At 45.4% G+C, this 72089-nt stretch overlaps 1 protein-coding gene, 1 long non-coding RNA gene and 1 pseudogene across 3 annotated transcripts; 2 read left to right on the top strand and 1 right to left on the bottom strand.

Moving 5' to 3' along the window:
* The window catches only part of LOC125637877 (acyl-CoA (8-3)-desaturase-like), a 9500-nt pseudogene extending 8403 nt beyond the window's left edge, over positions 1–1097 (top strand).
* A 32832-nt stretch (positions 1098–33929) lies between these two features.
* Positions 33930–48236, top strand: LOC125639129 (acyl-CoA (8-3)-desaturase-like). The gene is made up of 12 exons (XM_048855670.2): positions 33930–34166; positions 35292–35402; positions 35925–36122; positions 37005–37106; positions 37364–37489; positions 38459–38516; positions 41212–41288; positions 42756–42853; positions 43904–44000; positions 46419–46498; positions 46773–46898; positions 48151–48236. Exons 1-12 carry the CDS (start codon positions 33930–33932, stop codon positions 48200–48202), a joined length of 1362 nt encoding a protein of 453 aa, XP_048711627.1. The 3' UTR covers positions 48203–48236.
* Positions 48237–57653: 9417 nt separating this feature from the next.
* On the bottom strand, positions 57654–68764 carry LOC125638861 (uncharacterized). Of its 2 annotated transcripts, XR_012668837.1 has the most exons (3): positions 68175–68764; positions 64554–64808; positions 57654–61817 (listed from the first exon to the last, which is right to left on the bottom strand). It is a non-coding gene; the product is annotated as an uncharacterized LOC125638861 (long non-coding RNA). The 2 variants fall into 2 exon arrangements; XR_012668838.1 differs by lacking the exon at positions 64554–64808.
* Positions 68765–72089: the final 3325 nt, after the last annotated feature.

Below are 72089 nucleotides of genomic sequence, written 5' to 3'. Positions count from 1 at the left end.
TGCTCTGTACCTTCACCAGGTTGAAGTTGGGATGCACTGAAAAGAGGAGTCCCCAGGAATTCATGTATAGAGACACATGTGTTTCTGATCCCTTTCACTGTGCTCTCCCCAATATGGGCTTGGGATGCACTGATAATAAGGTGGGGGTGTTCTTTAGGACTGAGTGTATAGCGGATACAAAAGATGTCCCCCATAATAGCAAAGGGCACGTTCATCAAATTACGTTGTTTAAATGATAGTCCTAGGGACATCTTTTACCCTGCACTGTGAGTATGGAGGGTAGAAATTGATTCCTGGTGTCATCAGGAGGCACTGCCATCCAGTTGGAGCTGGGGTTCACTGGTTGAGGCTGGTTTTATAGAGTTTAAAGCCAGAAGGGACCACCAGATCATCTAGAACTGCATATGGACAGAGGACATAGCACTGCCCTGCCTCTGTTACAGAAGTGCAAGGAGCCCTGGCCCAATTTTATCAGTGATGCATTTTCTCTTCCAGTTCCAGGGCTGGTGGTTCCAGCATGATTTGGGGCACCTTTCAGTCATCACCAAGTCCAAATGGAACCACTTGTGTCATGAGTTTATGATGTGCAAGCTAAAGGTAAATGCCTGTTGGAACTTCAGCAAGGTAGGTTAAAAGAGTGAGCCGCTTCTGTTCAGAAAGTCTCTTATGGATAGCCTGCCCCATAAACGTAGCAGAGAGGAGAACATGATGCAGTTCTCAAGGAACAGGTGAACAAATAATGGACGAGGGCTCACGCAGGCTTCCCCATGCCCCAGACATGTGAGCTCATGGAAGGAAAACTGCTAGAGGGTCATCCAAAAACTCATCCAACAGGAGAGGCAAGGCACTGCAACAGAGACCTTCGGATGTTCTTCCCTTATGTTTATTGGCTGTTCCCTCCAGTTCCTGCCTTCAGAATCTCTTCACTTCAGTCTCACTCAGCCTGCCCTCCCTGTTCCCCTTCTTCACTCCTTTTTTTCTTTCTCTTTGTTCTTTTATCCCCTTCCTTTCTATGTCCCTTTTCTCTTCCTTCTCTTCCTCCCCAACAAAACCTCACTCAGAACTCATTTTTATTTATTTACTTTGTGGAATTAATATGTTTTCAGCCATTATATTATTCGCTCTGCTTGTATATTAGATCTTTTACTCCCCCATCTCTACCCCTTTGTCTTGTCGATTTAAAATGTAAGCCTTTCAGTGCAGGGACTGTTTGTCCAGTGCTTAGCACAACAGGGCCCTGATCTCAGTTGGGGTTTCTAGGCACTACCAGAGTTCAAATGATAAAATAATAAAAAATGAGGCAATTTATATTTGGCAGCAGTGTGTTTTGATTCCTGCAAGGGTTGTCGTCCACGTGGCAGAATCACCAACATAACCAGCATCACGCCAAAACCAACTGCTTACCCAAGGACCCTGATATTCTACTACATCACTCCCTTTTTGCCTTAGGAAAGACACTCTGTGTGGAGGTGAGTGTGAAGGAATGGTTTTGAACAAACTTGGTTTCTGAAAGGATACAGTGCTAAAAGACCCAGATGTCAGGAAGCTGTGGTGTATTGGGAATAAACTGTCTAGTGTGTGGGATTTTGGAGCCACTGCTGGATTGCAGCCATTCTGGAAAGGGGCTGGTGCTGAGACATACTTGCTGCTTGGAACACTAGTGGTTGCCTGGAGAAACAGAGAGTTTCACCTTGTTTGTTCAGTGTTGGTGTATTAATCATTTATCCTGGGCAGTGATTACCTTTTCCCCCTGTTTTTCTTCACAGGGTCCTGGAAAGTATTGTAGTTCTCTGGGTATCGCACAGAAACCACATCCCAATGAACATTGATTATGATAAGAACGCTGACTGGTTCTCTGCCCAGGTAAGATCCTCTCTCCTCTTAGGTGTGCTGGAAGGCACTTATAGATGCTTAAAGAGTTAATAGTGTAAATATCATTACTCCTGGCAATAGCACTGAGAATCTGTGTCACTTTAAGGATATTGTTAATGAAGCCTAGATTAGCCTGGAAGGGTGGAAGTGGGGCATTTTTCATCCTGCTGTTCAAAGAGATATAAAATGTATAATTTATGGATCCACACTCTCTCCTTTCTTTCTTCCTCTCTCAGCTCCAGGCAACATACAATGTGAACCAGTCTTTATTCAATGACTGGTTCACTGGGCTCTTGAACTTCCAGATTGAGCACCAGTGAGTACAGGTCCTGGGAAGAAGGGTGGGAACTCTCATGGGGCACCAGTGAGTGCAAGCACTGCAGAGGGATAGGGGACCCACCTAAGAGTGAGGGTAATTAAACATTGGAACCGCTTACTCGGGGAGATGTTGAGCTCACCAGCACTTGGGGGTCTTTAAAACAAAATTAGGTATCTTTCTAAAAGACACTTTAATCCAGTTTCTGGGGAAAATTCAACAGCTTGGAAGTCACACTACTTGATTGTAGTAATGTTGGGCTGGAAGGAGCCTCGAGAGGTTATGAGATCCAGGCCTCTGCACTGAGGTAGGACCAAGTAAACTGAGCCCATCCCTGATAGGTGTTTGTCCAACCTGTTCTTAAAAACCTCCAGTGATGGGAATTCCACAACCTCCCTTGGAAGCCTATTGCAGAACTTAACTATCCTGATAGTTAGAAAGTTTTCCCTAATATCTAACCTAAATCTCCCTTGCCGCAGATAAGAACATAAGAACGGCCATACTGGATCAGACCAAAGGTCCATTTATTAGCCCAGTATCCTGTCTTCCAACAGTGGCCAATGCCAGGTGCCCCAGAGGGAATGAACAGAAGAGGTAATCATCAAGTGATCCACCTCCTGCTGCCCACTACCAACCTCTGGCAAACAGAGGCTAGGGACACCATCCCTGCCCATCCTGGCTTATAGCCATTGATGGACCTGTCCTCCATGAACTTATCTAGTTCTTTTTTGAACCCTGTAATACTCTTGGCCTTCACAACATCCTCTGGCAAAGAGTTCCACAGGTTGACTGTGCGTTGTGTGAAGAAATAGTTCCTTTTATTTGTTTTAAACCCTCTGCCTATTCATTTCATTTGGTGACCCTAGTTCTTGTATTTGTGAGGAGTAAATAACACTTCCTTATTTACTTTCTCCAAACCAGTCATGGTTTTATAGACCTCAATCATATCGCCTCTTAGTCGTCTCTTTTCCAAGCTGAAAAGTCCCAGTCTTATTAATCTCTCCTTATACGCAAAAAGAAAAGGAGTACTTGTGGCACCTTAGAGACTAACCAATTTATTTGAGCATAAGCTTTCATGAGCTACAGCTCACTTCATCGGATGCATTCAGTGGAAAATACAGTGAGGAGATTTATATACACACAGAACATGAAAAAATGGGTGTTTATCATGCACACTGTAAGGGGAGTGATCAGTCAAGATGAGCCATTACCAGCAGAAGAGTGGGGGGGGGCGGGGAAGAAAACCTTTTGTAGTGATAATCAAGGTGGGCTATTTCCAATGAAGTGAGCTGTAGCTCACGAAAGCTTATGCTCAAATAAATTGGTTAGTCTCTAAGGTGCCACAAGTACTCCTTTTCTTTTTGCGAATACAGACTAACACGGCTGCTACTCTGAAACCTCTCCTTATACGGAAGCTCTTCCATGCCCCTAATCATTTTTGCTGCCCATTTCTGAACCTTTTCCAATTCTAATATATCTTCTTTGAGATGGGGTGACTGGATCTGCACACAGTATTCAAGATGTGGGTGTACCATGGATTTATATAGAGGCAACATGATATTTTCTGTCTTATTATCTATCCCTTTCTTAATGATTCCCAACATTCTGTTTGCTTTTTTGATGGCCACTGCACATTGAGTGGATGTTTTCAGAGAACAATCCACAATGACTCCAAGATCTCTTTCCTGACTGCTAACAGCCCATTTAGACCCCATTAAGCCCATTACTTCTTGCCCTACCTTCAGTGGACATGGAGAACAATTGATCCCCGTCCTCTTTAGAACGGTCCTTCCCACATTTGCAGGCTGTTATCAAGTCCCCTCCTATCGTCTTTTCTCAAGACTAAACATGCTCAGTTTTTTTAACCTTTCCTCCTAGGTCACAGTGGTGCCTTCTGGCCTTGGAATCTCTGAATCTAGACGTGAGTAATAGGATCCACAGGAGAGAAGCCAGCCGGATTGTTCCTGGTCAGTGCACCAGCTATGCTAGCAAGAGGTTTTTAAGATATCATTTTTAATTTTTTCTGTTACCTTTATTTACTGCTCCAACAGTAACTGTAATTTGGATTCAAGGTCTGTACCAGGGACTTGCTTTTGCTTGGTTTGCACCAAACAAATTGTTCTTCTTACCCCTGACTTAACACACACAAAATTAAAAAGGGGGTGTAAAACTCAGAAGAACAAAGTCATTTTTAATGTAATAAATTCCCTTACTTAATCACACTTTTTTTGTAGTCTTTTTAACATAAAGTTACATTTCTAAATGTCATTCAATGCCTTTGTTGATGGAAAAGAGTCAGTTTTGGGCTGTAGCTCTCAGAGTGTAATGGTTAAAGTCTGATCCTACTTCTTCTTAGAACAAGACAATGGCACCGGGGCCAGGGGGGAGAAGAGAAAAGTAGAGTAAAAGATAGGAAAATGCCATTTCTCTTTGATGTTTGCAGTTTAGTTCTGTTAGACCAAACCGTAACACACAATCTTAGATGCCACTCCAGGACCCAGAAAACGTTAATCAGCATAGGGCTGCTCAAGGCTTTGTGTTCAACTTGCCACTAAGGTTACACCCAATTAAGATAAAAAGAAAAGGAGTACTTGTGGCACCTTAGAGACTAACCAATTTATTTGAGCATGAGCTTTCGTGAGCTACAGCTCACTTCATCAGATGTTTACCGTGGAAACTGCAGCAGACTTTATATACACACAGAGAATATGAAACAATACCTCCTCCGGGTATTGTTTCATATTCTCTGTGTGTATATAAAGTCTGCTGCAGTTTCCACGGTAAACATCTGATGAAGTGAGCTGTAGCTCACGAAAGCTCATGCTCAAATAAATTGGTTAGTCTCTAAGGTGCCACAAGTACTCCTTTTCTTTTTGCGAATACAGACTAATACGGCTGTTCCTCTGAAACCAATTAAGATAGCAAAGGAAGATTTGTTCCAGCTGGCTTAGCCGACTCTTACTGAAGAGAAGGCAAAGAGCAGTGGGAAAGAAACGTATACAGTAGGGAGGCAACAGCAGAACCTTTAGGGTATGTCTACACAGGGATAAATGTCCCGTGGCCTGGCCACAGCTGGCCAGGGTCAGCTGACTTGGGCTTGTGGGGCTCAGGCTGCTGGCTAAAGCTTGCTGTGTAGACATTCAGGCTGGGACTGGAGCCCGAGCTTTCGGGCCGTCCACCCTTGCAGGGTACAGAGCCCAGGCTCCAGCTTGAGTCTGAATGTCTACACTGCAATTTTATAGCGCAGCAGCCCAAGCCCCACAAACCCAAGTCAGCTGACCCTAGCCAACCACAGCAGGTTTTCTATTCCTGTGTAGACATACCTTAGGACCTCCTCTAAGGACTGCTCAAGACAGAGCCCTGGAGAGGATGATCATATTTGGATTCCTGTTTTGGTCAGAACATCCTTCAGGAACAAGAGAGAGGCCTGATGATGTGATGGAAATCCCTGGTTCCCTATGTGTAATAGTGATGATCATGAACCTGGTTCTTATTCTGGTTGATGATCATGATGCTCTAATTGTCCTACTATACTCGAAGCTGGCTTCTGTGCTGAACAAGTTGTGTAATGAAATTGCCTCTTCTCTTCACAGTCTTTTCCCCACGATGCCGCAACACAACTACTGGAGTCCCTGGTGAAGTCTCTGTGTGCCAAGCATGGTATCAAGCGCCAATGCAAGCCCTTGCTCACTGCCTTAGCTGATGTTGTACAGTAAGTGTCATAGGAAGAATTGGTGCAGTAGCAAGTGGCATAGTAAAGATGCATGGTGAGAAAGAGGGAAGCAGGCTGGAGAATGCTGGCAATGCTCTTACTTAGGCAGCCCAATATGCCGTTAGCTTTCTTGGCAAGAAGGGAACACTGCTGACTCATATCCAGCTTCTCATTCACTGTAATCCCCAGGTCCTTTTCTGCAGAACTGCTGCTTAGCCAGTTGGTCCTGTGACAAAGTTCCTCCTCTACCTTGGTGGGTCTTGCGCTTATTGGCGGATTTGCTTGCCTCAGAGATTCACGGCAGCCCTCAGTTTGGCTGTTTTCATGAACTCACAGTTCAGGTCAACTTCTCCTGTATCTGACGAGGAGTTGGGAGGTTTGGGGGAAACCCAGGCCCACCCTCTACTCCGGGTTCCAGCCCAGGGCCCTGTGGAATGCAGCTGTCTAGAGTGCCTCCTGGAACAGCTGTGCAACGGCTACAACTCCCTGGGCTACTTCCCCATGGCCTCCTCCCAACCCCTTCTTTATCCTCACCATAGGACCTTCCTCCTGGTGTCTGATAATGCTTGTACTCCTCAGCCCTCCAACAGTCCGCGTTCTCACTCTCAGCTCCTAGTGCCTCTTGCTCCCGGCTCCTCACACGCGCACCACAAACTGAAGTGAGCTCCTTTTTAAACCCAGGTACCCTGATTAGCCTGCCTTAATTGATTCTAGCAGCTTCTTGATTGGCTGCAGGTGTTCTAATCAGCCTGTCTGTCTTAATTGTTTCCAGAAAGTTCCTGATTGTTCTGGAACCTTCCCTGTTACCTTACCCAGGGAAAAGGGACCTATTTAACCTGGGGCTAATATATCTGCCTTCCGTCACTTTCCTGTAGCCATCTGGCCCAACCCTGTCACAGTCCCCAGCCCGTAGCGGTTCATGGGATTCTTCTGTCCTAAGTGCAGGACTCTGCACTTGTCCTTGTTGAACCTCATCAGATTTCTTTTGGCCCAATCCTCCAATTTGTCTAGGTCACTCTGTACCCTATCCCTACCCTCCAGCATATCTACCTCTCCCTCCAGCTTAGTGTCATCTGCGAACTTGCTGAAGGTGCAATCCATCCCATCATCCAGATCATTAATAAAGATATTGAAAAAAACTGGCCCCAGGACCGACCCCTGGGGCACTCCGCTTGATACCAGCTGCCAACTAGACATCGAGCCATTGATCACTACCCGTTGAGCTCGACAATGTAGCCAGCTTTCTATCCACCTTATAGTCCATTCATCCAATCCATACTTTTTTAACTTGCTGGCAAGAATACTGTTGGAGACCATATCAAAAACTTTGATAAAGTCAAGATATATCATGTCCACTGCTTTCCCCATATCCACAGAGTCAGTTATCTCATCATGGAAGGCAATCAGGTTGGTCAGGTATGACGTGCCCTTGGTGAATCCATGTTGACTGTTCCGGATCACCTTCCTCTCCTCCAAGTGCTTCAAAATGGTTTCCTTGAGGACCTGCTCCATGATTTTTCCAGGGACTGAGGTGAGGCTGACCGGTCTGTAGTTCCCTGGGTTCTCCTTCTTCCCTTTTTTAAAGATGGGCACTATATTTGCATTTTTCCAATCATCTGGGACTTTCCCTGATCCCCACGAGTTTTCAGAGATAATGGCCAATGGCTCTGCAATCACATCAGCCAATTTCCTCACAACCCTCTGAAAGAGAGTTTCCTCTCTGAAAGAGAGCCTCTTCTGCTGCTTGTTTCAGGAAATGTCCAGGGGAAGGAACAGATCAGTTCTTAGGAAGACTCCCTTTGGTGCAGTTAGATTAGCTAGTAAATATAGACTTCTGCTCCACTGACTGCTTCTTTTCAAGACTCCCTGAAAAGAGAACCCTTGATTCAAGAAAGCACATAAGAATGTGCTAAAATCCCATTGACTTCAAAGGTGTGTAAGTGCCTTGCTGAATTAAGGTCAAAGTAGCTATGAGATGGTAGGTGGGAGTTTTTCTTTCTCTTTTCCAGGGTGGACGATCCTAAGGCTACATCTACACTGCCAAGTTTTTTTGCCAAAAGTTGTACCACTTTAATTAAAACCACTGTTGCATGTCCACCCCAGCTCCTTGTGTCATTGGAGCGTGTCCACACTAGCAATGACACAGAGAGCAGTGCACTGTGGTAGCCATACCACCATGCAACTGGCAGCAGGGTGCTTTGGGAAGGCTTTGCAATGCCTTGTGGGGCAGGGACAACATCACATGATGCAGGTTTCTCAATCCCATCATTCCATAGGCATCCTACTAGATTGTCAGCCGCTTTTCAACTGAAGTGTGTGGGGGGGAGAGTGTGTGACAGGGAGTGTGTGTAGGGGAGAGAGGGGGAGAGACAGACAGTGCGTGTTGGGGGAGAGCGAGTATGTGGGTGGCATGCTGTCTCCTAAGTTCAGACAGCTGCTGAAAGCAACCTGTGCTGAGGCAGGGGAGGGGGAAACCCCAGCATCAGCACCTGATTTGCTCTTTGCTTCCCAGAGCAGAGCAGCACAGCACCGCTGTCAGAACGGAGCTTTGAAAGGGGAGGGGCATATGACTGCAGGGCTGCTGAGTTCAAACCAATGAGCAGAGCGGTCACTCAGGCATTGTGGGACACCTCGGGAGGCCAATTACAAGGATAAAAGCAAGCAAGGTGTTTACACTGGCACTTTGGCGATAAAATCTTTGCACAAAAAGCCTTATCACTCTCCTCAAGCTGGTTTTATTAAAGCCTTTGCACAAAAAGCCTTATCACTCTGCTCAAGGTGGTTTTATTACAGCACTGCAGCTGAGGAGTTTCATGGCAAAATGTGACTTTGCAGTGTGTACTCCTCTGCTGTTTCATTGCCAAAAGCTGCCTTTTGGCGCAAAAACTTGCAAGTGTAAACCAGGCCTTAGGGTAGTCAGGACCAGACTTATTTGCACTCTGTGAAGTCAAACAAAATATGATCTTTGTTTTACATTATGTAAACTCCAAATGAATTTGTGTGTGTTAATTTCACTTTTCAAATGACCTCCACTGCTACCCAGAAAAAATAAGCAGAGGTCCTTAGTACACCAATGCCAGTTGCTTACAGCTGCCTCATTAACTTTGCCTATATTTCAGAGTGGTAGCCATGTTAGTCTGTATCAGAAAAAACAACGAGGAGTCCTTGCAGCACCTTAATTTATTTGGGCACAAGCTCTCGTGGGCTAAAAGCCACTTCCTCAGATGCATGGAGTGAAAAACACAGTAGGAAGATATATATAACAGTACATGAAGAGATGGGAGTTGCTTTACCCAGTGTGGGGTCAGCTCTAACAAGACAATTCAATAAAAGTGGGCTATTATCAACAAGATGAAAAATCACTTTTGTAGTGATAATCAGGGTGCCTCATTTCAAACAGTTGCCAAGAAGGTGTGAGTAACAGTAGGGGGAAATTAGTTTTTAGTTTTTGTAGTGACCCATCCACTCTCAGTCTTTATTCAGGCCTAATTTGATGGTGTCCAGTTTGCAAATTAATTCCAGTTCTCCAGTTTCTCGTTGGAGTCTGTTTTTGAAGGTTTTTTTTGTGAAGAATTGCCACTTTTAAGTCTGTTATTGAGTGTCCAGGGAGGTTGAAGTGTTCTCCCACTGGTTTTTGAATGTTATAATTCTTGACGTCTGATTTGTGTCCATTTATCCGTTTACGTAGAGACTGTCCGGTTTGGCCAATGTACATAGCAGAGGGGCATTGCTGGCACATGATGGCATATATCACATTAGTAGATGTGCAGGTGAACAAGCCCCTGATAGCGTGGCTGATGTAGTTAGGTCCTATGATGGTGTCCCTTGAATAGATATGTGGACAGAGTTGGCAACGGGGTTTGTTACAGGGGTAGGTTCCTGGGTTAGTGTTTTTGTAGTGTGGTGTGTAGTTCCTGGTGAGTATTTGCTTCAGGTTGGGGGGCTGTCTGTAAGCAAGGACTGTACAACCTATCCTGAAGGACGATCCCTCGCTCTCACAGACCTTGGGAGACAGACCTTGGGAGACAGGCCAATCCTTGCTTACAGACTGAGGGTGAAGCTGAAAACAGTTGGGGTCCAACAGAGCATAGCTTTATGTAGTGGGAGCCAAAAATGGGTCAACAAGTAAATCTTTGGAGGCAGCTACGGTCATGGAGGGGGTCAATAAGGGTGAATCTGGAGGCGGTGGGGTAATACAGTGTCATGGAGAGCAAGGCTGGATGTAGTCAGCATATCCTTGGGGGTCATGGAGAACAAGGCTGGAGGCAGTGGGATTTTCATAGAATCATAGAATATCAGGGTTGGAAGGGACCTCAGGAAGTCATCTAGTCCAATCCCCTGCTCAAAGCAGGACCAATCCCCAACTAAATCATCCCAGCCAGGGCTTTGTCAAGCCTGACCTTAAAAACCTCTAAGGAAGAAGATTCCACCACCTCCCTAGTAACCCATTCTAGTGCTTCACCACCCTCCTAGTGAAATAGTTTTTCCTAATATCCAACCTAAACCTCCCCCACTGCAACTTGAGACCATTGCTTCTTGTTCTGTCATCTGCTACCACTGAGAACAGTCTAGAGCCATCCTCTTTGAAAGCAGCTATCAAATCCCCCTCTCATTCTTTTCTTCTGCAGACTACATAATCCCAGTTCCCTCAGCCTCTCCTCATAAGTCATGTGCTCCAGCCCCCTAATCATTTTTGTTGCCCTCTGCTGGACTCTTTCCAATTTTCACTATTTCCAATTTCCAATTTTCCTATTTCACTAGCAGGATGGTGGAATCTCCATCCTTAGAGGTTTTTAAGGCCTGGGTAGACAAAGCCTTGGCTGTGATGATTTAGTTGGTGTTGGTCCTGCTTTGAGCAGGGGGTTGGACTAGATGACCTCCTGAGGTCTCTTCCAACCCTAATATTCTATGAGTCTATGATAACGTCACAGGTCTCTCCTGGAAATAAGCCCTGCCAGCAATAAGAAACCTGGCTGCAATAAAAGGGAAAAAAGTATGTTCTTCCCTGATGGAAAGGTCTCGGATTTGCAGCAGAAAGGACCTGGAGCAGCCTAAGCAGCCCTGAGCTAGGAACCCTAAAATGAGCCAGTCCTGAGTAAGAGAACTGGTTTGGATTTAATCTCATTTCTTTGTTTGATAAAGTTCAATCCCAGGAAATGAGTGAGTTTTGCCTCAACAAAGTAAGGCAAAGTATAGATTTTTAGATCAATAGAAATAGAAAGTGTCAGTGACCTGTTACAAGTGTCTGCTTTTTATATTCGATATTGTAATGGAATTACTTCTTCTAGTATATTATGATCTATGCCTTGATTCTCCTCCCACTTACACTAGTCTTACCCAGTGTCATTCCACTTACTCATGATTCTCACAAGTGTGCAAAGGGAATTGAGCCCCTAATGCACTAGAAATAGAAAATATAAATATAATATGTTATAAACTCTTTACTAGATGCCCATCATCCTGGTGTCTAGGCATGATAGTTGGGAGGTGAGAGGGGTCTGAAACCCCAAGGTGAATCAACACTGAACAGAAGGTTCTTTACACTCCATTGAACAATTTGTGAGGGTGTTTTTTGTCATAGCAACTGTAGGTGGCAAAGACAATCCTTGACCGTTTCCATGGTGAACTTTTCCCCAGACTGTTGCTGTCAATTCAAAAGGGAACATTCTGAATACATTTATTTCAGGTCGATGAAAGCAAACTGAGCACTGAACTGTCCACAGTCTTTGGGAATTAAACACCAATGTGGTTCACTGACAACCTGGGTTACTTTTGGGTGACTGAAAATATCTCCACTGGAAAAAGTATTTGTAGAAAACAAACACAATAGGAAAATGCTAGTTACTGAATGTGAAGCATTATCAAGGCCTAAGGCCCCATGGGATTCATGCTGTTCTGGATATGATAGAAATACACTCAAGGATGGCTCCAATACCAAACAACATGCAAGAGGGTTCTTTTCCTTTTACTACCCTCAGTTAGGAATCTACAGTGCTGAAACCTTGCATTTAGCAGTCCTTGATTTCTCTGGGTCACAATTGCCCAAGGCTCAATTTTGAAATTTTGGCCTCTCTGCAGGCCCCAGACATCATGGTCTAAATATATATGCTGGTCTTTTGTGAGGTGAAAATGGGTATAGTTCAATGCTATGAAAGCAGAATTACTGTGGGGATATATACTGACCCAACCAGGGAAAGCTCCCTGCACAGAGTGTTCTAGCCATGGACAGAAGTAATCTGTGCAAGGGATGGAATTCCCATAGCATAGATCATGTGAGTTTCAATGTGCTGACCATATCCTCCCAGATTGGAGTACGCTTTTCTCGTCTCTTTCACAGAGGACCAGAGGAGTGCATTTCGGAGGACTGTGTCACTCCACACCTCATACGTACTGAAACACAAGAGAGGTGACCTGGATTTGACTACTTGACATCTGAAAGGTTTAAAAAAGGGGTTGGGTTTGCACTGAGGTTTCAGCAAGTTCTTCCTCATAACTAGTTCCCCTCTCCTGATTCAGAGCTGAGTTTTATACTCTGGCTGTCAACTTGGCCAGCTGAAGTTCCCCTACGCTAGACATTTCCCATGTGGGGTAGAGCTGGTTCAGGTAGAAGGATTGTCCCACTGCAGGCAGTTCCTTGGCTGTATAACCTAGTAGAGTGTCCACAGCCAGAGAACCACTGTGCTTTTGATGCATCAAGATGCCACACTGGCCCTTAAAGCCGTGAGTACTCAAGTGCAAATTAGGATAGTCCTGAGGCCTCTCTAATTTGTGGTGGGGCTGAAGAGACCCTCCACTGGCATAAAACCACCTCCACTCCAGCTTCAATCCTGTCCAGGGCCAAATTATGATCTTCTGAGGCCCTAAACTATGTCGAGTGTAAGAGGTCCCGTACCATAAAAAAAATGAATTTATTATTTTCACAGAAAGGACATTGAATATATAAACATGAATGCTTTATATTTGGATATATACAAAGGTGTAGTTGTAAACATAGAATAATAATCTTCATTTTCAGCAGCCCTCTCTGTAACGATGACATCATGACAAAATAAATTGTAGACAAATTCTTTGAACTAATTGCGTATGTAAGTAAAGTAGAAGTAAACAATACAATATAAAAAATACAAAATAAAAAAATATAGTAAATAATACAGTTTACTAGAAGAGTTCTCAGGAAATTTTTCTTCTCTGTTGGGGCATCTAAATTGTGGAATTCCTTTTCTGAATGCGCTATGAGACTCTTCGAGGATATAAGATGACACTAGAAGATACAAGAGGCAATAGAGGATATAGGCTGCAGATAACCCACAAGCTTAAAGCTCAATTATTAGTTATATTGATATGAATTACACCTAGGTAATAAGCAAACCATCGGAAAATTGTATGCGGAATGTATTTTTCCAATAAATTGATTTGGTTTTTTATAGACAGTTATGCTGAATTACCTAATATTGGTACTAAAATTTGAAACCAGTAAAAAAATTAATTTTGTATTATAAATATTGAGATTTATATATCCACACAACAACAATATATATGTGTGTGTGCGGGTGGGTGTGCGCGCGCCAAAAACCTTTGTTGTTTCACCAGGATATTTCTGTGAAAGTTACTGCTATTTGTCTATGTTCTCACAGGAAAACAAGAGAGGATATATAATTTTTTTACACCGTGAATAAGGAAAATTATCCTTCTTTTCATATGAATAAATGAAAAAAAGTTTGATTAATTTTATTAAGGAAATACAAAGTTTATCCACAGTAGATATAAAATATATTGACAAATGTTTATCCCGATTTAATTTTTGCCACAAAACAATGAATTGTTGGGATTTTTCTTTTGCCATACTATAAAAATGCAATATATTATGCATATGATATGTGATTTATAAGACTATATAAGAATTTTTACGTCACATACTACCTATTATAAAATATTATCTTGCACGCTCCAAACCTGCCAAGCAGAAAATCCCAGTCTTTTTTCTCGGCAGACATCTCTTTTCGTGTTTGCTTCTCTGTCCTCTGTCTCCCCAAAGACCACTAATTAATCTCATGTAAACACCTTGGACACACAGAGTGACAACAAACCATATGCACGAAAGAGAAGGAAAGAATTTACCAGAAAAAAGACTGGTAATCTCTAGACAGGCATTGAGAAAGTGAGAAAAACAAGTCTATATTCAAGCAAATATAATGAATTTTATAGGCTTTAATAGCTTATAAATCATATATGCACATAGTTTGAAATAACTTGCTCACCAAGTACTCAGAATATTTTGATATATATGTATATCTTCCTTCACTTCTCTCAAAACCCTCTATCTATCCTTTCGTCAGCACTCTGACATTTACTGTGAAGGTTCCCAAAACTGATGGCGGGAAGCCAACACAAATTTATCCTCCTCAAGATCCACTCGACCCAAGTCCATACGACAATCACCTGCACACTCAGTCATGTGAAGCATGGGTAACACATGAAGCAGAAAGTGATGTGCACACTAAAATACACAATTGTCCGTATGTACAGACCCAAAGAAGAAAGAACCCACGAACCTACGAGTAGGAGCGTGGCAGGGCGGCTTCATGACACTGCCCTCTCCGACCTCACATTTTCCCTGATTTTATCAGCAGTGAGAATATTAAATTCTTTATTTATTTAAATAAATTATGAAGGCACGGTCAGAATTTTAGCAGGAACAGCTGGCCACAAAACACTGCCTTGGGAGACTGATAGCAGACTTAGTTGTAGAAATAGTAATTTTACAAGTGCAATTATCGTTTTTTTCTCAGCCCTGGCCTCCCGCCTGTCAATAATAAACAATTAGTGAAGGGTAAGGATAGGGTGTGGGTATTTGTGTAGCCAGATGTGTATATTTTTATAATATTTGAATGAAAATGCCTATATAGAGAGAGAATATTCTTTTTCCCAAATCTCCTTTATTTATCAACCGGTTTTGATAAAATTTTAAATGGAGTCAGTTTTGGGTTTTTTTAGAGGCCCCTCATATTGTGAGGCCCTAAACTGTAGCTCAGTTAGCTTATACCTTAATCCGGCACTGGCCCTGCCCCAGTCAACACTCAGCCCAACCCAAGGATCATCCTTAATACTTGTATTCAAATATTCAAATAGGTCCAAATCCTAAGAGCCGCTGAGCACTATATTTTGCTCTCAATAGGTCCTTCGTCATTCTGTCACCATGCACACATCCTCTGTCATAATACAAGAACCAGGTGACATTCAATGACACTGAAAAACAACAAATTTAAACTGATTGAAGGGGAAGTATTTTTGTCAAACACAGAAATCACCTGTGGAACTCATTACTAGCAAATATTGAGGCCAAAAACATGTAAGGATTAAAAAAAAAAAAAGAATGTTCTCCTTTGAGTGATTGAGCACATAGACATTCCACTGTAGGTGTATATGGACCCAATGCACTCAAGTCAGAGTCTTTCAGCCACATCTGCAGGTAGCACATGCACTGTCTTCATGCACCAAGCCAAGGATAAAAAGGGGCAAGGTTGCTGCCTCTGTCTCAGTTCCTTCTGACCACCATGGGAAAGAGCTGGAGCTCACTGTCGCTCTTTAAGTTTTGGTTAATCAGCCTTCAGGAATTCTTGTATTGTCTGTAGTTGTTGCTTAATTTAGTGTAGTTAGTAATGTAGTGGTTTATCTGGTGTTTGTGACACACTATACCTCAGGGGAGCGCCCTATAGCCCCCATATTCATCATTTGTATATAATTATGACATTGCATTGTGAACTCACCCCACACTGGACCGGGAAGGGTTAACTCCTCACTGTGGGTAAAGGAAGCCACGCCCCCACATCCCTACCAGGCATGCTCCAAGTGTAGCAGCAGTATAAGAGGGAATCCAGAGACCCCAAAGACGCACAGATCACAGATGGGAGTGACAAGGTAGGAAGTAGCCCCGGGGGGGGACAAGTCAGCGTGTTGCGGATGGATCCCCACTGACCCAGTGGTGGACTCACTTGCCACTGCAAGGGCCCTGGCCCCCTACCTGGCTGCCACCCCCCCCCCTCCCGAGTGGCAACCCACACACACACACCCCCGCTAGGCCCTACAGCCCCTCCCAGAGGGCCATCCTATTGACTCTGGCCTCTAGGCCATACAGCCGTGCCCAGAATGTGACCCTGTTGGCTCTGGATGCAAAGCCATACAGCCGAGTCCGGAGGGTGACTATATTGGCTCTGACTGCTAGGCCATACAGCCACGCCTGGAGGGGTATCTCCATTGACTCGGGCTGCTAGACCTGGCTGCTGGTGAACCCAGTGGATCATGAATGATTCTGGCCACTAGAGTTTACTGCCCTGTAGACCCAGGGTATCTCTATTGACTTTGCCCATTGGGCCTTACTGCCTTGCAAACCCTGGGGTACCCCTATGGATTCTGGACACTAGTCCTTACTGCCTGCCAGAGAAGGGCTACCCCCAGATGTGGGTCACATTACCCTATTGCCCTGTGAAACAAGGCGATTCTATAGACTCCAGCCATTGGGCCTTAAAGCCCTGCAGATCAGGGCAGCTCTACAGACTCCTGCCCTTAGGTCTCATGGCCTGGAGACCAAGGGTAGCTTGAAGGATGGCGTGAACTCACCCTGCACTGGACGTGGTCTCTCCCACCCCGTCATATGCATATAAAGCATGCCTTGTAAGGTATCATGGGAAAGGTTATGATCCTTTGAAACCCACTGTTCCGAATAAATATGTATATCTTTAATTAATATGAAGTTATGAGAATTGTGTTGTATGGTTGTCACCAAAATATGTTGTGGGTTTGGGAAGTGCTGATATTATCTCTCCCAAAGACAATAGCAAGGGAGGTAACCAATGCCCGGGCAGATGTCAAACAGACATCACCAGCCATTGTTCAGCAGAGGAGTTTCAATTCAATGACTCACTCACAGGAGACACACCAGGGGTATTGCTTCACCCTGTGACTCAGCAATGCCCACCAGACATGCCTGGTGGGCTTATGTTTTCCAAGCACAGGGACTAAGGGTATAAAACACAACACAGTGGCCCCAGGCTTTGCCTTTTCTCCTCCCCTACCTACACTGCAAGCAGCAAGATTGCTCAGAAGACTGGAGACTCTAACAGAGAAGACTGACCCAGGTTTCAAGGGTGAAACCTGTGTACTATGAACTGCAATATCCAGTGGGATGAGAGAACTGCTTGGTCTAAATAATGCCTAGTGTCTTACAGGTTTAAGATTTAGATTGTGCACTTATTTTGTTTTCTTTGGTAACTATCTCTGACTTTTTCCAATGACTTATAACAACTTAAAATCTATCTTTTGTAACCAGTAAACTTGTTTTACTGTTTATCTGTACCAGTGAGTTTGCCTGAACTGTTTGGTAAATCTGCTCAGGTCACAAAGGCTGGTGCATGTCCACTTTCCATTGATGAAGTGGTGAACCAGTTAATAAACATGCATTGCCCAAAAAGAAGGTCTTGAGCAGTGCAAGACGGTATATTCCTAGGGTACTAGGCTGGGAGCTGCAGAGGTTTGGCTGGTGCCTTTCTCTGTGTGATTCATGAATGACTCTGGGAGCATTCATGCAATCTTGCTGGGTGTGGGGTTCCACATGCGGTTGTACTGAGTGGTAACAGCACCTGGAGGGGTTGCTTGCCACCAGTAAGTCATTGTGAAAGACAATCCAGAATAGTGAGTAAAAGGGGCACAGCGGTTCCACAGTCCCAGGCTGCACCCTGGGGGGATCCCAGTGGTGCAATGAGCTGGGTAAATACACAGTTTGTTGTAGTGAGCGAGATTTGCACTTCATACACTGGTGTAGGGATTTTAAGTGAGATTCAGGTGTGGTGGCTAAGGACAGTCAAGAGGAGGCTACCAGTTTGTAATTTTCTGTTTGTTTATTTCGGGAAAGGGAAGTAGGGACAGAAAAGCAGGAAAATGAGTGAAAGCAGTGAAGCCATTGAGAAGCTGGAGCTGTTTAGACTGCAGGTTGCAGAATAAGAGAGGGAGCACCAGAGAATATTGGAGCTAAAGGATCTCAAGATAAACGAGAAAGAGAGAACCTGAGAACCAGAAACAAGCACGTCTAAGCCCTGGTCTACACTAGGACTTTAGGTCGAATTTAGCAGCATTAAATCGATGTAAACCTGCACTCGTCCACACGATGAAGCCCTTTATTTCGACTTAAAGGGCTCTTAAAATCGATTTCCTTACTCCACCCCTGACAAGTGGATTAGCGCTTAAATCGGCCTTGCTGGCTCGAATTTGGGGTACTGTGGACACAATTCGACGGTATTGGCCTCCGGGAGCTATCCCAGAGTGCTCCATTGTGACCACTCTGGACAGCACTCTCAACTCAGATGCACTGGCCAAGTAGACAGGAAAAGAACCGCGAACTTTTGAATCTCATTTCCTGTTTGGCCAGCGTGGCAAGCTGCAGGTGACCATGCAGAGCTCATCAGCAGAGGTGACCATGATGGATTCCCAGAATCGCAAAAGAGCTCCAGCATGGACCGAACGGGAGGTACGGGATCTGATCGCTGTTTGGGGAGAGGAATCCATGCTATCAGAACTCCGTGCCAGTTTTCGAAATGCCAAAACCTTTGTCAAAATCTCCCAGGGCATGAAGGACAGAGGCCATAACAGGGACCCGAAGCAGTGCCGCGTGAAACTGAAGGAGCTGAGGCAAGCCTACCAGAAAACCAGAGAGGCGAACGGCCGCTCCGGGTCAGAGCCCCAAACATGCCGCTTCTATGATGAGCTGCATGCCATTTTAGGGGGTTCAGCCACCACTACCCCAGCCGTGTTATTTGACTCCTTCAATGGAGCTGGAGGCAATATGGAAGCAGGTTTTGGGGACAAAGAAGATGATGATGATAATGAGGTTATAGATAGCTCACAGCAAGCAAGCGGAGAAACCGGTTTTCCTGACAGCCAGGAACTGTTTCTCACCCTGGACCTGGAGCCAGTACCCCCCGAACCCACCCAAGGCTGCCTCCTGGACCCAGCAGGTGGAGAAGGGACCTCCGGTGAGTGTACCTTTTAAAATACTATACATGGTTTAAAAGCAAGCATGTGAAAGGATTACTTTGCCCTGGCATTCACGGTTCTCCTGGATGTACTCCCAAAGCCTTTGCAAAAGGTTTCTGGGGAGGGCAGCCTTATTGCGTCCTTCATGGTAGGACACTTTACCACTCCAGGCCAGTAACACATACTCGGGAATCATTGTACAACAAAGCATTGCAGTGTATGTTTGCTGGCGTTCAAACAACATCCGTTCTTTATCTCTCTGTGTTATCCTCAGGAGAGTGAGATATAATTCATGGTCACCTGGTTGAAATAGAGTGCTTTTCTTCAGGGGACACTCAGAGGAGCCCATTCCTGCTGGGCTGTTTGCCTGTGGCTAAACAGAAATGTTCCCCGCTGTTAGCCACAGGGAGGGGGGAAGGTTGAGGGGGTAGCCACGTGGTGGGGGGAGGCAAAATGCGACCTTGTAACGAAAGCACATGTGCTATGTATGTAATGTTAACAGCAAGGTTTACCCTGAAAGAGTGTAGCCACTGTTTTATAAAATGTGTCTTTTTAAATACCGCTGTCCCTTTTTTTTTCTCCACCAGCTGCATGTGTTTCAATGATCACAGGATCTTCTCCTTCCCAGAGGCTAGTGAAGCTTAGAAAGAAAAAAAAACGCACTCGTGATGAAATGTTCTCCGAGCTCTTGCTGTCCTCCCACACTGACAGAGCACAGACGAATGCGTGGAGGCAAATAATGTCAGAGTGCAGGAAAGCACAAAATGACCAGGAGGAGAGGTGGCGGGCTGAAGAGAGTAAGTGGCGGGCTGAAGACAGGGCTGAAGCTCAAATGTGGCGGCAGCATGATGAGAGGAGGCAGGATTCAATGCTGAGGCTGCTGGAGGACCAAACCAGTATGCTCCAGTGTATGCTTGAGCTCCAGAAAAGGCAGCTGGAGCACAGACTGCCACTATAGCCCCTGTGTAACCAACCGCCCTCCTCCCCAAGTTCCATAGCCTCCACACCCAGACGCCCAAGAACGCGGTGGGGGGGCCACCGGCCAACCAGCCACTCCACCACAGAGGATTGCCCCAAAAAAAAGAAGGCTGGCATTCAATAAATTTTAAAGTTGTAAACTTTTAAAGTGCTGTGTGGCATTTTCCTTCCCTCCTCCACCACCCCTCCTGGGCTACCTTGGTAGTCATCCCCCTATTTGTGTGATGAATGAATAAAGAATGCATGAGTGTGAAGCAACAATGACTTTATTGCCTCTGCAAGCGGTGATTGAAGGGAGGAGGGGAGGGTGGTTAGCTTACAGGGAAGTAGAGTGAACCAAGGGGCGGGGGGGGTTTCATCAAGGAGAAATAAACAGAACTTTCACACCGTAGCCTGGCCAGTCATGAAACTGGTATTCAAAGCTTCTCTGATGTGTACCACGCCCTCCTGTGCTCTTCTAACCGCCCTGGTGTCTGGCTGCTCGTAACCAGCAGCCAGGCGATTTGCCTCAACCTCCCACCCTGCCATAAACGTCTCCCCCTTACTCTCACAGATATTGTGGAGCACACAGCAAGCAGTAATAACAGTGGGAATATTGGTTTCGCTGAGGTCTAAGCGAGTCAGTAAACTGCGCCAGCGCGCCTTTAAACGTCCAAATGCACATTCTACCACCATTCTGCACTTGCTCAGCCTGTAGTTGAACAGCTCCTGACTACTGTCCAGGCTGCCTGTGTATGGCTTCATGAGCCATGGCATTAAGGGGTAGGCTGGGTCCCCAAGGATACATATAGGCATTTCAACATCCCCAACAGTTATTTTCTGGTCTGGGAATAAAGTCCCTTCCTGCAGCTTTTGAAACAGACCAGAGTTCCTGAAGATGTGAGCGTCATGTACCTTTCCCGGCCATCCCACGTTGATGTTGGTGAAACGTCCCTTGTGATCCACCAGAGCTTGCAGCACTATCAAAAAGTACCCCTTGCGGTTTATGTACTCGGCGGCTTGGTGCTCCAGTGCCAAAATAGGGATATGGGTTCCGTCTATGGCCCCACCACAGTTAGGGAATCCCATTGCAGCAAAGCCATCCACTATGACCTGCACATTTCCCAGGGTCACTACCCTTGATATCAGCAGATCATAGAATCATAGAATATCAGGGTTGGAAGGGACCCCAGAAGGTCATCTAGTCCAACCCCCTGCTCGAAGTAGGACCAATTCCCAGTTAAATCATCCCAGCCAGGGCTTTGTCAAGCCTGACCTTAAAAACCTCTAAGGAAGGAGATTCCACCACCTCCCTAGGTAACGCATTCCAGTGTTTCACCACCCTCTTAGTGAAAAGGTTTTTCCTAATATCCAATCTAAACCTCCCCCACTGCAACTTGAGACCATTACTCCTCGTTCTGTCATCTGCTACCATTGAGAACAGTCTAGAGCCATCCTCTTTGGAACCCCCTTTCAGGTAGTTGAAAGCAGCTATCAAATCCCCCCTCATTTTTCTCTTCTGCAGGCTAAACAATCCCAGCTCCCTCAGCCTCTCCTCATAAGTCATGTGTTCTAGACCCCTAATCATTTTTGTTGCCCTTCGCTGGACTCTCTCCAATTTATCCACATCCTTCTTGTAGTGTGGGGCCCAAAACTGGACACAGTACTCCAGATGAGGCCTCACCAATGTCGAATAGAGGGGAACGATCACGTCCCTCGATCTGCTCGCTATGCCCCTACTTATACATCCCAAAATGCCATTGGCCTTCTTGGCAACAAGGGCACACTGCTGACTCATATCCAGCTTCTCGTCCACTGTCACCTCTAGGTCCTTTTCCGCAGAACTGCTGCCTAGCCATTCGGTCCCTAGTCTGTAGCGGTGCATGGGATTCTTCTGTCCTAAGTGCAGGACTCTGCACTTATCCTTATTGAACCTCATCAGATTTCTTTTGGCCCAATCCTCCAATTTGTCTAGGTCCTTCTGTATCCTATCCCTCCCCTCCAGCGTATCTACCATTCCTCCCAGTTTAGTATCATCCGCAAATTTGCTGAGAGTGCAATCCACACCATCCTCCAGATCATTTATGAAGATATTGAACAAAACCGGCCCCAGGACCGACCCTTGGGGCACTCCACTTGATACCGGCTGCCAACTAGACATGGAGCCATTGATCACTACCCGTTGAGCCCGACAATCTAGCCAGCTTTCTACCCACCTTATAGTGCATTCATCCAGCCCATACTTCCTTAACTTGCTGACAAGAATACTGTGGGAGTATTTTTCACTGAGAAACAGTGTCCCCTTTGTTCTCTAAAATGCATCTTTTAAAATACTACCCCCTCCCTTTTAAGATCTTTGATTGTGTGGGCTACTTGCATCACAGCAGCCCCAACAGTAGATTTGCCCACTCCAAATTGATTCCCAACTGACCGGTAGCTGTCTGGCGTTGCAAGCTTCCACAGGGCTATCGCCACTCGCTTCTCAACTGTGAGGGCTGCTCTCATCTTGGTATTCATGCACCTCAGGGCAGGAGAAAGCAAGTCACAAAGTTCCATGAAAGTGTCCTTACGCATGCGAAAGTTTCGCAGCCACTGGGAATCGTCCCAGACCTGCAACACTATGCGGTCCCACCAGTCTGTGCTTGTTTCCCGAGCCCAGAATCGGCGTTCCACAGCATGAACCTGCCCCATTAGCACCATGATGCATGCATTGGCAGGGCCCATGCTTTCAGAGAAATCTGTGTCCATGTCCTGATCACTCACGTGACCGCGCTGACGTCGCCTCCTCACCCGGTATCGCTTTGCCAGGTTCTGGTGCTGCATATACTGCTGGATAATGCGTGTGGTGTTTAATGTGCTCCTAATTGCCAAAGTGAGCTGAGCGGCCTCCATGCTTGCCTTGGTATGGCGTCCGCACAGAAAAAAGGCGCGGAACGATTGTCTGCGATTGCTCTGACGGAGGGAGGGGCGACTGATGACACGGCTTACAGGGTTGGCTTCAGGGAGCTAAAATCAACAAAGGGGGTGGCTTTACATCAAGGAGTATTTCAGGCAGAACTTCACAGAGGGTTCCAATAAGAAATGGTGCACGTAAGTTATTGTTCTTATTGGAACAAGGAGGTTAGCCTGGCCTCTGATTGATATATGGCTAGATTTACCTCGCTGCACCTTCTCTGTGAGTGACTGCAGTGTGACCTAGAGGAATGAGTCCCCTAGACAGGGGAGGAGGCAACTGAGTACAAAACAAATCTGGTCTATTTCTTGTTTTGATCCACTCCATCTATCTTTTACATCTTTGGCTAGCAGCAGACGGTGCAGAAGGACTGCATGCCATCCACATCTCATGGCTGCTCGGCAGAAGATGGTACAGTACGACTGCTAGCCATCCTCATCTCTTGCCTGCCCGGCAGAAGATGGTACAATACGACTGCTAGCAATCCGTATCACCTGCCTGCTCACCATAAGACGGTTCAATAGGACTGACTGCAGGACTAAAGAGAATGACCTGGTCAAGTCACTCCAAATTTAGTCCCTGCGCCCATGTCTACCAAGGTGCTCCCAGCCGACGTGGCCAGGAGCACCTCGGACACGACGAGGACGGCTACCAGTCGTACTGCACCGTCTGCTGCCAGAAGGCAATGGGTTGCTGCTACTGTGTAGCAATGCCGTACCGCGTCTGCCAGCACCCAGGAGACATAGGGTGATGGTTACCTGAGCAGGCTCCATGCTTGCCGTGGTGTGGCGTCTGCACAGGTAACTCAGGAAAAAAGGCACGAAACGATTGTCTGCCGTTGCTTTCACGGAGGGAGGGAGGGAACGGGGGCCTGACAATATGTACCCAGAACCACCCGCGACAATGTTTTAGCCCCATCAGAGTGCTCCATTGTGACTGCTCTGGACAGCACTCTCAGATGCACGATTGTTTGCCATTGCTCTGACGCAGGGAGGGGCGACTGAGGACACGGCTTACAGGGTTGGCTTCAGGGAGCTAAAATCAACAAAGGGGGTGGCTTTACATCAAGGAGTATTTCAGGAAGGACTTCATGGGGGGTTCCAATAAGAAATGGTGCACCTAAGTTATTGTTCTTATTGGAACAAGGAGGTTAGCCTGGCCTCTGATTGATACATAGCTAGATTTACCTCGCTGCACCTTCTCTGTGAGTGACTGCAGTGTGACCTAGAGGAATGAGTCCCCTAGACGGGGGAGTGGGGGAAGCAAATGAATACAAAACAAATCTGGTCTATTTCTTGTTTTGATCCACTCCATCTATCTTTTACATCTTTGGCTGGCAGCAGACAGTGCAGAAGGACTGCATGCCATCCACATCTCTTGGCTGCTCGGCAGAAGATGGTACAGTACGACTGCTAGCCATCCTCATCTCTTGCCTGCCCGGCAGAAAATGGTCCAGTTCGACTGCTAGCAATCCGTATCGCCTGCCTGCTCACCATAAGATGGTTCAATAGGACTGACTGCAGGACTAAAGAGAATGACCTGGTCAAGTCACTCCAAATTTAGTCCCTGCGCCCATGTCTGTCCAGGCGCTCCCAGCCGACGTGGCCAGGAGCACCTCGGACATGACGATGACGGCTACCAGTCGTATTGTACCATCTGCTGCCACAAGGCAAGGGGTTGCTGCTACTGTGTAGCAATGCCGTACCGCGTCTGCCAGCACCCAGGAGACATAGGGTGACGGTTACCTGAGCAGGCTCCATGCTTGCCATGGTATGGCGTCTGCACAGGTAACTCAGGAAAAAAGGCACGAAACGATTGTCTGCCCTTGCTTTCACGGAGGGAGGGAGGGAAGGAAGGGGGGCCTGACGATATGTAGCCAGAACCACCCGCGACAATGTTTTAGCCCCATCAGGCATTGGGATCTCAACCCAGAATTCCAATGGGCAGCGGAGACTGCGGGAACTGTGGGATAGCTATCCACAGTGCAACGCTCTGGAAGTCGACTCTAGCCTCGGTACTGTGGAAGCACTCTGCCGAGTTAATGCACTTAATGCACTTAGAGCATTTTCTGTGGGGACACACACACTCAAATATATAAAACCGATTTCTAAAAACCGACTTCTATAAATTCGACCTTATTCCCTAGTGTAGACATACCCTAAGGGCCCCAGAACTAAGAGTTAGAGAATCTGAGGAGAAAGAAAGAGATAGAAAACACCAACTGGACCTGCTAGAGAAGCAGGACCAGAACCCATCGACCCCAACGATTCCCACCACTCCAAAAATCCACAATTGGGACCATTTATGTCCTGCATACAATGAAGTAGATGATATTTCTGAATATTTGACTACCTTTGAAAGGCTGTGTGCAGTGCATGAAATCCCGTAGGCCAAGAGAGTTCCTACTTTGATTGTGAAATTAACTGGTAAAGCTCTAAATGTATTAAATGAACTGCCCATTAAGGATGCTTTATGCTGTTATAAATTCAAAAACACTGTTTTGCAAAGGTTTCAGATTATCTCTGAAATATACAGAGTTAAATTTAGGAATCTTAAGAGGGATATTGGCATGTGTAATGGGGAATATGTGGCGGGGGGGGAGGAAGATTTGATGGAAAAATGGGTGAAGGGCAAAGGTGTTACAAGCTTTGAGGGAACGTCTGATCTTGTTGCTCAAGAGCATTTCCTAGGCATATGTTAAGTGTCTATGGGACAAAAATGTAAAGTCTGTGGATGAGATGGCATCTTTGAACAGACATAGGCATCTATTGAAAGCAAACCACCAAAAGAGGGGTTTAAACCTGATGGGAAGGGAGGGTCCCGTTTTATCCCTAGCAAGAAGGAGAGGGTTTGGGAGTCTAGATGTAGTAATAGGATTTTATGTTTGTACTTTGTACAATTTAGAATGAAGGATAACGAATAATGAGATAATAATGTAACATGTATTAATGTATGACGTGACCATATCCTGCCAGCCACCCTTTTTGAATAGCAGAAAGGAGTGGCCTAATGCACTATTGGTAGAGATGCATCAGCCAGAATTTCTTTGTGTCTGGACTGATTTCAAGGCAGTAACAGACCTTTGAGGGTCACCACTTTGTTGTAGGTTTAGCATTTTAAAATAAGTAAAAGAATACCATGATTGTTTTCTTTTGCATTGCAACTTGATGTTCCTGTTCAAAATGTTCTGTGTAAATTAATTCTGTTTTGTGTGTGAATGAGGAATGTGTGTTATAAGAGATAAGTCTGAAGGCCATTCTAGGGAGGAACCGGAGACAGACGCAAGGGTGCCAGGAGGCTGTAACACGCCCCGATTGAAATATCACAGGAGGGCAGATTGATGACTCTAAAGATGAGACAGGTACCTATCAATTGGGACAAGATAGCTGTGATCAAAACCAGCATCAGATAACTCCCTGAGAAACTTGTTGAAAGAACAAGATAAAGGGTGAGAAGGACAATTTAAGAAAACAAGCACTCGTCAAACAACAATTGATTACAGCATGACGGTGCAAAACTCATTGGTCCCAATGAAGGAAAATCACTATAAGAACAGGGTGCCTTGCCATGAAACTTTGGGTTCGTCCTGCCAAGACTTCCCCGGAGCATCATGTTGCGACCGACAGAACCCGGCTCCTCCCCACCTGTGATCAACCTAGCTGGCCACTAGATTGATCCAGACTCTGGACTGGTAACTATAACATTGACTGGCAGGACTCTGTGTGTGTGGTGTGATTGAATGCATATGCTAATTGTTGTATCTTCAATACACGCTTCGTATTGCCTTTTACCCTGAAGAAGATCCTGTGTGCTTCTTATAAGCATATCACAGACATTCCCCTCCCGCAAAAACATCCCCTTACTGGTAATTCCTATCTCAAACCTCCTATCAAGACAGAGGAGCCCAGAAGGTGCTACCTCTGTAATTCCACTGAGTACCTGAAGAATAGATGCCCAAGCTGAGGGAAAGTTAGCCCCCACTAGCCCATGTTAGTGCAGCTTTCCTCAGCAAAGAGGCCCCGGAGGGAAACCAGACAGGAACACCCACATCTTACCTAGCAAGTTTTGTGGGGACCCAATACAGTATTCCTTCTTGCTACTGATCACCAAACTAACAGTCCTAGCTTTGTGGAAGAAGTCATTCCCCACTAGCATGTCCATTACTGACACAATCAGATCACTTTCCAGACCTTCCTATGCCACATAGATTTTAGCTAGTGGTACGGGGAATCTAGTTTCACCCACCCCCACAATCATAGAATCATAGAATATCAGGGTTGGAAGGGACCTCAGGAGGTCATCTAGTCCAACCCCCAGCTCAAAGCAGGACCGATCCCCAATTAAATCATCCCAGCCAGGGCTTTGTCAAGCCTGACCTTAAAAACTTCTAAGGAAGGAGATTCCACCACCTCCCTAGGTAACGCATTCCAGTGTTTCACCATGCTCCTAGTGAACAAGTTTTTCCTAATATCCAACCTAAACCTCCCCCACTGCAACTTGAGACCATTTCTCCTTGTTCTGTCATCTGCTACCATTGAGAACAGTCTAGAGCCATCTTCTTTGGAACCCCCTTTCAGGTAGTTGAAAGCAGCTATTAAATCCCCCCTCATTCTTCTCTTCCGTAGACTAAACATCCCCAGTTCCCTCAGCCTCTCCTCATAACTCATGTGTTCCAGTCCCCTAATCATTTTTGTTGCCCTCCGCTGGACTCTTTCCAATTTTTCCACATCCTTCTTGTAGTGTGGGACCCAAAACTGGACATAGTACTCCAGATGAGGCCTCACCAGTGTCGAATAGAGGGGAACGATCACGTCCCTTGATCTGCTGGCAATGCCCCTAGTTATACATCCCAAAATGCCATTGGCCTTCTTGGCAACAAGGGCACACTGTTGACTCATATCCAGCTTCTCATCCACTGTAACTCCTAGGTCCTTTTCTGCAGAACTGCTGCCAAGCCATTCGGTCCCTAGTCTGTAGCGGTGCATTGGATTCTTCCGTCCTAAGTGCAGGACTCTGCACTTGTCCTTGTTGAACTTCATCAGATTTCTTTTGACCCAATCCTCCAATTTGTCTAGGTCCCTCTGTATCCTATCCCTACCCTCCAGTGTATCTACCTCTCCTCCCAGTTTAGTGTCATCTGCAAACTTGCTGAGGGTGCAATCCACACCATCCTCCAGATCATTTATGAAGATATTGAATAAAACCAGCCTCAGGACCGACCCTTGGGGCACTCCGCTTGATACAAGCTGCCAACTAGACATGGAGCCATTGATCACTACCCGTTGAGCCCAACAATCTCTACCATTTGGCCAGGCAGTATACTAGTATATATCACGCCAGTATATTGGGTTTCTGGAGGAAAGTGTTGAGGCCCCAGAAACTGCTCAGGGGAATGGAGAAAGTCTCTCTGCTTCTCCTGCAGCAGAAGGCAGCAGCCTGCTTTCAGGTGGGGGAGGGGCTGGGATGAACTCCTCCACGCCTGAGGAAGACCACATACACTCAGGGCCAAGGGCAGGGGAAATGTTGTCTGTGACTGAGGATGCTGTCCCAGTTGTTAGCTGTCTGTCTTTTGCTCAGCTGCAAAACCAAGGGGAACGGGAAGAAGTTTTTTAAGGCGCATGGGAAATTGTATAGAGAGGCTCCTGTGGGAAAGAACAAAAGCCCCGGGCAGCCCTTTAAGCAGTTGCTTGTACCCAGCCAACACTGTGGGGAATTAATGTGGCTAGCACATGATAGTCCTTTTGCTGTTTACTTGTGGGTACAGAGAACATATGACAGGCTAAAGAGAAATTTCTACTGGCCAGGAATACAGAATGATGTAAAAGATTATTGCGGGACTTGTGAATTGTGCCAGGACAGCAAGAAACCTGTAGGACCTCAGAAAGTTCCTCTGTGTCGCTTGCCCATGATACAGGAGGCATTCCTAAGGGTAGCGATGGACATCGTGGTCCTTATGCAGCATCTCACCCAGAGAGGGAACAGGTATATCTTAATAGTAGTGGAATTTGCCACCAGGTACCCTGAAGCAGTTGCTCTGACTAATGTTGAAGCTGAGACTGTGGCAAAGACCCTTCTCACTATATTCAGCAGAGTGGGTTTCCCTAAAGAGATTTTGTCTGATAGAGGGGAAAATTTCATGTCACAACTTTTCAACGAGCTATGGAAGTTGTGTGGGGTGAAACAGCTTAAAACTGCCCCATATCACCCACAGGCCAGTGGCTTGGTGGAAAGGTTCAATGGGACCTTAAAATCCATGCTAGAGAAGTACACTAAGAAAAGGGGCCAAAATTGGGATAAGTTATTACCATTTCTGTTGTATGCATACAGGGAGGTACCCCAAGATTCCACAGGGTTGTCCCAATTTGATCTTTTGTATGGAAGAAAAATGAGGGGGCCCCTTGATCTCATTAGAGATCTCTGGGAGGGGAACACTGAAGTAAATGAAGAACCAGTGACTGAATACGTTCAGAGGTTCAGGAAAGAATTAAAAGACATGATGGAAATCGTTAAACCAATCTCCAAGACAGTCAGTCCAAACAAAAGGCATGGCATTACAAAAATACTTGTAAATGCATGTTTGAAATGCGGGATTTGGTGATGGTGTTAAGTCCAGTGAAAAAATATAAGATGCAAAACTCTTGGGAGGGACCCTTTGAGGTAGTAGAAGTGGCAAATGAGGACACGTATCAAGTTAAAAAGCCCCTTGATGATGCTGTCTCACAGCTTGTGCATGCGAACAGGCTGAAAGCCTATCACAGTAGGGAAGCCATAGCAAACCTGATCTGTTGCATGGAAGGGGAAATGGAGGCACATCCTCTTATTGACTTAATGGCTGAATGCCAAGAGGGTTCAACCATAGAAAACGTTGAAATCTGCAGTGAGTTAACGCCAACTGAAAGGGGGGGGGGAAGTGTTATCAGTGCTACCAGGATACAGTGAGGTGTTTTCCAACAAGCCAGGAAAAACACACGTTAACCCACAAAATCCTTACAAAAAGGATACAACCACCCCCTTCCAGGCCTTACATGGTCACTGACAAGGTGAAAGAACAAATCTGTACAGAGCTAGACAATATGTTGGACCTGGGAGTAATTAAGGAGTCTGACAGCTCTTGGGCATCCCCTGTAGTCTTGGTCCCTACAAAGGACAAAACTAAGAGTCTGTGTCAACTACAGAAAATGTAATGCTGTTACAGTACCAGATGCATACCCTTTCCCTAGGATTGCTGACATGCTGGATATACTGAGCAAAGCCAAATAGCTCAGTACTTTTGATCTAACTCGAGGTTACTGGCAAATCCTTCTGGATGAGGATGCATAGAAAAAATCCACTTTTATCACTGACATTGGCCTCTATGAATTCACAATGTTACCTTTTGGTCTGGTCAATGTTGGTGCAACCTTCCAGAGACTGGTCAACAAAGTGCTAAGTGGTTTACAAAATTTTGCAAGGGCATACATAGATGACATAGTAACATAGATGATGTTCAGTAACTCATGGGACACCACCAGGGAATCGTGCTTTGACAGCTCAAAGAGGCTGGTCTAATCATAAAACCTTCTGCACGCAAAATAGGAGCAGCCAAAGTCCCTTATTTAGGACATTGAGTTGGAGGGGGACAAATATCCCTGAGCCGCTCAAAGTAGAAGACGTAAATTGGCATCTGTGCCTCAAACTAAATGGCAGTTCCAATCATTCATAGGCCTAACAAACTATTACAGAAGATTTGTGTGTGAGTTCAGCAACATTATATCCCCCATCACGGACTTGTGCAAAAAGCACCAACCCAATAAGGTGGTTTAGTCAGAGGCATGCCAAAATGGTTTTGATAAGATCAAGATGCTCTTGTCTGGGAAACCCAGAATAGTGAGTAAAGGTGACACAGCGGTCCCACAGTCCCCGTTTACACACCCGGGACCCCGTCACAGTGTTTACTATGCAGCAATCTACAGGTTTCAAATAATGTGCCAACATGCAGAGCTGTGATCTCTATAAGTGACAAGCACAAAAGTTGCCCAATCTGCTTAGTGGAGGAATGCGTGAGGAGTAAATGTTCCACTTATACTTCCTTCCCGACAAAAATGAAAAAACCAGGGGATTTAAACCAGAAAGCACACCTTCTCAAGGAGATGATGCTTCCCTCTTTAAGCCTGACCATGAGAGAATGGAGCATTAATCCGGGAGGAGTCCCCCTGGTTGCCCCAGCCGCTAAGCTGAAGTCTTCTGAGAAATGTCACTCATCTTCTTCTCCAGCGGCTTCTTCAAAGTGCTCAAAATCCTCATAAAAAGGCTCTAAAAAAGCCCTGGGGTTCAGAGTCCAGATCTGTTCGCAAGCCCTGACACTGACATGCACCAGCACTGTCAACCCCAGTGCCAGCAGGGCCATCAAGACAGATGCCTTTGCCTCTACGGGAGAGACCTTCAACTCCGGCATCGTCGGCTCCTGTCGGGGGTTGGTTGAGTGGTCTGGGCCGACAGCACTGCCTCCTGGTGATGTTCTGGGATAAAACGCTTAATGGTGAGAGCCCAAAGCCTGCTTTGCCTAGCAAAATTATCACAGGGTAGCGTGACCCACTGGTGAGAGTCTGAAGGCTGTTTCGCTGAGCAGCAATCACAGGGGAGTCTCGCTAACTGGTGGGAGCCCGAAGGCTGCTTTGCCTAGTGGCAATATTACAGGGGAGTGTCACTCGCTGGCAAGAGTCCAAAGGCCAATTTGGCTAGCAGCAACAGTTTAAGGGTAGTGTTACCTAATGGTGAGAGGGGAGGGGGAACAGAACCCGGGCCCACTCTACTGGGTTCCGACACAGGTCTCTGCAAAGCAATGGACAATATACGTAGCTTAGGCTTGGGATCCCTCCCGGCTTCCTCCCTGCTTTGTCTCCAGAGCCCGTTCCCCTAGTGACAGCAAATCGTCGTCCTCAGCTCCTGCGGTTGACAGATTTCCAGCCGTTTGGCTGAGAGGTTCAGTCCCTGTCGCCTGGATGGTGTCTTCTCAGCTGCTGCACGCAACTGCTCTCCTCAGTGAGCCCAGACTGAGCTGAGTTGCTCCCTTTTAAATGCTACCACCACAGGCAGCATGACCAGCGGAGGTCCCACATCCTGAGAGCAGCGACTTAAGCCTCACCTCACCAATGCAGGCTTGAGACACCCCGTCATGCCACCACAAGCATTCAGATGAGGGTGTCAGAGGCTTACAGGGATTAGTTTTTGGCCATAATACCCGAAGGTCATCTCTCTGCTCCCACGTCCCTCCAATCAGTGATTGACATGTCAGGTACCACGTCATATTCGATGGCTACGGGCATTTTTAGTCCCAAAAGAGCTGCAAAATACAATTGATGGTCTACAGTTTGAAGGTGTGTGATGCTGGATGACTGAAATATGACCATGTATATCATTGTTGCTACCACTGTTATACAATTGCAACAAATTTTCTACAAAGTGTATCATGTACCGTGTCAATGGAAAAGTTATTATTTGCTAAGTGTGTTTATCCTGTTTATATCCATGTATCATCACTGTATCTGAAGTTATGAATATTGACTATATAGATCTATATCCCAAATGTGTTTATTCCACTCTTCAGGTAAAAACACTGAAGCCAGACAGCTTTGTGTTGATGACCCATCAAAGGCAATTGACTCTCACAATGGGCCATAGAAGAAAGTCGTCCAATCCATCAAGTCTTTCTGTGGACTCCTTAGTTTCCAATGGCTGCTCCTGTGAGTCATCAAAGCCATGTAAGGGCATGTGACTTGTTCATGTGACCCTGGACTCCATCTTGTGCCTGTAATTTTCCACAAACTGAGACTGTGAGCTTTGTTTGGGACAGTAAAATTCCATGCTCATGGGAGAGGGTATAAAAGACCCTGGAAACATCATTTCTCTGGACTATATTGCTAACAAGGAAGCTCTAAAAAAGGACGATGACCCCTAAGCTGTTTGGATAATTTCCAGAGAGACTTTTGCAAACTATTCCAGCTCTGCTACAAACCTGCTACAAGAACTTTGCAACAATTGCATGTATATGACCTATTAACCATTTTAACTCTCTAATTCTTTTCTCTTAAAAATAAATGTTTAGATTTTAGTTACTAAAAGATTGGCAACAACATGCTTGTTGCGTAAGATCTGAGTTATTGACCTGGCTATGTGGCTGATCTTTTCAGATGTTTTCAGAAAAGAAGAACCCTTTGTTTGATTAAATTGGTTTTCAATAATCACTCGTCATAAAGTCCAGTGTCTGGCTGGTGAAATAAATGTTGGAATGCCCGAGGAGACTGCATTTTTGACTTATTGTTAACCAGTGTGGTGAGACAGACGTACACTTTTGTTACTGCCTAGGTATATCTAATGGTAGAATAATCACTAGTCTGGGGGGTGTCTGCCCTATTACTCAGCAGTTTGTCCTCAAGCTGGCATCGCTCTTTTTCAGTACATGGACAGAGGGTACATCGGACAGTTGAGTGCTCAGCACTCTAAAGGAGGGATATGTGATTCAATTCACCTCTATCTTTCGTCAACCTACTTTCCAGGTCCCTTTTCAGGGACCCATGTCATGAGACCGTTTTTTAATATCAAGAAATACAGTATCTAGTAGAATTGGGAGCAATAGAGGAAGTTCCTTACCAGCACAGAGGGAAAGGTTTCTATTCCAGCTACTTCCTGATTCCCCAAAAGAGAGGTGGTCTTCAACCCTTTCTGGATTTAAGAAACCTGAACAGATTTATCAAAGAAATCAAATTCAGGATGATCACCCTCACTTCTGTTATCCCTTCCTTGGAGACTGGAGATTGGTTTGCTGCCCTCAACCTGCTGGATGCTTACTCTCATGTGGCAATATATCCTGGCACAGAAAGTTTCTTCGGTTCAGGGTAAACATCATGTACTACCAGCAAATAGTCCTGCCTTCGGCCCCTCCTCAGCCCAAAAGGTGTTCACAGAGTGCATAATGCTCATAAGGGCAGGGTGCTTGGCAGGCTGCCTGATGACTCCACACACAGCTAGTGTAAAAAGGCAGAGCCTGCACAGTGTCAGATGAGGCAGGTAACAGCAGTGGGGAGGATCAGTGGGTCTAAATGTGAAGTGCAGTGATGACGCTGCAGCCAGAACATGAAGTCAAGGAGGCTAAAAAGAACCCAGAGTCTGGTGCAGGCTCCTCCCCGCGGCGCTTCACCTGGGAGGAGATCGGGCTCCGCACGGGCCGGGGGCACCCGCAGCAGGAGCGGTGGCTGGTGATCGACAGGAAGGTCTATGACATCAGCCAGTTCTACCGGCGGCACCCGGGGGGCGCCCGAGTCATCAGTCACTTCGCGGGACAAGACGCCACGGTGAGTTCTACGGGTGGGGGGAATCCACATTAACAGCTACTCTGCAGGGCAGGTTGCCATAATGAGAACTGGCGGTGGAGGGAAGAAGGAAGAGCACCTGGGTCCGTGCTGTTAACTTCGTCCCATGTTGTAAAGGATCCTTTTCCCTCGTCTTTGTTCTCTCTTTTTTTTAGCCAGTGCCTAAATACATGACGAGACTTTACCTCTCCTCCGTAACAAGTTTGTTTCCTTACTGCCCACTTGTGCAGGATTTAGTCAAAGGCTTTTTGAAAATGCAGATCAAATATGTGAACTGGATCTCATTTATCCACTGTTTTGTTGAGAAGCTGAAAGTTTTCCAGAGAGGCACAACTGTAGTTTACAGAGGCCATGCTCATGTGTCCTAATAAAACCAGCATGTACATGTGAACTTTACAGAGAGAAGATCATTGACCAAGGTGCCATGCAGCCCTATACTGCCCTCCTCTATCGCGGCTAGCATAAGCATGGGGCTGGAGGTAGATGAGAGGGAGGCCACAATACTATCCTAGACTGCAGCCATACACTGCTCTACTTACTTGAGACATGGGCTGCACCAGCCCCCAGAGCAGCCAAAATTAGGGAAATGCAAAGGTAGTTTGAACGGTAGGAGTGTGTCCAATGATTCACTGAGAACTAGACGGACTCCCAGGTTTCTTAATTTCTCAAAATTTGTGTCAATATTTTAATACCGTGATTCTACTGCCTTCCACCAATCCATCACTCACAATGCAGAAATCAAGACCAGTGGTCTCCAATAAAAAGGGAACCCAGTCAGAGCTACAGATTTTCAGGGGGTTAAAGGGAACAGGAATGATCCCCTTTGAACTGGAACTGTGCAGGAGTAGTTTGTTTTCTGTATTTTCCCTGCATTCCCTTTCACTGAGCGAATTTTCCCTCTGCTCTTCATGTTGGGTTGTGCAACAAAAAGCCAAAAGAAAAGAAAAGAAAAGTCAGCATGAGCTTAGGCAGAGAAAGGAGGAGGGGACCCACCAGAGCCACTGAGCAACCATGGTGATCTCCCTCAGTAAGGGGTTAACATGGTACCTGGCTTGTGCTCATCCCAGGTGTGTGCTTTTCTCCCCCTATTTCCTCCTACCTCCGCAGGAGGTCTTTGTCGCATTCCATGTCAACCATGCACTGGTGAGAAAATACATGAGCTCACTGCTGATTGGGGAGCTGACACCAGATGAAATCAGCATGAAGCCCAGCAAAAACGTAAGTGCCGTGAAGGATGGCTGCAGGTTGGGATCCCAGTAGGGAGGAACAGGGTAAAATCATGCAAATCTGGGTTTCTAGTTATTTATTGGCTTCCAGGACCCTCAGCTGTAGCATTGGGCTCATTGTTTCATGGAGTCACAAGGAGGCTGCTGTGGGAAAGGGGCCCATTGGTTGTTGGCTTCTGCATGTTTTACAGCAAAGTTGAATAGGAGGGATTCAGCTCAGTAGTCATACAGGGACACCCCTCCACCCCACACCCCCCAGACACATGTATACGTCCCTCCCTCTGGGTGATGAATGAGCTGCATTCATCAACCATAGCCTTTTCCCACTGTTGGAGAGATCCCACGAAGAAGCACAATCAGTCAGGTGCATCTTATCCTACAGTGTCCAGCCACACCCTCCAAGGGAGCAGAGTCCAAAGGCTTTTCTAGAGTAAGCAGAGAAACGCCCCCACCACTGAGACTTCTGTGCTGCACATCCAGAGCACAGAGTGTGCAATGTTGAGTCTCCCCCCAGATACTGCTGGTAGAGGATTTCCGTGAGCTACGCGCCACCATCGAAAGGATGGGACTTCTGAACCCCAACGGCCTCTTCTTCTTCCTGAATTTCCTGCAAATTCTGCTGCTAGAGGCTGCCAGCTGGATCACTCTCTGGTACTTTGGGACTTCCCTAGTACCATTCCTCATCTCTGCAGTGCTGCTGACAACCTCCCTGGTAAAGTCCCTATTCTACAGTATACCGCCATAGACCAGCCTGTTCCTTCCATACACTAAGCACCAGTTACGTGTTCCTATTCCATAGCTGTTCCCCTTGTGGGTAGCTCTCCTTGGGGTTTTGTATATAAACCTGGTATGTTCACCCCAGGCTGTTAGATCACTTTCATGAAAAAACCAGCAGCTAGTGTGGTGACACCGGTTCATACCTCTGTTCATGAAAAAACTGTTCTCTGCCACTTTACAAGGTTGAGGGCAGGGTTCACTGGCAGTGGACTAGGGCTACTCCAAGTTATTATGTTTCATATTTGTGCCATTGCCGAAAAGCAGACTGCTAGCGCTAATGTATTTCGCTCCGTAAGTTCTGCTATAATGAAAGACCCCCTTCGCAACTTGGGGCCTGATTCTCCACTGCCCTAAGTAGTCATTTACACCTGCATGCATTGAATGTAAAGTCTTGCTATGGGTGTGAGTGAGTAAAGAAATTGGATTTGGTAACATTTTATACTCACTTTGCACTACTATAAATAGTACACAACGTGCAAAGTAATAGAGTCAGGCTTTTGGTATCAAACAGAGACAGAGTCCTTTGGTACTTCTGCAGATGCAATGGCCAGATTGAATTTAACTTCAGCTACTGGTCAGTTTGTCTATAAATTCCTGTGTCCTTTGCCCTAACTACATACCTAACAAGGACTGATTGTGCAAGAACTGGAAATGTTTCCCTAGTATCAGCAGACAGAGGATATCTCACCTAGATGGGACTGTGGGGTGAGGGGATACGGACAGGACAATGAGGGAGGAGTCTCTAGGATGAACGTGTAGAAAATAGACATTGCAGTACCTTGGCTTTCATTTTCTCAGTGATCCTTTCCCTTTCCAGTCCCAAGCTGGGTATCTGCAACATGATTTGGGACACTTCTCAGTATTCAGCAAGCCCAAATGGAACCACGTGGTTCAAAAGTTTGTGATAGGCCAACTGTTGGTAAGTACCTGATCCTGATCCTGTGAGTGCTAACTGAAGCTTCAGTAGGACTGATTAATATTTGATATCCATCTGACTTCAGAAAAAGCCTCACTGAGGGTCTGCGCGCTCTCTCTCTCTCTCTATTTATATATATATATATATATAGCAAGGAGGGGAACATGGTCTAAATCAAAGAGGGGAGAAGAAATAATGGATGAGATTATTCCTTTTTTTGCAGCCATGTGGTATGTATCTTCTGGTCTCCTTTCCCACAGGGCTTGCCGGCCAGCTGGTGGAATCTAAGGCATGCCCAACATCATGCTAAAACCAACTGCTTCCTCAAGGATCCTGATCTCAATATGCACCCTTGGTTTACTTTAGGGAAGGTGCTCTCTGTGGAGGTGAGCATGAGGGACAGCTTGGGTTAAAGAAAGATTCCGAATCGGAGATGCTGTAAATGGATAGAAACAAAGTGTCTATTATGTAAGGCTTCAGAGAAGCTTTGCTACCTGCATGTCAGGCATGCTGGGAAAGGGCTGGTGGGTACATGGCCTTGTGCTTTAAAATCTCATTAGTTCCTGTGAGGCATGCAGATATACACGAAGAAAGAACAGAAACAGAGAGAAAAAGAGGGCAGAAGAGAGGAAAGGAGAAACCCCCGGAAAGTTAGTGATATCTACACTAATAGTTTAGGTTGCCTTTGTGTTTCCATTCTAACACTCCATTTAAATTGCTTATCACAACTTCTCAAAAGTTCATCTTCCAAACTGAATTACTCAGATGTGGTCTCTGCCCAAAGGTGAATATTTTGGAAAGGTTGGAGCAAAAACAGTTGAGCAATTCTTTTTAAAATACAATGTAACATGGAGGCTGCAGTAGGCATATCCTGCAGCAGCTTTTCATGTCCAAATGAGAAACAAGAGAAGGGATCTGAACAGCTGTAAAGTCCTTTCTTTTATGGCAACTCCCATAACAAGAGGGTTCTCCCTGCTTGGGGTACCAACCTGTGCATTTTCTATCCCATCTCCAACCCTGTGTTTAATAAATGCAGGACAAGTCCATTGCCTGCCCGTTCTGCATGGGTTGGTGCCTCTGGCAGGGAGGCTAAGGGATGAAAGGAGAGTATTGAGGAATGAACAAGAGACAAACCTCCCATCCCAGGCACGTGCCTGTTGTATTCTAGTTACCTCTGACAGACACCGACCGTTACTGCACTCTGGTTGCACTTGTGCAGTTTGTCGTTACCAGTAAGGTCATGTAACCTGGGAAGTGGCTCAATGGGTAACTCTGAGGGTGGGGAAGGGTTGGAAAGCATGTGCCTGAGTCTCTTTAGCCCTGCTGACCTGCCCTGGTCCTCTCTCCCTTCACAGCTCGGGATGAAGAAGAAGTTCATGCCTTACAACCATCAGCACAAGTACTTCTTTGTTAGTGAGTATCTCTGCTTCCCCAAGAGCACTCATCGAGCAGTTGCTCCAGACTCCTGAATTAATTCCTCCCAGGGGGGAAGGGAAGAGAAAGGACTCCCCTTCCTCTGTCCAGTCTGACAGGTCACAGTGTGTGAGAAACTGAGTGAGGGACACAGGATCCTCCTCTCTCATCATCTCCTTGTCTTCCTACGTTGTCACCGCTCTGGAATCTGATCTCTTCTGGTCCTAACTAGCAGCACCACATCTCTCCTCCCCCACTTCATTGTTCTGTGACTCCCTTGTCAGTCTTAAACTAGCAACAGAAGGGGAGAGTGCTAAGCGTAAACACAAGTAAATTTACTGTAAATTTACATAATCATCTCTCAGGTTCAAACAGGATGTCAAACAGTTTGTGTGTGATGTCTTGGATCACCTGTGCCTTGGCGCTGAAAGTTTAGGCTGTTCTTGTAAGCGAGTCCTGGAAGGCCTTGAAGTCCTTGGCAGCAAGTGTTGGGGCTGAAGTGAATGCCTGAGCAGGTGAAGATTCTTTTTGTGTCCCCAGAATCTTCTCTGCCTGCTTATGGGGTTCCCCTCAGGTTTGGGCATAGAGGCCCTACCCACAGAAGTTACCAGTGACTGAGACCTCCCCCTCTTCCTTAAGGCATGTGGTGGGGATCTGCTCCTAGACATATGGGAGTATCGACCCCAGTAAAGCCCAGGAGGTCAAGGAGGTGTGTTGCAGGGATGCTGGCCAGGCTGTGCTGGCCTAGCCCATTGCAACTTGTGTAGCAGTACACTGTATAGGGCACCTCTGGAACTCCCTGTAGCGTGCCTTGCTATCCTGAGGGGACAAAGCTCTCTACTTCATGTAGGACAGAAGGAGCAGCCAGGAGATGGTGATAAGAAGTGCATCTGGAACAGAGGTGCAATTGGATGTCGTCCTGGTACCAGGTGATCCCAGTCTTGATGCTGAAGTGAGAAGAGGTGGCTGTTCTTCTGTCAATATGTATCTCGCTAACAGGATGGGCTTGCTTATGAGTGCCGGGGTGGTATCAGTCTGGGTCTCAGCACTGCAGTTGGAACCAAATGTGTCTTCTGGGCCTTCATCACAATCAGCACTTCATCACAGCACTTGATGTCAATGTGGTCTTGGATGGTTTGTCTCTGGAGCTGCGCTTTGAGTCCTCCCTGCAAGATGGCCCCATGGAACACCCAGAGCTGTGCATATGATTGGTGAGGGTCTGCCCCTTGCGTCTTTCAAAGCAGAGCATCTGCCCCTTGCGTCTTTCAAAGCACAGCATCAGATTTGCTCTTCTCCTTCCTCAAACTCAGGGCATGATGCCTGCCTGTGGGGACACCTGCCATGAATTTGCCATCTCAACTCCATCTTAGTGGTTCCTACCTCTTCAGGATCAGATGTGACTTCCATAGATTGCCCAAGGAAATGTAATTTGAGCCTCACATCCCTGGATTTCTGGGTGTAGAATGAGGAGAGGCAGATTGAGCATTTGTTGGGATACGGTCCTTCAATGACGCAGAACAGAGATCTGCCATGCCTATCAATCAAGGGCATTAAAATATTGTACAATGAACAGGGATGAAACTTCACACTGCCATACAGGAAGGTGTACAGGGGTCTGATGATTTGGATGTTTTGTTTTGAAATCCAATTAGAAAACAAAAAGACCTAAACGAAGATAGAACTTCACAGTATTCAGTAAACACTGAAATGTAAATCTAGTAATGAATAGATCAGGCACTGACCAGGTTCTGTCTCACTGCCATGGACAATAAGAGGGAACTGAGGGAAAGGGCACAATTGCTCCGCTCTTTATGCTGTCACATGGTAGCACAAGGAAGCATGTGTGACTCCAAAAGACACTGCTACTTAGAACAAATTCAAAGTTCATAAACACAAGGCACATGTGCACCTACCATGAGATCCCTGTTTACACATATTTGAAGAAGAATCAGTAGTTGCCTCAGTGCAAGTGAGCATGACCTAATTACATTCGTTCTCTACAAACTGATTACAGTTCCAGTAATACAGTAATACATTTTGTTTAATTTTGTTTTCAACTTCATAAAATTGGCCAATTTTATGAAGTTGAAAACAAAATTTACTGGGAGGAAAATTAAACAAAATAATGTGAATAATAACTGGAAATTGTGTTAGAAAAAAGTTACTATATGCACAAAAAAAACCCACAATTCCACATTCATGAAATAAAGTTTCTTAAGTTTAAAAAAAAATCATCCTAGTTAAGGAAGAAAGTGAATGCAGCAATAAAAAAACAACAATATTGAACAACAAGAACAGATGGAAATTAGCAGTTATGAAATGGACAATCGATTAGGAAAGCTAAAGGTATCAATGAACAAAAATATACGGCCAGTCAGATTAAGGACAATAAGAAGGAATTATTAAAATAAATCAGGAACAAGAGAAATCGTAGCAAGTGTGTAGCTGCATTACCAGACAGGGATGGTGAAATTGTCAATAATGATGCTGAAAAGGCCAAAGTGTATTTCCATTCTGGATTTGGACAGAAGCAAGCTGATGTATTCACATTTTACTGTGATAATAAGACACATTCTCTTGCAGCAGTAAATAGGGAGGATGTTAAACAGCAGCTGACCCCTCCTGTGTAGCTGGTGTCAATGATTAGCAGATGGGATTAGTAATATCTCTATCTTCTCCTCATTCCCTCTTCCAGCACTGCCCCCATTCCTGTTTCCTGTCTACTTCCAATACTTTCCACTGCACAAGACAATCCAGAGAAGAGACTGGGCGGTAAGTGTTGCCTAATGACGACTGTGTATATACGACGACCCTTGAAGGAACAAGAGTATATGAGGTGTTACACCCTTAGAACGTTCATTTCACAGTGACCATCTGATTTGTGAGTTTGGGTAAAAGTCTGGATGAATACCAGTACTTTCCTAAGTACCCTACTACAATAAAGGAGCTATTGTTGGGACTGGGCCTGGAGTTTCTAAGATTTATTGTTCTGGCCTGGGTGACATCACTATTTCAGGTATACAATGATTCATGTGGAAATCCAGGTTTCATTGCTTCCATGACAAGAATGTAATTGTCCTGTTTTCTGGTCACCATCTCCACAGATCACATATTCTGTAACCTTAACCCTGACCACCTAATGATACGAACCATCCAGGATCCCCTTTAACAGACTATTACACTAAATATGCACAGTGAGCAGTGTTGAGAGGGAGGAGAGCAGAAGGGAGGCTGTAGTATTGTGTAGTGTGTTTGGTGAGGGAAGTTTGGTGAAGCGGATGCTGGAAGCCTGGCATCCCTAGAGGGGGCACAATGAAGCTTCTTTGCTTTGAGGTACAATAGTTGTGATAGAGGCAAGGTGTGTGCCTGTAAACAATGATAAACTGGCAGGTGGCTTAGCTTTTTATTTCCTTGCTTTTGTGTCAGGTATATTGAGTGTGTAGCAACTTTAAAGGTTTCATAACAGAGTATTTGGGATAGTAATTACTCTCTGTGTAGTGGTTTGAAGATGGATATTACTAAATTGTCTCTCCACAGTGAATGTTGTGACTCGCTTTCAAATTAAAGAAAATTTTCACGCCCCCTCCGCCAAATTTTTCCTGTGTGTACGATGTTCAGCACACTGCGGTCTAGGAACTCGGCACCTGCTCCCTATTCATTACCCTCTATAAAAGCTTTGACTAACTGGGAGCTGAGTGTCTCTGAATCTGCCTCTCACCCGCTATGCTCTGGCCATGGCATTTTCGCTCTGATAGAAAGCTCCACCCCTCAGTACTGAGGGAGGAACTCTCTAGAGTAAGATGTGGGTGGCAGGGCATTTCTAATAGTGGATAATCCTGGCTCTGGAAATCTCTCCTTTCAGGGCCACTTGTTTGATCTGAACCACTCACCAGGGACAGTTTGCTCTCTTTTAGCTTTTCCAATGTGGCCTTTGATCATGGTGATAGGCACAAATGTTAATAAATAAAACAGCTATACAGTGGATGTGCACTACAATGCATAGGGAGGATCAAAGCAGGGTGCCTAATGCTACAGGACACTGTTGGGGGGCTGCAAAGCTGCAGTCTAGTGTTTCTCAACCCTAAATTCTTCAGGTGTGCTGTGGGTGGGTACCCACTGGTCATACCCCAGTCACCAGGGGAGAAGAAAAAGATCAACGGAATCCAGCAGTTTCTAGGACCCAGGTGGGGACAGAGGCAGGGCATGATTTGTTATTCTTCTTCATCTCCTCTCTGGCAGGACCTGGCCTGGATGCTGAGCTTCTACATCCGATTCTTTCTCACTTACGAGCCCTTACTGGGGGTGAAGAGTCTCCTGGGGTTCTATCTGCTGATCAGGTATCGTTCACTGATCCCACAACTCCCTTTGGCTGTGCCTTCTTCTCGGCCTCGCTCTGTCTCTACTTTCTGTCTCTTTGGCCCTTGACACCATCTAACCCTTCGGTCTCATTTTCCAAATTGCCTCGTTTTCCTGTACCCAGTCAGATCTCTCTCTAATGCAAGAGCAAATATTTTGTCTGGGAGACTGGAATTAGACTCTGCATCCCTCAAGGGATGGCCTGTCCTCCAATTGCTGTGCTGAGAGACAGCATGGAAGTTGCAATCACTGTAACAAATGCTTTCAAGCAAATTTTTGAGTAGTGGATCTGCCAAGTAGGGGACTGTGATGTGACGCCAAGTGAGGTTACACTGACCCGGCAAGATGACAGAGAACTGTGCAGGAGAACAACAGCAGCACTGAAGAGGAAATCTGCACTTACCTGCTCGCAGTTGCTGTGACCAGGGCAGCAGGAAGCATGCAAAGGAAAGAGAGATATGTTTTCATGATAAAATATGTTCTGGTCATTACAAAAATAGCTTGGTTTTAAGATCCTTCTACAGCCCCTAAATTTGTTTGGATGCCTGTGGTAAATCATTAACTCCCAACAGCAAGGCAGGGGGCCAGCAGGGCAAAATATCTGGTTTGCAAAATAACCTTCAATATGCAAATCAGGCACATGCCTATTCTGTGTCTCCTCCTACCCTCATCCTTCCTGCTTGTTTGATGCATCATCTTGTGTTTTGTCCTCAGTTAGACTGTACATGCTTCAAGGCATGATTGTAACTTCTGTGTGTGCACAGAACTTAGTACAATGGGCCCTGATCCTGACTCAGATAATACATGGTTTCCCTTTGTGCCATCCTTTTTACTGACCATTGGCTGGCTGGAGTATGCAAATGTTTTTCTGGAGTCTGACTGTTTGGGCAGACATTTAACTCGACAGTTGCTGGCTTGGGTCCATGGGATTGTCACGTGCCTGTGTTGTAGTGTTCAGGTAGATCTATAGATGTATTAGTGGATTGGGCAAGCAGAGAATCGGTGACTGCCTTGTGTGTTTGTCTCCACAGGGTTCTGGAGAGTATCTGGCTTGTCTGGGTGACACAAATGAATCACATCCCAATGAACATTGATTACGATAAAAACCTGGACTGGTTCTCTACCCAGGTACGATCTTTCCCCTCTCACACTCTGTGCCCCTATGATATGAATTCCAGTCCAGAGGTACATAGGCACAGGGAGCATTTCGGATGTCTAGGTGTTGGGGGTGTGATAGGGCCTTCCGTGGCTGGGTGGCAAAGTGGCTAGATCATTAATCAGAGAGGGTAGTAGGGGGACCTAGGCCCTCCCTTTCCACCGGGTCCCAGCCCAGGGCCCTGTGTAGTTTAATTCCTAAACAGGGGAGATGGGGCTCCCTCCCAGCGGGGGTGCGGGTGTTAACACCAGTTTCCCTGGGCTACTTCCTACTAAAGTCTCTCTAATTTGGGGCATGGCCCTACTAGTCCAGTGGCCCTGCCGTTCGGGCTTAACTGCAGGCTCCCGTTGGCAGGGGAAGACTTACCTGGCTCCAGGGGCTGTGCTGGTTGGCAGGTCACTGATCCGTCCCTTCCAGAAGGCAAACAGAGAGCTCCTGCCTCCTTGCCAGGCTGCCCCCAACTGAGAGCCAGGCTCCCTTCTTTTCTCCCCCTCCACGCCTGGCATTGGCTGCAGGTATAGTGGAGCCGGGCTAGCTGAACCCAAAGATTTTCTTTAACCTCTGCTGTGCCAGGCAGCAGTTTCTCTGCTTTCTCACAGGGGGCCAGCAAGAAACTCATGGCTACGGCAGGGAGGGATGTACAATGGCTTGGAGATAAAGGAGGAAGATGTGACTTTTGGTCATCACCCAAACCAGTAAGGGCTTCTCTCAGCCCTTTGTAACTTTGTTACCACTTGTAACTTTGGATGCCTTAATCCTAGGCAGCTGTGGCCCAGAGCCCTTGCCCCAGTGGCCAGCCCACAAGCATAAAGGTCCCACCCTGGCTCCGGCAGCCTAATTACTCCTTGCAGGGTAACCCCAAAAGCTCTTCTGGTCCTAAGTCTCCCCAAACCCACCCGACCCTGAGTTCTTAACTACCAGCCTCTCAGACTTTCCCCCTCCCGTTTGTCACTCCTGAAGGTATAAAAACAGCCCCCAGTTATTAATTCGCTTTGGCACAAACTCCACAGTTTGCACACTCCTTGGGGTAACAAAGAAAAAAAAATAGAAAAAAAAATCAGATTCCAACATGAAATAGTAAGGAAAAGCAAACAAGTTACACAGAGAGCAAATATGACAACTCAGGGTTCACACTTTGATATATTAGAAAAGGGAATTTGTCTAAGAAGTTATATTTTGCTTCTGAACAGTTGCTCAGCACACCCTGTGTCACTGGGGGATCCAGTGTTTCACAGACAGCCTCCCTTAGTTTCTGGATAAAAAGTCTCAGACACAAGCCTGCTTTTAAAAGGCTTTACTTCCTCCTCTCTGCCCCCCCCCCCCAGTGACTTATGGTTATTCAGAACAAGGTGGGGTGTGTGAGGGGAGGATTCCTAGTTGTCTTAATGTTTTTCCAGAGGGGTAGCCGTGTTAGTCTGTGTCAGTAAAAACAACAAAGAGTCCTTGTGACACCTTAAAGACGAACACATTTATTTGGGCTTAAGCTTTTGTGGGCTAGAGCCCACTTCATCAGATGCATGGAGTGGAAAATACAGTAAGCAAGTATAAATATACAGCACATGAAAAGATGGAAGTTGCCTTACCAAGTCGGGGGTCAGTGCTAACAAGGCGAATTCAATTAGGGTGGATGTGGCCCATTCCCAACAGTTGACAAGAAGGGGTGACTATCACCAGAGGGAAAATTACTTTTTGTAGTGACTCAGCTACTCCCAGTCTTTATTCAGGCCTAATTTGATGGTGTCATGTTTGTAAATTAATTCCAGTTCTGCAGTTTCTTGATGAAGTCTGGTTTTGAAGTTTTTTTGTTGAAGAATGGCCACTTTTTAGTCTGTTATTGAGTGTCCAGGGAGATTGAAGTGTTCTCCTACTGGTTTTTGAATGTTACAATTCTTGATGTCTGATTTGTGTCCATTTATTCTTTTGTGTAGAGACTGTCCAGTTTGGCCAATGTACATGGCAGAGGGGCATTGCTGGCACATGATGGCATATATTACATTGGTGGATGTGCAGGTGAACAAGCCCCTGATGGTGTGGTTGATGTGGTTAGGTCCTATGATGGTGTCCCTTGAAAAGATATGCGGACAGAGTTGGCAATGGGGTTTGTCGCAGGGACTGGTTCCTGGGTTAGTGTTTCTGTTGTGTGGTGTGTAGTTGCTGGTGAGTATTTGCGTCAGGTTGGGGGGCTGTCTGTAAGCGACAACTGGCCTGTCTCCCAAAGTCTGTGAGAGTGAGGGATTGTCCTTCAGGATAGGTTGTAGATCCTTGATGATGCGCTGGAGAGGTTTTAGTTGGGGGCTGTAGGTGATGATTAGTGGCATTCTGTTACTATAACTTCCATCCAGAGAGATGAGACATGAGACCACACTCACTTTTCTCTCTTCCTCCTCCAGCTCCAGGCAACATGCAACGTGGATCAGTCTCTGTTCAATGACTGGTTCACTGGGCATCTGAACTTCCATATTGAGCATCAGTGAGTATGGGCCCGCGCCCAGGGACAGGAACCCTGTAGAGCATCAGTGAGTGTTTCCCAGTGGGAGGGTTAGGATCTTTATGGGGAAATCAGTTGGTTTGGACGTCTGAGGAAAGATGGTATTTCTGTGGGGCACCTGTAGATATAGGCCTTGGAGAAGAAACAAAAACCCTATATGGGACCATTTCAGGTTCCTGGAGAGGGGAGAGATCCCTCTGGGGCACTGGGAAAAGGTATGAATCCTAATTCAACTTCTTCTCATTCTCTTTCACAGCCTTTTCCCCACAATGCCTCGACACAATTACTGGAAGGTGGCCCCCCTGGTGAAGTCCCTGTGTGCCAAGCACGGCATCGAGTACCACTGCAAGCCCCTTCTCACCGGCTTTGCAGACATTGTGCAGTAAGTATTGATCTGGAAGATTCAGTGCACTAGCAGATGAGAGGAGTCCACAGCACTGCAAACTGGAGGACAGGTGCACAGTATGAGATAGTGAGTAGAAGTGATAGATATGATGGGACTGGATGGGTCAGGGCCCTGAAAGTGTTACAGGGAGCCTTTCACCTCTCAATCACTACGTGAAATCTAACTGTTGATTAATGTCAGCAGAGATGCATAGGATGGAATGGACTGTCGAAAGAATTGCCCTTTGACCCCTAGAGGGATCCTCTAGATAAGGAAGGAGGTATACTGGCAGGGGACAGCATAAGGGAAACTGCTCCAACCACTGCCTGTCATACCTTTTCTGAAGAGAAACTGGACTTCAGTTTCTTGGGATGGGAGACAAAGGACTGTCACAGATCAGAAACTGGCTACAAGCCAGAAAATAAAGAGGTAGGAAAATGGCCCATTTTTATCCTGGCAGAAGAGGTTAGTTGTGGGTTATCACAAGAGCCATCAGTATTAGCATGTTATTTAATATATTTATTAAAGATCTGTCAACGAGGGGAGCAGAGAGCTGGTACAGTTTGCAGATGACAAATGTATTTAATTCAGCCAAGACCAGGGAAGACTTCGGAACCTAACAAAGATTGGTGACTAGGTAACACAATTGCAGATGGAACTTACGTTGACAATTGCAAGATAATGCACAGTGGGAAGAATAATTTAATTTGAAATATTCATACACCTTGGTTGGTTTCTAAATTAACTGAAACAATTGAAGAGAAAGACCCAGGTACCATTCTGGATAACTCAATGGCAAATTCTGCTCAATGTGAAGCAGCAGTCAAAAAAGCAGACAGTGTTCGGCTCCATAAGGAATGGGATAGAGAATGCTGAAAATATTATGCCACTGTTTAAATTAATGAGAAGCCCTCACCTTGAGCACTGTATTCACTACAGGTAACCCCATCTCAAAAAGCATATAACAGAAGTAAAGTTGGTTCAGAGACATGAGATTAAAGGCATAAATAAACTTCCAAATGAAGAAACATTAAAAAGAACAGGACTGTCTACATTAGAAAGGATACAGATAAGAGGGGATATGCTAAAAGTATATCAAATTATATTTAAAACACTGCACTAAAAGAATGCTAAGGTGGCAGAATCAAGCACTCAAAAGGTAGGAAATGTCAGAGTTAAGATAAAGCTACTGGGCTGACGTAGCACAACAATTACTATGGTTAATTGGGCTCCCCTCTCTCTTCTGCAGCTCTCTGAAGGATTCTGGGGAGCTCTGGCTTGATGCCTATCTGCATAAATAAGCAGCAGCACCATGAGACATTCCGAATACAGCAGAAAAACAAACAAACAAAAACATGAAGCCTCTGTAAGGCTAGCAGATATTGGAGATGGGAAAGCCTGGCCAGTAGGAGGTGGCAGTTGGTGGGAAAGTTTGATTCCAGGAATGATGTTTGGTTTTTAAAAACCCATTCATTTTCCTACACATGCTTCTTCCATTGCTTCTCTCTGGGGCTCAGAAATGGGAACGGTCTTCTTGTTCTGTGTTTGTACAGCACCAAGCACAATGGAGTCCTGGTCCAAGACTAGGTCTCCTAGCACCACTCTAATGCAAGTAATAAATTAAAATAAGGACAATACATTTTTGCATCAAGGATTGGGGTTCAGGCCCCCCAAAGAGAAGGCGCTTTAGGAGTGCAAACAGCAGCCACTCTGTTTTATTTTATTCTCACTATCGCTGCCCTAAAATATTTTCCTAATTCTTTCCGTGTTCTTCTCTATTTTAGATTGTAATCTCATTTGGGTAAAGCATGGGTCTTACTGCTTGTAAAAGTCACAAATACATCTAAATAAATATTTTCACTCTGTCTATGTGGAAGCTTGTTCAGCTCCGGCCTACCAAGAACTTCCAAAGGAGTTGCATCAACTGTAATTGACATGATTCAGTACATCCACACTTTACGCTAGTGCCCATATTTAGTGAGCAAGCTTCTATTTTACCCTGCCTTAACACTATTGCTTTGCTCAACTGAGTCAGCAGCAATGCCTTCTGAGTATATATGTCCTACAGCAGTGGTTCTCAAACTAGGGCCGTCGCCGCTTGTTCAGGGAAAGCCCCTGACGGGACGGGCCAGTTTGTTTACTTGCCGCGTCCACAGGTTCAGCTGAACGCGGCTCCCACTGGCCACGGTTCGCCGCTCCAGACCAATGGGGGCTGGGGGAAGCGGCGCGGGCCGAGGGATGTGCTGGCCGCCCTTCCTGCAGCCCCCATTGGCCTGGAGCCGCGAACCGCGGCCAGTGGGAGCCGCGATCTGCCGAACCTGTGGATGTGGCAGGTAAACAAACATTGGTGAGGCCTCATCTGGAGTACTGTGTCCCGTTTTGGGCCCCACACTACAAGAAGGATGTGGAAAAATTGGAAAGAGTCCAGTGGAGGGCAACAAAAATTATTAGGGAGCTGGAGCTCATGATTTTTGAGGAGAGGCTGAGGGAACTGGGATTATTTAGTCTGCAGAAGAGAAGAATGAGGGGGGATTTGATAGCTGCTTTCAACTACCTGAAAGGGGGTTCCAAAGAGGATGGATCTTCTCCGTGGTACTAGATGACAGAACAAGGAGTAATGGTCTCAAGTTGCATTGGGGGAGGTTTAGGTTGGATATTAAGAAAAATTTTTTCACTAGGAGGGTGGTGAAGCACTGGAATGGGTTACCTAGGGAGGTGGTGGAATCTCCTTCCTTAGAGATTTTTAAGGTCAGGCTTGACAAAGCCCAAACTGGGATGATTTAGTTGGGGATTGGTCCTGCTTTGAGCAGGGGGTTGGACTGGATGACCACCTGAGGTCCCTTCCAACCCTGATATTCTATGAAAGTCGGAGCTGAGGGAAATCTAGCAGGTGCTGAGAAAAACTCAGGTCACAGAGAGAAATGTGGGAGGGACAGGCCCGCCGACAGCAATTCCAGGCCCAGGGCAGAACAGTCAATGGGCCCCTTAGAAAGGGATAGCTGAGGTTTGATTCGTGCAGGGCGGGCTGGAGCCAGGCCCTATGCTGTTGCTGGCCCGGCATGGCGTCGCCACACGGGCGTGGAGCTGGACCACATGCAGCGGCTGGCGAACGCGCGCACAAGCCGCAGACCTAGTCCGCCTGGCATTTGGGCATTGCTGTGCCTGTGCTGGCTGGTGCCCAGCAAGCTGCTGCTGGCTATGCTGCTGGGCATGCACTTCTAGCACGGCCAGGGCTTTCACATGCCCACCTGGCTGCCTTCACCGCCACCGGTGCCACCCTGCACGTGCCGAGGAGCCCTGCGGCCCATCCTGGCAATTTAAAATTACCCAGGCCCCTGGGCAATTGCCCTCTTTGCCCCCCGCCCCCTCCCTTCTCCTCCACCATCGGCAGGCCTGGGGAGGGATGTCATAAACACAAGAACAATTCCGTATCTGGTGGTAGAAGGTAAGACAGAAATTACAGCTGTATTGAAGGAAGGACAAATTAATTTCATGGATACAATCCAATTCAGCATATACATCAAAATGACACTTCTAATTAAGTTTTAAAAACCCCACAAATATCCATTTACATTAGCAAGAACCTTAACAGCAAAACTACAGCTAAAGCAAAAAAAAACCCAAAAAAATAGAGAGAGCTTGAAATTGCAGAAATACCTCCCGGCAGGAGGTTGTTGCACCCAACTGCTCTCCTCTTTGGTCATGCCAAATTGAGTTGAGCTTTTAAATGCTACTGCCATTGGCAGCATGTCCAGCAGAGGTGAGGGAGCATGGTTTTCGGCATCTAAAGCTAACCCTCACCTCACCAGTGTATGGGTCATTCAGTCCTTTGTTCAGAGCTTTGTTTGTAGAAAAGTTACTCAAGAGGTAAGAAGCAGAAATGAAGACAAAATAGAGATGATGCAGCTGACCTTTATATTCCTTTTGCCATGCGGTTTGTATTTCCTGTGTCCCAAACACAAGCTTTACAGCACATGGCATGGAAAAGCTTTAGAGGCCCCTGTCCATAGGCATGCCCCTACAAGTCCTGGTGTAGCCCATAGCTTCTTTCAATGGGTTCTTTGTACAGCTGATGACCCTTGATGGGCCATTGAACAGGCTAGGCAGTGCTGATGCCAATCTGTCTGCAGTGTCACGCAGAAACACAGCACAAGTTTTGAAATACAGATATAACGTACATATCTATAACTCACAATACACAGGCAATACAAACATATAAACAAGATCATCATACTTGGCAAATCAAAACATTTTCACAGACACATTACATGACATATCTAATCAGATTCCTTGCAATTTTATAATAGTGGTATCAACAATATCATAACGTGACTCCCATATTCTGTACAGCAACACAGTTGGGAGGGATAAGATATTCAATTCACCTCTCTCTCTTTCTCCAACACACTTTCCCCCTCCATTTTCAGGCACCATCTCATGAGAATATTTTTTATATCAAGAAGTACAGTGTCTACTGGAATTGGGAGCAATAGAGGAAGATCCTTACCAGCACGGAGGGAAAGGTTTCTATTCCCACTACTTTCTGATTCCCCAAAAGAGAGGTGGTCTTCAACCCTTTCTGGATTTAAGAAACTTGAACAGATTTATCAAACAAATCAAATACAGGATGATCACCCTTGCTTCTATTATCCCTTCCTTGGAAACTGGAGATTGGTTTGCTGCCCTCAACCTGCACTATGCTTACTCTCATGTGGTAATATATCCTGGCCAAAAAACGTTTCTTCGGTTCTGGGTAAACACCATGTACAACCAGCATACAGTCCTGCCTTCAGCCCCTCCTCAGCCCAAAAAGTGTTCACAAAGTATATCACGATGGGAGTGGCCCATCTGTGCAAATTTCAATATTTCCCTACCTGGATGATTGGTTTGTTCAGGGAAGATCAAAGTGTCACGTCTAGAACAGCATCCTTGTCATCAGACATCTGTTATCTCATCTAGGTCTAAAATGGAAAGTAAAGAAATAGATATTACAACCAACATAGAGACTAAATTTCACAGGAGTAGGCCTCTACACCATATTTACCGTGGCTTACTTGCCAATGGACAGGTTCCAGTACATTATGTCTCTTTCTGAGAGCCTCATGTCCATCTCAACGACAGTGTCTGTGTATCTGCAACTATTGGGACACATGGCTTGGTGCATATATGTGATTCAGCACGCCAGAATTCACCTCTGATGTCTTTAAGCCTGGCTTCACTCAGTATATCTTCCAAGCAGACATGACCTCTTCCTGCTGATTTGCATACGTGCATGAGTACTTCAGTCCCTAAGTTGGTGATTAGGCCCTCAGAACGTATGCAGAGGGATTCCAATTCTAGTAAGAATCATGTCCACCAAGCGCTGGGGGGCACATCTGGGCCAACTTCAGGATCCAGCACTTTGGATTTCCAGAAAGTCTTGTAACACATAAATATGCTGGAACTTTGAAGCTATTCACTTGGCCTGCAGATCATTCATCATCATCATCAGGGGTCAAGCTGTCCAAGTTGTCACTGACAACACCACTGCTATGTTTTATCTGAACATGCAGGGAGATACAAGGACATGTCAGCTGTGCCAAGAAGTAATCCACTTTTGGAACTTCTGCACAAAGAGCAGTATCTCACTCAACACCTCTAGCCTTCCAGGAGTGAAGAACACTCTAATGGATTCCCTCCGTAGGAACTTTATAGATCATCACGAGTGATCAATAAGAAGGAACTTTCTCCGGCAGAACTTTCATCAGTGAAGGTATCCTAAAATGGACCTCTTTGCAATCAATCTGATCATCAAGTGTGGGAGGATCAGCTCCAGGTCAGGTCAAAACCTGAATTCTCTGACAGATACCTTTCTTCTTTCCTGGTCAGGCCATGTGCTGTACACGTTCCCTCCGGTCCCTCTGGCTCCTAGGGTAATCAGGAAACTAAAAAAGGCCAAGGCAACTTTAAACCTTATACCACTGGCCTGTCCAACATCCTACTGCTACACAGACCTACATGAGCTCTCAGTTTGACCACCCAGCTCTACATTTGGTTGAGGATCTTTTATCTCAAAACCAAGGCAAATCACTGCACACCACTTACAGTCTCTTCATGGATGATCTCTGGTTGAGCAATGAGGAGGAGTTTGCTCTTGAGAGGTCCAAGGCATTCTAGTGAACAGCAGAAGAGATTCCACCAGAACTTTTATGCAGCCAAATGGAAAAGGTTTTTGGTCTGGGCACCCATCACCACAGAGATTAGACATAGAATATCTATTGCATCTGAAATCTTTTGGTCTCTATCAGTTCAGTGGCAGACACTCACCATTGTACAGGAAATAAGTTGGCACTAGGATCCAGGAGACGGCATCCAGCTGCAAAGGCAGCAGCCTGGAGCACAGGGGAAAAGCTGCTCTTTCCTGCCCCCTCCACTCCCCACGAATCAAAATGTGCCTGGGAGGCTCAGCAGGGGAAGGGCAGAGGCCCCTTCCCGGGCAGGCTGAGCAGAGCATGCCCTGCAGGGCAGGTTGGCACTCACAGAAATGGGAGGGGGGCAGAAGTGGTAGGTAAATGGTGCCAACATTTTATTTATAACTATATCAAATAAGGCAGAAGCGGTAGGTATCACACAGGGTCACGTGCCCACGCCTACCCTCTGTTTGTGAGGGCAATGCCCTCCTGTACCCCCCAAACTACGCCCATGAGTTCAAGTAGGGCAATTACTGTTACCACCTGAACTACTGGGATAGGCATTATTATATTGTGTTTCACAATGCTACATATGAAAAGTAAAACAAAAATTTGGTGCAGTGACATCACAAATGAGTCCTTCACATATAAATGTCTTGTAATTAGTTAGTACACTGGACTGTCCCTCCATGTTATAGGTTATCCTTAATATTGGTTATTACCATCTTGTAGGCTTTTCTGGGCAGGAGACAGGAGCAGCTAGCTTCTCTGTTCCATTGGATTGGCTTGAATCTTTCTGGCCACCCACTGGGATTGCGATGTCAAGACATTTCTAGCATAACAAGCCACGTGTGATGCTCTTTTAGGTTTGCATTGCTGCATGACTCACCAGTAGCTTACATAGTTCCAGTTATATTTATAGCTGCTGTCTTCCAGATACTCTACTGAATGGACAGGAACCAATTTATTAAGTATTGCAGTGTCAGGATTCAATACTGGTAACCAGATACTGAACAAGATTGTTTTGAATCACATGTGCCTCAGTTAGGGTGCAGTGTCACGGACCTCAAATTATGACTGGAACTAACAGAAAATGTGTCTATACAAATTGCAAGTTGCATACAGCCGTGCTACATTGAGTTGATTAGACTCAAACACAGGGGGAATGGTTGCAGGGTACATTACAGCTCCAAAGGTACACCAAACCCTTTTCCCTTTATACACTTTACACATTCCATTGCATTTACTGTAAATTGCGTCACAGATTTCTGGCTTGGCTTGGTTGCTTTGCGGGAACCAATCCCTGTGCAGCATGTTTTGTTCACCCAGTGGCACTGACCTTGGTTCAATTTGCTTTTTAGCTCATCTTTACCGTCTTTGTCCCCTGTTACCTAGTTCATAGAAAAGAATTCTCTGAGCGTTTTCCCTCTTGTATGAGTTGACTCAGATATTCTGTCTTCTTAGCCTACTGACTTATTTACTTATCTTATTTAGCACAAACGGTCTGTTTTCAACCTAATAATTTATTTCCTTCCCTAATCCTATCTTTCAAAAAATGGGACCTCCCCCCATGTGTTAATTACTTATATCAGGCCAGGCAGCTACTTAAAAGTTTCTTACCCAACAGCACATTCCCAAGCCCACAGTCACACTGTCGGGAGTGGCTCACCACTGAGAGTGCTAATTTCAGGGCAGACTGTCAGAAAACAGGGCACGTACCCCAAACTGGTGGTATATTCTATAAGTAGATTTCACCAAGCCAGTAACAAATGTGAACTCCTGGATCACTGTACCAGTCTTACATGGAGTCACAGACAGTCCTCTTGGACTCTCCAGCCAATCTTACCTCCAAGACAAACTGGACTTTGTGATAATGGTCACATGAACCAAAAATCACACCACTTCAGGTTACTCCCAACTCCAAAGGGACAGTCACTTACCCCTAGGTTAATTGGTATTCAGGATCTTACCCAGTGACAACGCCAGCAGCCAATTCTCTAGCAAACTAACAAAAGATGTATTAGTTAAGAAAAGAAATGAGAGTTAATGAGAGGTTAAAGCAGGTAAAATACATTAACAGGTGAGTCAAAGTTTGTAAGTCCAAAATGATAGCAGAGATATAGTAATCTGCCAATCTCCAAAAGTCCCTCGGGGTTACCCAGAATGGCTCGGGAGATCTCAGTATTTCCACCCTTCTGGAATCCAAACAGTCCAGAGATGAAGGACCTTTCCTTGAATCCATCTTCTATATCTCCTTTACACAGAAAGCTAGCTGACAGCTTCTGTACCCACATGGACCTTCCTTTGGCTGTGAGTGAAGAATGCAGATCGAATGCTAGTACATTAATTAACAAAGAAGTATATGGCAATAATACAGTTGCTTTTACACAGTAGCCAAATTCATCTATATTTCAGTGATAAAGATTCAGAACCACAGGCAAAGGGACTTACTTTCATCAAAAAGAAAAGGAGTACTTGTGGCACCTTAGAGACTAACCAATTTATCTGAGCATAAGCTTTCGTGAGCTACAGCTCCCTTCATCGGATGCATACTGTGGAAACTGCAGAAGACATTATATACACAGAGACCATGAAACAATACACATTGTAAGGAGAGTGATCACTTTAGATAAGCTATTAGCAGCAGGAGAGTGGGGTGGGAGGAGGTATTGTTTCATGGTCTCTGTGTATATGCTTAAATAAATTGGTTAGTCTCTAAGGTGCCACAAGTACTCCTTTTCTTTTTGCGAATACAGACTAACACAGCTGTTACTCTGAAACCTTACTTTCATCAATGATACATATTTTTAAACAACATTTAGACCTGGCCCACCAGGTGCACTTGGCCCGGAGGCATTTCTATAATGTGTCTACAGATGATTGCATACTAAATTGTCCATATATGGTAGACGGGGATGTAGTTGACCAATCTGTTATTTATAAAGCAATTCATTTCTCTTTCTTGATACCCAGAGGTTTCTTCCCTCTGCTACTCCTGAGGGCATTCTGCACCAAAAAGAATTAAAATTCTGTGACAAAAAATAAAAATTATGCATATAATATTTTAAAATTCTGCAAATTTTATTTGTCAAATAAATGTGGACACTCCAGCATGGCACTGGGGAGCACAGGCCACTGGCTGCACAGAGGTGGGAGATCACCGTGCAGCTCCAACACAGGACACGGACTCAGCAGTGAGGATGCACCCAACCCTGACACAGCGCGAGGACAGGACCGGCCCCAGAAACACCCCAGCGCCCTGCCCCTCCATGCCAAGTGCACCAGGTGTGGGCAGGCAGGCTCAGCAAGGCAGGGTCCAAGTGCGGAGGGGGTTAATGTGGGGCATCCAGGTGTAGGTTGACAGGGTTCTGTGTGGGGCAGTCAGGGTGCGGGCAGCTCAGTGGGGGATCCTGGTGGGGGGGGGGATCTGGATGCACAGTGGCTTGTTGGGGAGTTCTGGGTGCAACGGTAATGGGACTCTGCAGGGGGGGTCGAGGTGAAGGTGGTTGGGGCTGAGCCGGGGGGGGTGTCTTGGTGTGGGGGGGGGATAGAGCTCAGCAGCGGGGGTGGGGTGTGAGGGGCAAAGTGGGGGAGTCCAGATGCTGGGGGAGTGGGGCTCAGTGGAGCGGGAATCCAGGTGCAGCTGGTTAGGGCTCAGTAGGGTGGGGATCCGGGTGTGGGTGGCTCATCAGGGTGGTCCAGGTGCAGGGGGAGTGGGGCCCATCGGGAGAGTCCTGTGTGCAGGGGGGGTGAGGCTCAACAGGAGGGCCTGGGTATGAGGCAATCTAGATGCACAGGGGTTGGGCGGATGTGGGAGCAGCTCTCTGTACAGGGATCCCTCCCCCTGAGGAGCTGAGGAGCAATGGGTGCAGCAAGCGTGGTGGGGTGGCGGGAGGAGTTTCCAGAGCTTCCTATAGCCAGAGGAGAAATCCGGGGGTGGGTCTGACAAGACCCCAGATGCCGTGCAGGAGAAGAGGAAGTTCCGTCCTCCCCAGCCCAGCCAGGAGTAGCAGCTGAGCCCAGTGCAAGGTAGGAGCCACCAGCCGGGTCTTCCCCAGTCCCGCCCCTCACACCACTGTGATTTACCTCTCTGCCGGATGCCCTGGGCACCCAAAACATACTGCTGGGGAGGGTCGCATGACCGCTCTTGTGGCTTCCCTTTGCTTCCCCATCAGAAAGTCATTTTTTTTGCATGGAAGCAAATAAATCTGCGGGAGACATAATTTCTGCGCGTGCACAGTGGCACAGACTTCCCCCAGGAGTACTGTGCACTGATATCTCCTGGTGTCTTTGGGTCTGTGGGATGCACCCTTAAACAGCTTAAGTTGGTTAGCATAATAAGATTTTTGATTGTTTGTTTTATAATTCTCTTTTTTTCAGTAACCCAAATTTAATACACAGAATAACTTAGTTTGTTAATAGGGACCAAGTCTTTTATAATACAAGCTATGCTTTTGTTCTTATTTTTCTCAATTCTTTAGCACAAACAGACCTGTATTAAATATTTTTGAAGTTGTTGCATAGATATTCCTTTTAACTGAAGAGGTGCATTTGTGGAAGAAACGCAGCCTTCACTCTTAGGTTGGTTGCAGCAGTCAGAGACAGTTTTTATTCTCTCGCAATTGCAAGGAGGAGAGAGTGCACACTGACAGGCATTCACCCTGTCTAGGCAGGTCTCTCAAAAGATAAACAATGAGGGCAAGCATTTATACCTTTTGTTACATACAGTAATGATCAACAGCCGCATTTTGTTTATACATATTCCTTCCTAATATCTTATTTTTCTCAGCAATTTCTGCTGTAGTCTACATTTCATTCTTATCTTACACAATGTCAAACAACATCTCTTACAGTTCTTTCCCACTAGCTTCCCACTCGCCCAGGCCTTGCTTTAAGTCTCGTGTTAAGACGGTTAGAGTTAGTTTTCTCTGAAAGAGCAGGAGTCAGGCTAAGAGGCCTGCATCCAAATTCCCTTTATCCTCACTTCCACACTCCCCCATTTCGTGCTTCTAGCACAACTATTATGCTTAAATCTCTATATTCATCAAACCTTGTATGTCAGGTTCCAAATTAAATGATTTAGCCTTATGTGCTTTGATTGGATCCAACGACAATGCATGGTTAGTATGAACATGGAAGGTGTTATGATTATTACATCCTTTACAACAACATAATCCGAAACTAAACAACAACAATAAAAGCAATAACGTTCCCATAGTAATAATATAATGGGGTTGTCGCACAACCTTAGTCACAAAAAATAGTTAGTACATAAAATAGACACTCTATAGGCTGTATGAAAAGCATACTTTTCAACTTGATATATATTTTGGAGCATATGAATTTGCCCTTGTAATTCAGAGATTTTCTGAACCCCTGGTAGGAGTGAAAGCAAATTTTGGAACCGGTCAGGTACTAAGGCAGTCCAATTAAAGGGTATCTGAAACCTAAGGGCTGATTGTAAAATAATTGCCTGCAGCAGTGGTGAAATTAAAATGTATGTCTTGTAAAGTGATGGCCTTAACATGCACACAGCTGTCATTAGCTTGGAAAAGCAGGTGTTCTGTCAGGGTAGTTCCTTGTCCCATATCCTCCCAACAAACGTTGTCATGAATAGTGACAACTTCTCCTAGCTTCAGCTTTTGTAACCACTGAAGCTGTGGGGGTTCTAACAGCCAGAGTGTCCATTGACTCCCTATCGCTATCCACATGTCGGGTGTTATTCCAGGAGCACTGACTTTAAATCGATTAGGTATACCAAGTATTTAATTTCCCAAAAATCACGGTGAATTATCCAATCCCACATGCATCCTCCCCACGGACCAAGCAGGATTCAGTATGTGGGAGCCCAAACCCCTCCAACCGGTCCGTATGCTTGCAAGCAGCACTGCGAACATCTGCACCTCCACCCAGAAAATCTCCAACTATGTCTCCATGGCCACAGATCAGGTGATACTCCTGAAGTATCTGTAAGGGCAGTGGGCCAAGCCTGATGCTCAAAATCACTCCGAATGGCCATCAGCTGGTCATTCAGAAAATTCTAAATTTCTGAACATGCCAGTTCCACTGCCATTCCTTCCCAGTCTCAGTGATATTCAATACCATCCCTATCGACAGCTTCCGGGTCCTTGACCTAAGGGCAAATATAACATGTAATTCACCAACCCCAGCCTGTACCTGGGTCAACTGTGCTCTAGTAATAAGACCTGTGGCTTTTTCCAACGGTCCTAATTTCTCTTCATGTTGTTGGCCTTTATAAATATTCCAAATTGCTGCTTCACTATTGGCACCATCCCATAGGTGTCCAGCCAAGTCCCTCTTCTTTCTAGAGGAAACCCAGGCCCTTTGCTGTGCTAACCTAATGGCAGCCCCTTTTGAGCAATCTGGATATGTAGAGGTGACCTGAAAACTGGATAAGGGCAGTGTGAATTTTACAGTCCCACAGTCCATCGATATCCTAACACATTTCTCTTTGGTGAAGTACCATACCACATCTGTCGGCTAAACTCTTTCATATACTTCCAAGAGGCATTAGAATTAATAGCATAGGTATATTGCAATATGGTACAGATTAAATTATTAGCTACTGCAATGATTTCAGTACAGGTAAAAGTTCTGGTGGCAGAACAGATTCTTTGGGTATTCGTTTGATTATTCACTAATTGGGTGACCAAATAACAATAAGGGTCTCATTCATCTAACATACTGCAGACTCCAGGAACGGCCATCATATCTACCTCGCTATAGAACCCATTAATCTCAATTTCTGATTCTTGGGGCTCATCTGTAGTGATATCATCTCTCTCTATTTCCACCGACCTATTTGTTTTCCACTCAATTGTTCGCTCATACGAACCATTCTGAACCTTAAAAAAAAAATCTTTCTGATCAAAATTTCAATAAATCACTAAGATGTGAAGGCCTTGGCCAATGGGTTTCATTAGAATATACAGTATTGTCTGTAATTGGGTAAATTACAGGGGGCGGGGGGGTAGCAAAGGTGGAGGGGATGGTGGGAGTAATGTTCGTGGCAGCAAGGCATCTTTGGGGTTCGTCATCGGGAAGCCAATTAGGGAGGGCAGCGCATGCTGATGGTACTTGTCCGTAGGCACAAAGCCCAGACCCTGGAATAAACCCAAACCACCACTCAATACCACAGTCCCAAGCGCGGTTCCCACAAGTTTCTCCCTGCCAGGTTACGATATTCCGTCTCTTCCACCAGGGCCAATTTTTAATGTCTTTTGTAGTTAAGAATCCCTGGACTTTGGCAGTTTCAGTGGAACGAACGTACCTTCTTCTTTCCTGGAACAGTCGTGGTTCAGCATCATACAGGGAGAGGTTACCAGCACGTCACCCTGTAATAGCTGGGTTCCTCCAGCAGATGGTGAATGTATGGTGGTTCTGTTAGTGGATAAGGGAGAGGTTACCAGCACTTCACCTTGTCCTTTTCTCCTGCTATTTAGGAGGAGGAAAAGAAGTACCAGAAGGAGGGACAGGCTGATCAGCAGTCGGAGGGTCATCTTGAGGTGGAGGGGCCTTCTTGCCGTGAGAAACATGGGTCCAGGCAGGCAGGCAGGCAGGCAGGCAGTCCTTGGCACTTCACAGCGGTGTTGGTAGTTAACAGGACTTGGTAAGGGCCTTTCCAGCACGGGGTCAGGGTGGTCTTTCGCTGATGGATCTTTATGTAGACCCAGTCTCCTGGTTCCAACGAGTGGCAGGGTTGCTCAGGATCCTTGGGTAGTACTTCTTTCACCTGTGTATAAAAAGACCTGACACATTTCATTAGTGCCTGGCAGTAATTAAGCATTGTATCATCCATTAAATGAATGGTCAGCGGAGGTGCCGCTGGAATCCGCATCAGGCGTCCTGTCAGAATCTCATGAGGGCTGAGTCCAGTCTTTCGATTGGGAGTTGCCCTCATACTCATCAATGCTAATAGGAGGGCATCTGGCCACTTTAAGTTCATCTCAGCACAGATCTTGGCCAGTTTATTTTTCAAAATCCCATTTTGGCGTTCCACTGTCCCAGCAGACTGCGGGTGGTGGGGACAGTAGAGATTGTGTTGGATCTGCAAAGCTGCACATAACTCCTTTACAATCTGTCCAGTCAGATGAGTTCCACAATCACTGTTAATACTCACAGGTATGCCAAATCGCGGTACAAAATCCTTAAGCAAAAGTTTCACAACAGTCTTGGCATCTGCCTTTCTGTAAGGGAAGGCCTCAACCCAATTTGAAAATACATCAACTAAAACGAACTCATACTCATAATTACAACATTTAAACATTTGAATAAAATCAATCTGAATATTTACAAAAGGTCCCCAGGGAGGGGGTAGTGCTGCCTGCCTAACTTTAACAGTTTTACCAACATTATGCTGCTGGCAGATCTCACATTGTTGGCAGTAGTGCTGGGCCACAGGGGAAAAATCTGGTGCAAACCAGTCTCGTTTAACTGCAGCAATCATCCCCGCCTTTGCTCATGGACACTTACCTAGCAGGGAGGAGCCCTCTGCTTGGGCACAATGGCCAGTTTTGGATCCATCAGGATCCATCCATCCCGATGGATGTGAAGTGCACCCAGTAGAACTCCAAGAACATTTCTCAGCTTTTGGCACAGCCTCTGTCACGTATATTAAAACCTTAGTATTTCCTGATAGTATCCAAAACACTTTGTATTTCAAGCTGGATAAAACAAGTATCTGCATTTAGTTCTAATCCTTCCATTGGTTTTGAACTAGGCTGTCCTGTGGAAAATTAAAACACAACAATTCTAGTCACAAGACAAAACACCACAAGGACATAGAACACAGAACACAATGTCTATTGTGCCAGTAAATGCATGGTATATTGGATTGCTCTTTAGCTGGCATTAGTGTGGTGTTTAGATGTTGCTTGTAATTATCAGAATTGGGAGCACTGGCTGTTGGGAGTCTGAAAGGACAGGAAACAGGAAGGAGGGGGAGGAGCTGAGAGGCTGGGAGAGAGCTACAGAGGGTGCAGAAACAGCTTGGTAAAGAGGTTTCCACTTTGAAAATAAAGTCCTGTTGAAGCTTGTTAGTACCTCGCCTGGTTGTTACAACATTCTGGCGACGAGGAGGGATGTTCTGCCTCTCAACCCACCTGCACCCTTTCTGCAAAGCCCAGGTGAGCCTCCAATTGCTTTTACTACCTGGATCCATATGTTTGAGACTTATCTGCTTGCAATCAGTGCTACAGAGATTTCTGAAGTAAGAAAGCATGCTCTGCTAATCCATGCCTTGGAGCAGAAGGGCAGCATATATTTTTACACTTCTCCCCTTGCAGATGATAAATATGAGACTGAACTCACTGCATTAAAGAATTTTTTTGTGCCAAAAGTGAATGTAGTAGCTAATCGCTACAGATTTCGCCAGCGTGAGCAGAAACCAGAGGAAACTATAATGCAGTATATTGCTTCTCTGAGGAGTCTGATTGTAATTTGTGACTCTGGGAATATGGCAGATGAGATGATTAGAGACCAGCTCATTGAGAAAACAATCATGCTTCATGTAAGAGAACACTTACTTCTAGAACCACAGCTTATACTAGAAAAAGCAATAACCATTGCTACTCAGATTGAGTCAGCTACACCTGAAGCCAAAATAACGAGCATGGATACAGGAGGCACAGTCCAGGCTGTGACTCCTTTGTAGAAAAGTTCACTACCACTGCAGACACACAGTTGCAAGAGGAAAACTAATGAAAAACCACCAAATCAGCAAATTCAAAATACAGTAAAAGCATGCTTTCGTTGTGGATCCTCACAACACCTTGCAAGCTACACAGGATGTCCGGCAAAAGTAGCTCAGTGCAATCATTGCAAAAAGATTGGACATTTTGCTAAAGTATGTCGCAGTAGCCAGTTCAATCAACAGGTGCATGCAGTTACAATACCAGATGTTACTGTGCTGAGCGTGGACAAAATCATTACTGCACATATTCCAGAACAGATAAAGTGCACTGTAAACATTTCCGCCATACCCTCAGGCAAATCACACTCTATTCAGCTAATGTTGGACACTGGCTCAGCAGTATCTATACTACCTGATTCCATCTAGCTGCATTACTTTAAAGATGTGCCTCTTACAGAATCCAAACTTCACTTGATGTGCTATTTGAAAAACCATATTCCAGTACATGGCTGCCTGCCAGTAATAGTTACTTTTGGTGATCGCTGTGTAACTGCAGAGTTCTACATTGTCCACAAAGGCACTCCTATCCTTGGCAGAGATTTATTGACTGCTTTAAATCTCAGGGTAGTTAATGGACAAATTGATCTTCCTCAGCATAGCACTCTTGCAGTACACACACCAGTTTCATCTGGGACCCAACATCAGGTTGAGGAGAAACTCGGCTGTGCTTAAGGGTTTCTGCATAAAATTAAAATGCGGAATAATGTGATGCCTGTATGACAGAAGTTATGGTGCCTACCATTTTCAGTCAGGGAAGCTGTTTCAGAGAAACTTTAAAAACTTGTTCAAAAGGACATTATTGAAGAGATCGACTCCTCGGAATGGGTTTCACCTATAGTAGTGATGCAGAAGAAGGGTGGAGGCATTCGCCTTTGTGTGGACTTAAGGGAGCCAAATAAAGCTATTGTGATTGACAGTCATCTTCTTCCTCACATAGAAGAGGTATTTGCAGAACTCCGTGGAGCAAAGATGTTTTCTACTCTTGATTTGCAGAGCGCATACCACCAGGTTATGTTGCATGAAGATAGCAGAGACTTCTCAGCATTTATTACACACGAGGGACTATTTTGTTTTGAATGTGTTCCATATGGTCTCGCATCTGCCCCAAGTGCCTTTCAAAAATGATGTCATTGATTCTGAAGAATCAACATGGAGTTCGATGTTATCTGGATGATATTATCGTGTTTGGAAATACTTCTGAGGAGCATTACAATAACCTGCAGTCTGTACTAAACTGCATCAGCACAGCTGGCCTCCAGTTCAATAGGTCCAAATTTAAACAAACAGCTCTCCTTTCTAGGGCATACAATTTCACAGGCTGGACTAAAACCTGAAACAGTTCATATCCTGGCAATTTCAAATTGCCTCCAACAGATTTGCAAACCTTACGTTCCTTCTTGGCTCTTTCCTCCTGGTTTGCAAAATTCATTCCCAATTATGCTTCTGTCATTGAACTGTTACAGGAATTACTATGGAGAAGTTCAACTTCAGTGTGGACAACGGATGCACAAGCTAGTTTCTAAATGGTGAAAGACTTGATTGTACATGGTCCAGTACTTGCACTATTCACTCCTGCACTGCACTACAATTGTAACTACTGATGCTTCTGATTATGGACTTGGGGCTGTTCTTACACAACTGCATAAGGAAAACACAGAGAGGACTGTTGCATTTGCTTCAAGGACACTAAGTAATGCTGAGAGAAAATATTCTACAGTCGAAGAAGAAGCACTTGCTTGTGTCTGGGCTACTGAAAAATGGAGAACTTACCTGTGCGGCCGCGCGTTCAAGTTGCGCACAGACCACAGCCCTTTGACGACGTGGCTCACCACGAAGGACTGGGAAGAGCAGGATACCGTATTGCTCGATGATCTGCAAGATTACTCTCTTTCAATTATGAACTGCAATATACGCCTGGAAACCAAAATGCGGTCGCTGATTGCCTTTCTCGCCTGCCTTTGCCTTCACCAGACGGTCCACCGGAGGATGAGGATGTAGTGGTTGAGCTTATTACAAGCACTCTCACTGCAGTTACAAGAGAACAATTTCAAGATGCTTGTTCAGCGTGTCCAATTCAACAAAAACTATGGGAATTTCTGACAAAGAGATGGCCCAGTCATCCTAAAACCTTGACCCAGTTTTGCTGCCTTATTTAGATTTCAGGATTAACTTTCTTTGTTTGATGGCTGTGTGCTACGAGGTACACACCGGCTCCTTGTGCCAGAAGAATTACAGTCAAAACTCATACACCTGGCACACGGTACTCATCAAGGAATTGTCCGAACCAAACGACGACTACGGGATCTGTATTGGTGGCCAGGGATGGACTCTCAAACTGAAGCACTCATAAAATCCTGTGTCACTTGCCAAATGCATGATAAAACAGCAGTGACATGTACCCCTCCATTACAGCCTGTTCCTCTTCCTGAATCTGCATGGGAAAAAGTGACAATTGACATTGTAGGACCCTTTGATACTGCTCCAATTGACTGCCGTTATGCCATCACTTGAATAGACTATTTCAGTAAATGGCCTGAGATAGCATTTACATCACAAATCTCTTCTGCTACAGTAATTAAGTTCCTGTCTTCAGTTTTTAGCAAGGAAGTTAACCCCAGAGAACTGGTTTCAGATAATGGTAGTCAATTTACTTCCCTGGAGTTTGAAACTTTTCTAGCACAGAGGAACATTTTACACAGAAGGTCATCCCTATATTACCCTCAAGCCAATGGGGAAATGGAATGGTTTAACAGAAGTTTGAAAGAGAGTTTGCAAATGGCTAAACTGGAAGGGTGATTGTGAATACCCTTCACTACTGATTTCTTGCAAGAATACCGGGCTACACGACATGCCAAAATGCAAAGATCACCCGCAGAGTTACTGCATGGGAAACAGATGAATACTAAACTGAACATTGCTGGATTGTTAAAGGCATGACCTGATGCCCCAAACGAGGATGATGTGAGAAAAACAGTTGAACAGAAACAAGCAAAGTCTAAGGCTTTCACAGACAAGCGGCGGTGTGCTAAGGAACCAAAGTTTGAGTGTGGTTCCTTTGTTAGAATATGAAAACCTGGAATTTTATGCAAAGGGGACCATAAATTCACAGCTCCTCTTAAAATCATAGAGAAGGGACCTTACATCTATCGACTTTCTGATGGGCGGGTATGAAATGCTTCTTATCTTGCACCTGCCTATGCACCAAGAGGAGATTATGCCAACACCCAGTCTGCATTGGATGACTTCACCGTAGTACCAACACAACAAGACATTGCACTGGAACTGGGGCTTGAGAGACGGCCTGTCAGACCCAGACAACCACCTGTCTGGACTAGAGACTGTTATGTAGTATCCACAGTGTTTTCAGTGTAATATTTCTGCCAGCAGTGTAGTGACTTGTTTCATATTTGTTCCTGTGGTTAGAACAATAATGTTTATTTTAATTGGGAGAGTTTCTTAAGAGAGGAGGGAATGTGGTGTTTAGATGTTGCTTGTAAATATTAGAATTGGGAGCACTGGCTGTTGGGAGTCTGAAAGGACAGGAAACAGGAAGGAGGGGGGAGGAGTTGAGAGGCTGGGAGAGAGCTACAGAGGGTGCAGAAGCAGCTTGGTAAAGAGGTTTCCACTTTGAAAATAAAGTCCTGTTGAAGCTTGTTAGTACCTCGCTTGGTTGATACAACAATAAGCTTTTTCTAATTTTCTTGAAAGACAAAAACGTATTTCCACCCCTTCTGGGGCGATCAGTCATTGTTTAAAATATTTCTTTCTTATACAAATACTCTTGCTGATTGCAGGTAAAACAGAGGAATTACCCCCATATTTTCCTGTGTTTGTTCTATAGGCAGGTAATATTTCAATGACTTCTATCTTTATCATTTAGGTGATTTGCATTAACACAGATGCTTTCGGTTTGCTTTTGGATTCAAAATTATCAGCCACTTAGAGACTTGGTCTCCGAAGGACACAATTAACTTTTAACTCCTGCTTTCAAAACACACAGTGATTTGAAAAGGAAAACACAACGTATTGTGGCTCCCCTTTGGCAAAGTGACCATTTGATTACACAGAGCCACCTTAAGGCTTAGTGTGGGGCATGGTCTTTTTCTTTTTTACTACAAACTCTTATCTGCTGTTTTGTTACCAAAAACAGATTTAAAATATTTTCCCATTCTCCTGGCTTTGACTGCCCTGCTGCAGCCACAACTTTGGTCTTTATTTAAAAACATTTCACATCTTGTAAAGCATTAAGTTACTTTAAGGATTAAATGCTAAATACCAAAATTAAACAACACTAGTTTCCTGTATCTGGCAAAAGTATTTCTCGGTTTTACAACTTTAAAACAACACCAATTCATCTCAGACTTATAAAACAAAAATTGTACACACCAGGAGTGTTCTTTTAGCAAATTCAACTAACTTCTTCATAGTCAAATGATTCTACTTAAATAACCTCTTTGCCTGGATTATTTACAGACATTCCTTTGGAAAAGGGCCCATTTCTCCTTCAGAATGGCTGCAAAGAAACCAGGAATTTTCTTTTCATAACACCTTTTCTCTTTTCACATTTCTACAAAGTTTCACTGCTTAATTCCTTCCATAACACCTTCATCAACTCAGATTTTACCATTCCAAGTATTATTTTAGGGATCTGAATTTCCCACATTTGCATTTACTGCGTCCTTTACTTCTGCCACTATGCTTTCAAGAGGCAAAGAGTCCTGTGGCACCTTATAGACTAACAGACGTATTGGAGCGTAAGCTTTCGTGGGTGAATACCCACTTCATCGGCTGCATGTAGTGGAAATTTCCAGAGGCAGGTATAAATATGCAAGCAATATTGGAAATTTCCACTACATGCATCCGACGAAGTGGGTATTCACCCACGAAAGCTTATGCTCCAATATGTCTGTTAGTCTATAAGGTGCCATAGGATTCTTTGCCGCTTTTACAGATCCAGACTAACATGGCTACCCCTCTGATACTATGCTTTCAAGGTTTCCAACCCGTTTCCCAATTTTTCTATCTGTTGCCTGCCTGCTTGCCTGGGCCCAATCCTTTTTTTTTTTTTTTCTTGTTGAACCATTCCTTTCCATGGACACAGGCTTTGTTCCACTATTAATTTAGCAAGGAGAGTGGGCTTCTCAACTAACCCCCCTCAACTAACCCCTGGTCCTGCCCTTAAACATTCTCACTTACAAGGCTACCCGAGTCCTCCCCCGTAAGGCTTGTCACTTGGACAGAATGCACGGCCAATTGGCATTTTAACTGTTCAGTTTTCTCTAGCTATCAGGTACACATCTCTTCCCGTTTCTGCAGCTCCTCTTATTGCCCGGTCCTGCTATGACTGGGGGTAGACCCACCAGCACCCTTTTTTTTCCCCTTCATACTCACAAACACACTGCCCGGGCTGGCCAGGAGGAGAGAAAGAGAGGTGGACGGGAGGTTATCCTGTGCACCGGTTGTCCAGAGGTACACTGCAAAAAAATCTCCAACTTGCTTCTGCTCTTGGGGTTTTGTTTTGTTTTTTCCCCTGGAGTCTCTTGGGGTGTCCCTTTCAGAGACCTTTGCTCACTATTCCAGTCCAAGCCGGCTGCCTGTGGCTTCTTCAGTATCCCCAAACCACATCAGCTCCAGGGTTGCAAAGGCAGACTGTTTGGTCTCACTGGGCAGCCAACCTTTGCAAATTGTAATCTCAGTGCTATAACTTGTGTTGCCTTTGTTTGCCTCTGTCTATATTTTTCACAGCCAGCTGGGTTTTTTTTGGTGCTTGGCATGCAGAGCAAGGCAGACTGTATTGATTCTTGACCTTGAATGCAGACCAGCTTTCTCTTTATCTCTAGGCCAAGCTGAATTTTTAAATTAACCCATTTCTTTCCCTCTTCACTTTCAGCCTTAACTAATTGGGGATATAAAGAAGCCAAGGGAGTTAATAAAGTGGTTTGGGCAGGGAGGCATCCGGATGCTTTGCATTTAATTTTCAAATCCTGTACTTGAGTTTTTAATTTTTCCTGGGAGTCCTTCAGACTCCGCACTCGAGACTCATGGAATCTCTTTGTAGCTTCCTCCCACCAATAGACAAATTGCTCCCACTGTGTATCAGAAGCTTTTGGTGATATAAGGGTTCCTCTGAGGTATGTAAGTTTATCTAGATCGAAGGTACCTTCTAGTGGGAATTGTTTAGATGGATGATCACGCGTGTAGCAATTCCAATTTTCTAAATACCTGCAGGTCCTAGGACCATAATGCACATACATGTAGTACGCAGGGGTGCCCTTTAGTAGTGCGGGGGAATTCTTAGACTGTCCCCCTCCCATTTTCCAATCTCACAGGGGAGTGCCCTGTCTGCTCATAAACTAAGGAAGATTTCCACACACTCCAGGGAGGGCACCCTGTCTGCTAGGTCAGTGGCTCATGAGCTAGAGAAATTCTCACTCTCTCTCGCATCCCAAGGAAAGGGTCCACTGGGTCACAGATTTCACTGACTAGTGGCTTATGTCCGAACCTGGTCAGCGGCTCATGAATAAGGAAAAATTCCTACCCGCTGGGCCACAAGATTCGGCTGACCCCCCTTGCTTTCAGAACTCCCACATGGGGTATCCCTGATGCGGCTGGAGTCAGCTTAAATCTTAGACCTGGTGAGCGGCTCATACCGCACTTTATTCATTCATACACACACATTCATTCCCCGTATCTAGATGCATCTCATGTACAATAACCTTAATTCTTTTATGTCCGGACTTAATACAACCTTTCCCTTATTTGAGGCGGTAAAAACCTCTCAGCACGAGTGCATTAACCTTATTGAGGGCGGCTAAACTACTCCTCAGTACCGCATATAACTAACCTTATTTGGGGTGGCAAACGAAGTCAAATTCATTTTGTTTATATTGTATCCTTTTAGGTAACAAACGTGGCCCCCCATGTTAATCCTTCTGACAAACATACCTGATGCAGCCTCCTGGGACCCGCCCTGGGTACATGTTACACAAAATACCTGTTTCAAAACTGGCCAGCATGTGCAACTCCCTACAAGAGACAGCAGCAAATGGGTAAAAAAAAACCAAAACACAAAAAAAACCCCCACACACTTGGCTTACCCCCAGACTGGACCACCTGGGACCTATCGTGGTTATAGCTCACCTCCAAAAAAACATCCAGGCTCCAAGGTCTTAATCCAACTACCACAGCCCGGAAGCTGTCTTTGGCTCCCTCCCTGCATCTCACCTGATCTGGACTATAACTGGGTATTTAGCTTCAGGGAATGTGGGCACACACATATAGGACCCGCAATTTCAAAATGCAGTCACAAAATATTTTTTAAAAAGCCAAAAAACAAAACCATAGCATGTTAAGTAACATTAAAAAAAATTTTAAAAGCTCCAATTCCATACTAAATACGCTTAATTTAAATTCTAAAAGGACATACAATTCTTGGGTCAAAGGCCAAACCACTCAAGCCCTTAAGCGTACTATCTTATCCTCTAACTGCAATTAATGTAGCCATAAATTTTTTTTTACAAAATCGTTAAAAAATCTCAAATGCTATAGTCAACCTAGCCAAATCACAGGCTAAAGGTTGTGCTTGTAATATGCTAGCTCGTGACCTATTTAATATTGCAAAAAAAACCCCAAAAACGTTAGATACATGCCTTGGTTTCCCCCCATCCCATACCCTTTCCTACCCCACCCTTGCCCACATTGCAGGCATTTCTACTCAACTAACAGTAGCCTCTTTACTTCCTCCAGACTCAGCAGTTTGTGCCTCATAGGGTCAGTAAGAATGAGATCAGGCACAGGAATTTTATACTGAAGTGTTCTTCCCACACCTTCCAGTTGAAAAAGACACAAGCTGCTTAGGAGTCTTTTCTGCACAGACACATGGGCAGGAATGGGATGCCAAGGAAAGATAGAAAAGGAAACTTGAAAAGCATACAAACCTGGATTAATCAAGGGCATAGAGCAAAGGGAGGCTAGAGTCAGGGCATTCACACTTCCCCCACTCGCCCCCATTCTTCAGACTGGAGAAGAGCCCCAAACTTCCCCAGAGATTTGATGGAAACTCTCACATCACTCTCTGGCCTGAAATATGAAGAGATGATTAACATAACCCTCCTCTTCCCAGGTGAAGAACAAAATCCCTGCATGCATGACTCCCACAAGCCACTGAATGATAGACCAGTTTATGCATCATCTAATGTTTCTTTTCACATACAGTGCAGAAACCTTAGCTTAATGTAATGTTACTATACAGAACTCAAATGCAAAACACTCAGGTCATTCAAAGTTATGGTTCCCCTCACTGAGAAACTAGAATCCCCTAATTATCCTTCATGTGGGAACAAATGATACAGCTAGATTCTCGCTGCAAAGTATTAAGGGAGACTATGCTAGGATGGGGAAGACGCTTAAGGAAATCGAGGCTCAGGTAATCTTTAGTGGGATTCTGCCTGTTCCTAGAGAAGGGCAACAAAGGTGTGACAAGATTATGACTATCAACAGATGACTTAGGCAGTGGTACTATGAGGAGGGCTTTGGGATGTATGGCCACTGGGAGGCATTCATAGGCAGAGGTCAGAAATAGACTTCTAGGATGGAGGCTGGCACAACTGATTAAGAGAGCTTTAAACTAGGAATGTGGGGGAGATGGCTGGGAGATGTCCAGGTAATCTCCACGCCGGATTTTAGCATTGAGAGGGAAGAAAACAAAGTAACAAAGGATACAGCCGGGGGTAGGAGAATGTATATAAGGAGGAAGGGTGGTGTGGATACCAGTCTAATAGGTTATAATGGCTGTAGAATGTCAATGCCTAATAGGGTACAGAATGTGAGCGAGGCCAAACAGCAAAAATTAAGATGTTCACACACCAATGCAAGGAGCCTAGGTAACAAAATGGAGGAACTAGAGCTACTGGTGCAGGAAGTGAAACCAGATATTATAGGGATAATAGAACATGGTGGAATAGTAGTTATGACTGGACTACAGGTATTGAAGGGTATGTGCTGTTTAGAAAAGACTGAAATAAAGGTAAAGGCGGTGGAGTAGCATTGTATATCAATGATGAGGTAGAATGTAAAGAAATAAGAAGCGATGGAATGGATAAGACAGAGTCCGTCTGGGCAAAAATTACATTGGGGAAGAAAACTACTCTGGGATAGGTTTCAGAGGAACAGCCGTGTTAGTCTGTATTCGCAAAAAGAAAAGGAGTACTGGTGGCACCTTAGAGACTAACCAATTTATTTGAGCATGAGCTCTCGCGAAAGCTCATGCTCAAATAAATTGGTTAGTCTCTAAGGTGCCACCAGTAC

Source organism: Caretta caretta, chromosome 6 (assembly GCF_965140235.1).
Source record: "Caretta caretta isolate rCarCar2 chromosome 6, rCarCar1.hap1, whole genome shotgun sequence".
In the NCBI taxonomy this organism is placed as follows: Eukaryota; Metazoa; Chordata; order Testudines; family Cheloniidae; genus Caretta; species Caretta caretta.
The sequence above is the reverse complement of the archived record's forward strand: the minus strand, read 5'-3'. Positions and strand labels throughout refer to the sequence as shown.

What these genes read in the sequence shown, in the direction of transcription:
- LOC125639129 (XM_048855670.2), top strand. Translation starts at nt 33,930, where the DNA reads ATGACGCTGCAGCCAGAACATGAAGTCAAGGAGGCTAAAAAGAACCCA. An exon ending in TCGCGGGACAAGACGCCACG is followed by an intron (nt 34,167 to 35,291) that starts GTGAGTTCTACG and finishes CTACCTCCGCAG; the next exon opens with GAGGTCTTTGTCGCATTCCA. An exon ending in GCATGAAGCCCAGCAAAAAC is followed by an intron (nt 35,403 to 35,924) that starts GTAAGTGCCGTG and finishes GTCTCCCCCCAG; the next exon opens with ATACTGCTGGTAGAGGATTT.